Raw genomic sequence first — 72,089 nt, 5'->3', positions numbered from 1 at the left:
GGAAACACGCCCAGACTGTGCACACAAATCGAAGTGAAACAAAAGGAGGTTTTTAAGACCTTGAAATACAGTTTTGACTTCTAAAATAAGAGATGACCTTTCGGGTCATCACAATAATGCATGTGAAAGGCAACTATGGCACATGAGCAAAAATATGTGATATATCCCAAGGTTGGTAAACAACAGTTGCCATAGATACCAGATCTTTTATATATAACATACACCGTCAACAAACTTCATAGAAATTGTTTGTTACAAAAATACAATCTCAACTGGGATAAAGTTTGTTCATGAGATGTAAATCATATCAATCAGCTCTTGTAGTTTAGAATTGTTGTTTGATATGCACACGAGGGAGAAAGAATAGAACCATATACTGTAAAAGTAGAAAACCGATTTGATAACACTGTGAAATCATGTTATTGGAATTCAGTGAAGAAGAATTCGTGGGTGAGGAGCTAAAATTGTGGGATTGAAGCGCCGAATTTGGAGGATGATATTTTTAGGGCAAATAGGCGAAAATGGCGTTCCCATTTGCCGTTTCTTTAAAAAAACTACTATTGTTTTAAAGAAAGTAGAAATTACGGTTTCTAGAAAAAATCAATATATACTTATTCTTAGCGAATGTAGTACTTTTTAAATAACTTGTGAAGAAGATTTCAGTAGCATAAAAATCTAAAAAAAAAGAATGAGACAATGATACTTTCTAAGAGCCCATTTGGACATAAGAAAATTTTCCTTTTTCAATTTTTTTTACTTTTTTCGAAATTAGTGTTTGTTCATAAAAATTTTAATTTTCGCTTTGGAAAATTTTTGCGAAAATTTGAAAAACTCTAAAAAGTTATTTTTCAAAATTTTTCACTCATAAAACTTCGAAAATAGCCCAAAATTCTATCATGTTCAAACAAAACTCTAAATTTCAAATATCATTTTTACTTTCGAAAAAATTTTGCACCCTGTTTTGAAATTTTACAATTCTTATGTCCAAACGCCCACTAAATAAGGGCGATGTGCACAAATAGCCACTAAGAGCACCTATCTTTATTTTAAAGCCAGTGTTTTAAATGTCTTTAGCCACTGGTTTAATAACTTATATCTACGCTTTTATTAACGATCAGCAGCAGCAACGCACTTAACTAACTTCACTGTGATCGTCGAATTTCAAAGTATAGAATTGCAGAAGCTTCTCTTCCGATTTCAAACTATATAATTCAACTTTCTCGTCCAAAAATCGACATAAATTTACAGTAAGTTATACTTTTGTGTGTTTCTATTGATTTTTATTTCGTTACTAGGAATTTGATGCTAGAAATTTGATTTTTGTTTTTTGAATTTTAGGATTGATAAGGTTAAGAACATCGCGTCCTGTGATAATTCTATAAAAATTGAGCACATAATATTAAGGACATAGTGTCCTGATTTTGCAAATTGAATTGAAAAAGTTAAGGACACAATGTCCTTAACTTTTTTGTTGTTCTTCTGTATATTAAGGACATATTGTCATAGTTTTGCAAATTGTTTTGAAAAAGTTAAGGACAATTGGTCCTGAAGTTTGAGTTTCAAATTGAGAAGTAAAAGACACTTGGTCCTGAAGTTTGAGTTTAAAGTTGAAAAGTTAAGGACACTTGGTCCTAAAGTTTGAGTTTCAAGTTGAAAAGTTCAGGACACTTGGTCCTGAAGTTTGAGTTTCAAGTTGAAAAGTTCATGACACTTGGTCCTGAATTTTGACTTACATGTTCAAAAGTTAAGGACAGGCAGTCCTTAACTTCAAGTTTCAAGTTCAAAAGTTAAGGACACTTGGTCCTGAACTTAGAGTTACATGTTCAATAGTTATAGACAGACAGTCCTTAACTTCAAGTTTCAAGTTCAATAGTTAAGGACACTTCGTCCTGAATTTTGACTTGCATGTTGAATAGTTAAGGACACTTGGTCCTTAACTTAGAGTTCCAAGTTAAAAAGTTAAGGACAGGCAATCCTTAACTTCAAGTTTCAAGTTCAAAAGTTAAGGACACTTGGTCCTTAACTTTGAATTTCAAGTTCAAAAGTTAAGGACACTTGGTCCTTAACTTTGAATTTCAAGTTCAAAAGTTAAGGACACTTGTTCCTTTACTTACAGTTCCAAGTTCATAACTTAATGACACTTGGTCCTGAACTTTAAGTTACAAGTTCATAAGTTAAGGACACTTTGTTCTAAAATTTGAATTCCAAGTTCAAAAGTTAAGGACACTTGGTTTTGAAATTACAGTACTTGTTCTTAATTATACAAGGATTGCTCTTTAAAATATGTCCTAAGTTTCCCATTCTCTTGACTTGTAGGATAGAAACAATATGCATTATAGTTGCTTTTAATGGTAGATGGACTAAAAACTATAAGTATCTTGATCATCAAACAAAGCTTGTTCTAGTACCTGAGGCAATTCGGTTTGAAGATTTCATTAAACATATCTTTAAAGTTATTGAATTGGATAGAGACAAGTTTGAAGCAGTGATATGGTTTGATATCAACATTGGAACAAGCAGGGGAATGCTTGTATCCAAAGATTTAGATCTTCACATATGTATAGAGTTACTAAAAACTCATTCACTCTTCAAGGGATGTCATTTCATTGTTGATATTTCGGAAAGAGATTTTGGATTAACAAGCACCTTTGAACATGTCAACAGAGAAACTAAACATAGAAATCAAAACAAATGCCAACAGATAATGGAAATAGATATAGTTGAAGCTCAACCAATAACTGAAGAGGTGCTTCAAACATATGTCAACAGAGAAACTCAACATGACAATCAAAACAAATACCAACAAATAATGGAAATAGATATGGTTGAAGCTCAACCAATAACTGAAGAGGTGTTTCAAACATTTGATTCTATTCAAGTAGAAGGACAAAGCACTATAGAAATTGACAACGAACAAGCTTTGGGTATTCAAGTCTTAAAGAGTGCACCGGTAATCGAAGAAGTTGTTGAAAAAAACTCTACGCAACTAACTAGATGAAGGTCAAATTTGAAACAAAAAGAATCCCCAACTACGATATTAAGAGAAAATGCTTCGTTAGATGAAATAAAAGTGGGATCAATATTTGACAAAAAGAAGAGTATAATTAAGTATTTTTCGATTATAGCAATTAAAGGATATTTTGAATTCAAGGTTATTAGATCAAGATCAACAAGATATTCATTGAAATGTAATGTTGATAGATGTGGGTGGTATGTGCATGCTTTCAGAATTAAAGATTCAACATTGTTCGAGATAGTAAAGATTGAGAAAAATCATGACTGCTCTGTTAACACTATGAAAGCTGATCAAAGGCATGCATCTTCAAAGTTGATTAGTGGTTACATTATCAACAACCTTGGAGACCTAAGGTTTGAAGTTACACCAGCTTTTGTCATGGCAAGAGATGGAAAAATTGCATGGACTAGACATTGGGTATCACAAGGCGTGGCGTGCTATTCAACTTGCTTCCGCTTTAATAAGAGGAACTCCTGAAGAGAATTATGAATTATTGTCTTCATACTTGTATATGATGAGAATTAAAAACCTAGGAACATATACTAACATAAAGATAGACGACAACAACAGGTAAATAATCAAAAAAAAGTTTATTAGTCCGTTTTATAAAATTTAGGACATGTTGTCTTTAACCAGTTAACTTTTGAGCTTGTAACCTGAAGTTCAGGACTGGTTGTCCTTAACTTTTGAACTTGCAAGTCAAAGTTAAGGACTGCCTATCCTTAACTTTTTGAACTTTGAACTCAAAGTTAAGGACTGTATGTCCTTAACTTTATAACTTGTAACTCTAAGTTAAGGACTGTCTGTCCTTAACTTTTGACCTTGTTAGTCTAACTTAAGGACTACTTGTCCTTAACTTTTGGCCTTGCAACCTGAAGTTCAGAACTACCTATCCTTAACTTCTGTTAACCTTGTTTTATACTGTATTTTCAGGTTTCTTTATATGTTTTATGCATATGGATCATCAATATCTGGTTGGAATCATTGTAGACCAGTGATTGCTATTAATGCAACTTTTTTGAAGTCAAAATTTCGTGGTGTTTTAATATTTTCAATTTCAAAGGATGCAAATAACTAAAATTTTCCCACTAGCCTTTGGAATAGCAGAATATGAAAATAACAATTCCTATGAGTGGTACTTTAGTCAGCTTTGCAATGCAATTGGGAGCTGTGAGAATTTAATTTTTTTATCAAATATGCATCAAGCTATTGCATATGGCATTGCAAAGGTATATCCTGAAAGCCATCATGGGATTTGTATCTATCATTTGGAGCAAAACCTAAAGTGAAGGAAAGTGAAAAGTGAGGTCATAAAACTTTTCCAAAGTGCTGCAAGAGTATACAGGAGCAAAGAATTTGATCTATACATGTCAGATATAGCAAAAGCAGATAAGAAGACTTATGACTACTTGATGGAAGAACCACCGGAAAGGTGGGCATGTTCTTATAGTCCATGACGAAGATATGACATGCTCACAACAAACATAGTTGAGTCAATGAATTCTATCCTATTAGAAGCAAGGGAGCTGCCTATATTAAGAATGATGGATTTCATTCAAGTGAAGCTACAACGTTGGTTTTATGAAAGAAGAAATGAAGCAGAAGGAATTTTTTATGATGTTTCTTGTTGGATAGAGGAGGAATTGAAGAAAAAGATAGATTTATCATTTACTGTATGTATTACGTTCTATGTTTAGGTTATGATTTTAATATAATTTAACATAATGTACTAACTTATAGTTTTTCAACATTCAAGGTCTTCCCTGTTGATTCATGGTATTCTAGAGTTGAAGAAGAAGGAATAACTTTCTTGGTGGACTTAAACAAAAGAACATGTGATTGTTTTCAGTTTTAATTTGATGAATTACCATGCATACATGCAATTGCAGCTATCGAGAAGAGAAACATCAAGAAGTCCAACTTTTGCTCACACCGGTACTTAAAGGAATCTTGGCTAAAAACATATGAAAGACAAATACATCTTGTAGGACAGACTAATTCTTGGATTGTACCAGAGAGTGTTAAGTCACAAATTGTTAAACCTCCAGATTTCAAAGTGCCACCAGGTAGAAGGCAGAAGAAAAGGCATATTCCAGCTACCAAGTCATCAAAAATAACATTCAAATGTGGTCGTTGCAGAAGAATTGGTCATAATAGAACAACTTCTATATATTCTCCGGCAGTCCATCCATTTTCAAGAAAGCATAGAGAATAGTAGATATATCCACTTATGTTTATCGACTCTTTTAAGTTTTTGCTATAAATTGGATTCATTTAGATTATTCTTATTTGAGCAGATGTCTGAATTTTCAAAATTTCTTTCTGCTTACGTTCTTTTTGTTTCTTTTGAGTTCAAAGTTCAAAAGTTAAGGACAGACAGTCCTTAAGTTTGACTTACAGGTTCAAAAGTTAACGACAGGCAGGCCTTAAGTTTGACTTACAGGTTCAAAAGTTAAGGACGGGCAGTCCTTAACTTTGAGTTCAAAGTTTAAAAGTTAAGGACTGTCTATCCTTAATTTTGACTTACAAGTTCAAAATTTAAAGACAAACAGTCCTTAACTTTGAGTTTCAAGTTCAAAAGTTAAGGACAGGAAGTTCTTAACTTTGACTTACAAGTTCAAAAGTTGAGGACAGGCAGTCCTTAACTTTGACTTACAAGTTGAAAATTTAAGGACACTTGGTCCTTAACTTACAGTTCCAAGTATAAAAAATAAGGACACTTAGTCCTGAAGTTTGAGTTCCAAGTTCAAAAGTTAAGGATTCAATTTCAAAAGTGGAGGACGCATGGTCCTGAACTTAGACTTTCAAGTTCAAAAGTTAAGGACACTTGCTCCTGAAGTGTGACGACCCAGCTAGTCATCTCATGAGTTACCACTCTGTTTTCCCCATTTCTGCTTCTTATTACTTTGTATATTGGTTCTATGTGTGATCGGGTTGGTTGGCTTGGGTTTGGAAAGGATTTGGTAAGGTTTGAGACACTTAGTCTCTTTTGAGGAAGCTTAAGTTAGAAAAGTCAACCGAATATTGACTTATGAGTTAGAGGGCTCAGATGTGAGTTCATATGGTTTGGATAGCTTTGGGAGGTGATTTGAGGCTTAGGAGCGAGATCAGAATGTGATTTGGAGGTCCGTAGTAGATTTAGGCTTGAATTGGCGAAATTGAATTTTTGGCGTTTTCTGGTTGGTAGGTGAGATTTTGATATTGGGGTCAGAATGGAATTCCGGAAGTTGCAGTAGTTCCGTTGGGTCATTTGGGATGTGTGTGCAAAATTTCAGGTCATTCGTACGTGGTTTGATATACTTTTTGATCAAAAGTGTAATTCGAAAGATTTTGGAAACTTAGGCTTGAATACGAGGTGTTTTGATTGATTCGATGTTGTTTGGGGTGTTTTGAAGATTGGTACGAGTTTGAATAAGGTTATGGGATATGTTTGTGCTTTTGGTTGAGGTCTCGGGGGCCTCGGGGTAATTTCGGATGGTTGACGAAGAGTTTGGAAATTTGGTTTGGCCGTTGAAGTGTGGAATTGCTGTCATAACCGCACCTGCGGCTAGGGGACAATAGATGCGGTCTTGCAAAAGTGATTTAGGAGTCTCAAAAGTGGAAAAGGGTCTAGGAAGGCTGGAGCCACAGAAGCAGCAAGGAGTCGCACCTGCGATGGCGCACGTGCGGAATGTGCATCGCAGATGCGGAAGCTGGGGAATAAGTGAAAACCGCAGAAGTGGCGACTTGGACCACAAAAAGTGGTACCACAGAAGCAGTAAAAGGGCCGCAGATGCGAAATTCCTGGGCTAGAACATAAAAATTCATTCCTTCGCGATTTTTGAGCTATTCCACCATTTCTAAGCTGGCTTTTGGAGCTTTTGGGGCGATTTGAAGAAGGATTTCAAGGGGGTTTCATTGAGGTAAGGATTTTGGACCTAAAACTCGTTCCTATGGTATTATTTCACAGATTAGAGCTGTAATTAATGGAATTTAAGGGTTAAAAATTGGGGAAACTAGGGCTTGGTATTTGAGGCCTAGACTTGAGGATTTGAGGGACCATTTGTGGTCGGATTTTGGTACTTTTGATATGTATGAACTCGTGGGGAGATAAGAAATCTATTGATGTGAATTTTATCGAATTCCGAGATGTGGGCCTGGGGTCGGGTTTTGGTAATTTTGGGATTTATGCTATAAATTGATTATTTTTGCTTGGGCTTCGTTCCCTTAGCATATTTTGACGTTGTGATTCTGATTTTGGATAGATTCGACATGAGTGGAGGCCGATTCGAGGGGCAAAGGCATCGCGGGCTAGAGTTTGGACCGGATTGAGGTAAGTAATGATTGTAAGTTGTCCTGAGGGTATGAAACCCCGGATTGCACATTGTGGTGCTATATTGAGGTGATGCATATGCTAGATGACGAGCGTGAGGTTGTGAACTGTTGGGGATTGTAACTTAGTCCATCCCAAATGACTATTTTACCACGTATTTGACTAAAAACTATTTGTTATCATCATGTTTTGGGCTGAATGCCATATTTGGGCCTCGTGCCAACTATTTAAAACTTTAGGGGATTTTTACTGATATTTCTTCACTATTTTGACTTTATATTTGAACTCAGTCATGCTATATTCTACTATTTTTATAACTCAGCCAGGTTTACTCTGTTTTAACACTTAAATGATATTTTAAATGATACTTTGGGGTGAGCATCATGTTTTACTGTTGCCCGAGTGACTTGTGAGATTCTGACTGAGTAAGGACGAGGGACTATGTTGTGAGGAAACACTGATTATGATTATGAGGCCGAGGGCCTGAGATTTGTACGCCGTGAGGTGGCTTGTTGATTTGAGGCCGAGAGCCTAGTAATGATGCCACGAGATAACTTGATATTGCGCTTTGGCCGTAAGGGGCCCCTCCACGAGTCTACACACCCCTAGTAAGCGCATGTACCCATTGTGATGTGAGATATAGCCCGAGAGTCTGGTATTGTTCTATGATATTGCCTGAAGGGTGGATTTTATTGACATTGTGCCCGAGGGACGATCCTTTATGTGTTTGTCTTTCCTAGTTATCTGTCATTTACCTGTTTAATTGTTAAAAGGGCATTTCATGAAGTTTAAACTAAACTAAAATGACTTTACATATCTTTACTGATTAACTATTTTTACTGGCTTTTACTGCTTCATTAGAGCCTGTATTGTTTCACCTTATCTATTTGGGATATTTATTATGTTTAAGACTTACTTGCATTATCTTAACTGCTTAAAAATGAATTGGGAATGTGTCGATTGACCTTGTCTTCACGAGAGGCGCCAACACAATTAGGTTCGGGTTTAGGGTCGTAACAAGTTGGTATCAAAGCCTAGGTTACATAGGTCTCACGAGTCGTGAGTAGGTTTAGTAGAGTCTCGCGAATCAGTACGGAGATGTCTGTATTTATCCTCGAGAGACTGCAGAACCGTAAGGAAAAACTTCATATTCTTGAAATTCTTGTTGTGCGAATTGGTTGATCCGAGTACCAAACTTCTGTCATTCTATTCTCTCATAGAGAGGACATGTGCTACCGGTCAGGATGGACGACCACCAGTACCGCCATTTGTGGCCACTAGAGGTCGAGGACATAGTCGTAGTAGTGGTAGGGGCAGGGGTATGGCCCGCACAGCAGCTAGGGCAGCATTTGCAGATCCACCAGCCGCCCTAGTTCAGGATCAGGTCCCAGTTGTGGACGCTCTAGTAGCACCAGCTCAGGCACCAGCTATGCCCATTATGATTCCGAGTCTTCAAGAGGCCTTGGCTTAGATTCTATTAGTATGCACTGGTCTAGCTCAGATGATTTCAGTTACCACAGCCGCGGATACTTCTCAGGCCGGGGGAGGCACTCAGACTCCCGCTGCTCGCACACCTGAGCAAGTCGTAAAGGGGCTTCAAACACGGGGGCGCATCCATCCCAGCTGGTTGTAGCTACTCAAGACTATGTAGTTCCCGTCATGCTAGAGGACGAGCAACGTAGGTTGGAGAGGTTTGGTGGAATTCAGTCTCCGGCCTTTAATGGTGCAGAGGGCGAGGATGCCCAGGGTTTCTTGGATAAGTGTTAGAGGATGCTTCGTACAACGGGTATTCTGGAGACCAACGAGGTCGCTTTCACTACTTATTAGTTTTTTGGAGCTGCCTTCACTTGGTGGGAGACTTTTGAGAGGTGTAGGACTGTTGGTGCAGCACCCCTTACCTAGCAGCACTTCTCCGTTCTCTTTCTAAAGAAGTATGTGTCGCAGTGTCGCAAAGAGGAGCTGTGCAGGCAGTTCGAGTGGTTGCATCAGGGAGAGATGACTGTAACGCAGTATGAGATGAGGTTCTCCGAGTTAGCTCGTCATGCTATTTGGTTGGTTCCAATAGATAGAGAGAGGATTAGGAGGTTCACTTGTCAACTTCGTATTCTTATGACTGGGGAGAGGGTGACTGGTGCGACTTTTAAGGAGGTTGTAGACATTACTCATGAGATTGAGTCAGTTCATCGCCAAAAGCGAGAGGAGAGGGAGGCCAAGAGGCCTCGAGGATCTGGTAGTTATAGTGGTGCTCCTTTGATAGGTCAATTTCGGCATGGCTGAGACTGTCCCTTCAGGCATGCTCGGCCAGCTCGCCCAGGTCATCATGGGGCGTCTTCGGGTCATGGTTCCCATAGTTCTCATTAGGTCCAGTTATCTCTTAGTGCCCTTCCAGCTCAAAGTTCGTCCCGTGCTCCATCAGTTCAGGGCTCTTCTATGCCAGATGCATCTGCTAGTCATTTAGGTGCGAGGGGTTCCCTTTAGTCCCCTTCTCCAACACCTGGGAGTTGCCATGAGTACGAAGAGATGGGTCATATATGGAGGCAGTGTCCTCGTCATCTTGCGGGTTCATCTTAGCAGAGGAGTCAGGCATCGGCTTTAGCGCCAGTTACTTCATCACCACCCACCCACCCAGCTAGGGGTAGAGGCCAGTCAGCTAGGGGTCGCCCCAAATGGGGAGGTCAATCAGGTGGCAGTCAAGCCCGTTTTTATGCATTTCCAGCTAGACCTAATGCTATTGCTTCTGATGCTGTCATTACAGTTATTGTTTCAGTCTTCCACATAGATGCCTCTGTATTATTTGATCTCGGATCCACTTTTTTTATGTGTCGTCATACTTTGCTTGTTATTTGGGTATGCCCCGTGAGTCTCTTGTTTCACCTGTTCATGTATCTACCCTGGTGGGCGATACTGTTGCTGTAGACCGTGTGTACCGGTCATATGTGGTGACTATTGGGGGTTTAGAGACCTGAGTGGATTTCAACACGTTTTGGATTGGCGATCCGTCTCATGTTTTGGATTTCAGCACGGTTCAGTTGGATGATGATTTGACCTATGATGTGGATCCAGTAGCTATTTTAGTGCATCAGGTTCGAAAGTTGAGATCAAAAGATATAGCTTCAGTGAAAGTGCAATAGAGAGATCGGCCCGTGGAGGAGGCTACCTAGGAGACCAAACGGGAGATGCGGAGTAGATATCCTCACCTGTTTGATGCTTTAGGTATGTTTCTTGACTCGTTCGAGGACAAACGTTTGTTTAAAAGGGGAAGGATGTGACGACCCCGCCAACCGTCTCATGAGTTACCACTCCGTTTTCCCCATTTCTGCTTCTTATTGCTTTGTGTATCAGTTCTATATATGATCGGGTTGGTTGGCTCGGGTTTGTAAAGGATTTGGTAAAGTTTGAGACATTTAGTCTCTTTTGAGGAAGCTTAAATTGGAAAAGTCAACCGGATGTTGACTTATGAGTTAGAGGGCTCGGATGTGAGTTCCGACGGTTCGGATAGCTTCGGGAGGTGATTTGAGACATAGGAGCGTGATCGGAATGTATTTTGGAGGTCCGGAGTAGATTTAGGCTTGAATTAGCGAAATTAGATTTTTGGCTTTTTCTGTTTCGTAGGTGAGATTTTGATATAGGGGTCGGAATGGAATTCCGGGAGTTGCAGTAGTTCCGTTGGGTCATTTGAGATGTGTTTGCAAAATTTCAGGTCATTCGGACGTGGTTTGGTATACCTTTTGATCAAAAGCGTAATTCGGAAGATTTTGGAAACTTAGGCTTGAATCCGATGTGTTTTGGTTGATTCGATGTTGTTTGGGGTGTTTTGAAGATTGGTACAAGTTTGAATAAGGTTATGGTATATATTTGTGCTTTTGGTTGAGGTACCAGGGGCCTCGGGGTGATTTCGAATGGTTGACGGAGAGTTTGGAAATTTGGTTTGGCGGTTGAAGTGTGGAATTGTTGTCATAACCGCACCTGCGGCTAGGGGACCACAGGTGCTGTCTCGCAGAAGCGATTTAGGAGTCGCAGAAGCAGAAAAGGGGCTAGGAAGTCCGGAGCCACAGAAGCGGCTGAGGAGCCGCACCTGCGATGGCGCACGTGCGGAATGTGCATCGCAGATGCGGAAGCTGGGGAATAAGTGAAAACCATAGAAGCGGTGACTTGGACCGCAAAAAGCGGTAAAAGGACCGTAGATGCGAAATACCTGGGCCAGAACATATAAATTCATTCCTTCACAATTTTTGAGCTATTCCACCATTTCTAAGTCGGTTTTTGGAGCTTTTTGGGCGATTTGAAGAAGGATTTCAAGGGGCGTTCATTGAGGTAAGGATTTTGGACCTAAAACTCGCTCCTATGGTATTATTTCACGGATTAATGTTGTAATTAATGGAATTTAAGGGTTACAAATTGGGGAAACTAGGGCTTGATATTGGAGACCTAGACTTGAGGATTAGAGGGACCATTTGTGGTCGGATTTTGGTACTTTTGATATGTATGAATTCGTGGTGAGATAAGGAATCTATTGATATGAATTTTATTGAATTCCGAGACATGGTCCCGGGGGTCGGGTTTTGGTAATTTCGGGATTTATGCTATAAATTGATTATTTCCATTTGGGCTTCGTTCCCTGAGTATATTTTGACCTCGTGATTCTAATTTTGGTTAGATTCAATGCGAGTGGAGGCCGATTTGAGGGGCAAAGGCATTGTGGGCTAGAGTTTGGACCGGATTGAGGTGAGTAATGATTGTAAATGTTGTCTTGAGGGTATGAAACCCCGGATTGTATATCGTTGTGCTATATTGAGGTAACACACATGGTAGATGACGAGCGTGGGGTCATGCACTGTTGGGGATTGTGACTTAGTCCGTCCCGAATGACTATTTTACCGCGTATTTGACTGAAACTATTTACTATCATTATGTTTTGGGCTGAATGCCATATTTGGGCCTCATGCCAACTATTTGAAACCTTAGGGGATTTTTTCTGATATTTCCTCACTATTTTGACTTTATTCTTGAACTCAGTCATGCTATATTCTACTGTTTTCATAACTCAACCATGTTTACTTTGTTTTAACACTTAAATGATATTCTGATTTGAGCATCATGTTTTACTGTTGCCCGAGTGGCTTGTGAGATTCTGATAGAGTAAGGCCGAGGGCCTATGTTGTGAGGAAACACTGATTATGATTATGAGGCCGAGGGCCTGAGATTTGTACACCACGAAGTGGCTTATTGATGTGAGGCCAAGAACTTAGTGATGATGCCACGAGATGGCTTGATATTGTGCTTGGGTCGTAAGGGGCCCCTCTAGGAGTCTGCACACCCTCAGTGAGCGTAGGTATCCATTGTGATGTAAGATATAGCCCGAGGGTCTAATGTTGTTCTATGATATTGCTCGAGGGGCGGATTTTAATGACATTTTGCCCAAGAGTCGATCCTTTATATGTTTATCTTTCCTAGTTGCCTGTCATTTACCTACTTAAATGTTAAAAGGGCATTTCATGAAGTTTAAACTGGACTAAAATGACTTTACATATCTTTACTAATTCACTGTTTTTACTGGCTTTTACTGCTTCATTAGAGCCTGTAATGTGCCTTACGTGATTTCATATTTCTCAGCCTTTATTTATGATTATTACTCACTGAGTTGGAGTACTCACTTTACTCCCTGCATCCCGTGTGCAGATTCAGGCGTTGCTGATCCAGCTTGCGAGGGTTGAGAGCTCCCGGCAGATTTTGGAGTTCACGAGGTGGCTGCTCGGCGTCCGCAGCCCCGTGCTTCTCCCCCTTTATCTCATTTCCTTTCTCTTGTTAGTGATTTTGTAATAGCTTTGTAGACGCTTCAGACTTGTAGTATATTAATAGATGCTCATGACTAGTGACACACCGATGTCAGACTGTGTTGGTTTTATTTTCCGCAACTGTACTGTTTCACCTTATCTATTTGGGATATTTATTATGTTTAAGACTTACTTGCATTATCTTAACTGCTTAAAAATGAATTTGGAATGTGTCGGTTGGCCTTGTCTTCATGAGAGGCTCCATCACGACCGGGTTTGGGTTTAGGGTCGTGAACTGAAGTTTGAGTTTCAAGTTCAAAAGTTAAGAACACTTTGTCCTGAAGTTCAGTTTCAAGTTCAAAAGTTAAGGACACATGCTCCTGAACTTTGACTTACAAGTTCAAAAGTTAAGGACACTTGGTCCTTAACTTTGAATTTGAAGTTCAATTACACTTGGTGCTGAACTAATACTAACATGCTCAATGGACAAATCAATACTTGACAAAAACAAAGAAATTAATAACATGATGCCTTCATATTACTTCTGAAATTGTAATTTTGCATAGTTGTGATAAAAAATTATGCTATGCAAACAAAATAAAAGTGCCTTTTGAGGAATTTACAGGATATTTCAGAATTCATATGGATTCTTTACAGCAATTTTATACAAAAAATCAACCACAACTAACTTTCTTTACAACTAAACTACAGCTCCTTCGGACAACAAGTTTCATTTTCACTATCATAGTCGTCGCCAACATTTTCTGGTGGTGTATCATAACCAAAATTTCTTTTCCACTCTCCATGTGCCCAAAGATTTGCAGCAAGTTCTTTTCATAAGTCTTTATGTCTTCAGGTTGGAATTTCTCCACATCCTTTCCCATCATCAACAACTCCACATACTTAATTAGGAATGCACCACAATCAATCCTAAGAAAAATGTAAGATATGGAGTCAATTAAATAATAAATCTAAAGTACATATAAATTATATAACAAATAACAACACGTACGATCCAGTTTGGTGTGGTGATCTTTGCCACTAAATATCAAATTTGTTGAATGCATTTCCAAAAGACTTGTGATGTTTGTAAAACTATGAGAACTTTAGCAAGTGGGGGATCATGTGTGCATACATTTCAATGTGATTCATTCATGCCTTATATGACTCACTATATATGGAATCGTACACATCAATCTTTTTCTCATTCAAGTCCAATACCCCCAAAAGAAAATGTGTCACATCATTATCATCTTCTCAAGGAAGCCGACATGGAAAAAAGATTTTGTCAACCTCTGTCCAAGCAGTTCCATATCTACAACTGTCACCCCACACATATGGTGTCAGAAACAATTGATTATCACCACAACAAAACTCATCTGCAGCATCTTCATTGATATCCTTATACATAAGCACCATATAGTTATCAAAAAGTATATATGTAGTTGTGCAACGAAAAGGATGGTCGCGAGGGTGGTAGCATTCCTTCTTTCTCAAATAATATAGGGCAATGTCAATGTGCTTCATAAAGAGGCAAAAAATAAAACAAATCCATCAGTCATAAAATAATTAAAAATAATAAATTAAGAATAAAGAAAATAAATGCCTTGCGAATTATCAAACCTTATCATCAAGTACAAAGCTACTATCTGAAAGCTCTAGGAAGAACATTTTGCTACTGATTTATTGATGATACAATTTATATGGATTCGTTCTCACACCATTATCATCAGCATATATATCAGTTTGTCCTCTGAAAATTTTGAAAATATCAAAGTTAGAAGTTAGTCCTGAACTTAGAGTTTCAAGTTGAAAAGTTAAGGACACTTGGTCATGAAGTTTGAGTTTCAAGTTCAAAAGTTAAGGACACATGGTCCTGAACTTAACTTACAAGTTCAAAAGTTCAGGACACTTTGTCCTTAACTTAGACTAACAAGTATAAAAGTTAAGGACATACAGTCCTTAACTTATAGCTCCAACTTCAAAAGTTAAAGACACTTGGTCCTGAACTTCATGTTTCAAGTTCACACATGGTCCTGAACTTAGACTTTCAACTTCAAAAGTTGAGGACACTTGGTCCTAAACTTAGACTTACAAGTTCAAAAGTTAAGGACACATGGTCCTGAACTTTGACTTACAAGTTCAAAAGTTCAGGACACTTGGTCCTGAAAATTGAATTCCAAGTTGAAAAGTTAAGGACATTTGGTCCTAAACTTAGACTCACAATCACAGAAGTTAAGGACACTTAACTTTAGGAATTTCAATATCAATACACTTAGTCCTGAATTTAAAATTAAAAGTTAAGGACACGAATTTAAGCAATTAACAAATAATGAAATACATTAAGGGACTTACTGTTTTTTGCAGCCTTTCCTTTTCTCCTTGCCCAACTACCCAGTGAATTTCTTCAATAATTTTGCATCATCTTTGGCATAATAAAAAATACATCTACGAGTATATGTTGATTTTATCCAGCCCGAACTCTTGGGAGTATTTTCATTGTGCGCCATCATGTTCCTGTTTTTCTTTCCTGATCAAAAGGAGATTTCAACTACCAACTAAGCTTCTTATTCCTTTTACCTCGACCAAGCTCTTCTTCAATATTTCCTTCAACCTCTATAGACAAACCCCATCAATGCTCATTTGTGTACTTGGAGGAGTAGGAGTAAGAATAGAAAATGACGGACCATCATAACCAATACTATCTCTCTTTCTTTTCCTAGTATATTGGTTAAGAGCTTCATCATTGTTTTGCTCTGTAGACAACACTATATATATATATATATATATATATATATATATATATATATATATATATATATATATATATATATATATATATATATTAGTTTGCTGCAAGTCGTCAAATGAAGAGACAAAAACTAAGAACATTATTAAATGTACTAGCATTTTTAATTATGAATATAATATTTAGGACACAATCAATACATGTCTTGTTCACACTGCCTTCTTGTGTTTTTTCAACAGACAATTGAGCTGACATATTGGTTGCATTTTCTTTATCTTCCAACTGCATATTTTCTTTATCTTGCAACTGTTCTCCATGTTCTTCAGTTGCAAGTTCACAAGATTCTGCAAAATATTAATAAGAGCTAACACAATTAGTACTTGTTACTAATCTTTGATTAAAACAAACATGTATAAAATAAAAAAAATACTATCTAACTGTTTGTAATTGTCAAGATCATCCCAGTTAAATCATTATCTTTACTAGCATTTTCTTGGTTTCCAATATAGTCGGTAAGAGAGCGAGGTGTAGAGAGATCACATGTTCCATCTATGCATTTGGAAGCAATCTCACTTATGCTTGTTCCTTCGGTAGTTTCTAGGTCTTGAGATTGTACTCCACTTTTCTCTTGATACTCCACTCCAGCTTCTTCCCTTGCAACTTCAAAAGATTCTTTAACATTTACAATTAATACTCATTCTAATAGTTCACTAAAACTAACATTCAACATATCATGAAAATTTCATCTAACCTTGATTGGTATAATTTTGAACTCCAAATTTCTCTTTATAAGAGAGGTGTAGACATATCATATGTTCCTTCTAAATATTTGCATACAATCTCACTGACACTTGTTCTCAATGGACTTTCTAAATCCTGAGATTGCACTCCACATTTACAAATTTTTTTCTGTTACTCCTGTTTCTTTTGGATTTTCCTGGTCTTGACATTCTACTACATCTTGAACTTCCACTCCGTCAATAGATTCTACAAATATTTGTAATCACAAAAAAGTTTATATGTATTACGCTATTGAATATAAATTTCAATGAAAAAAAATTCAAAATCTATATCTAACCTTTCGCAATTTAAGTGTCGATATCAGTTTCATCATCTAGATGTCCATCTCTATAATCGCTTTCATACTGAACTTCTGCATGCACATCCATATCATCACATTCATCACCACCTGCATCTTTGTTAATTGTAACAGTAGGTTCTGTACCATGACAATGATCATCAACTCCATCTTTAGTAATTGGAACACTAGATTCTCTCTCTATGTTCCTTTCATCAGGTTTCACATAAATCTTCAACAAAGTATCAATCTTTGATCCTAGACTTTTCTTTAAATCCTGTGAAAAAAACTAAGTTAGAAAGTTAAGGACAGGTAGTCCTAAACTTCAAGTTACAAGTAAAGAAGTTAGGGACATGCAGTCCTTAACTTAGAGTAACAAGTTCAAAAATTAAGGACACTTGGTCCTGAACTTCAAGTTTCAAATTGAAAAGTTAAGGACACTTGGTCCTGGACTTCAAGTTTCAAGTTCAAAAGTTCATGACAGATGGTCCTGAACTTAGACTTACAAATTCAAAAATTAAGGACATTTGGTCCTAAACTTCAAGTTTCAAGTTCAAAAGTTAAGGACAAGCAGTCCTTAACTTATAGTTACAAGATCAAAAGTTAAGGACAATAGGTCATTAACTTCAAGTTAAAGACATGCAGTGCTTAACTTTGAATCCAAGTTCAAAAGTTAAGGACAATGGTCCTGAACTTCCAGTTTCAAGTTCAAAAGTTCAGGACAGATGATCCTGAACTTAGACTTTGTCACGACCCCGATTCGCCCTCCATGAACCATCATGATGGCACCTAGTCTCTACGACTAGGTAAGCCTAAACTTGCGGAAGTAAAATAATTTAAAAACAGAACTAAGGCAATAACAGTGTTAAATGTGCCGCTCGGCATACGCCATATTTATATAGATCTCAAAACCAATATCTGAATCCAAGACCCGAAAACCCACGAATCACAAGCTAAGAAAAAGAAACACTACATAGCTCTAACTCCGGAATTTGTCTAATAAGAACAGAAAGTACATAAGGGCTAAATACTAAAAGGCAGGAATAGAAAGGGACTCCTCAGTCTGCGGATGCAGCAAATGTACCTTGAAGTCTCTAAGTAGTTGCCTCCCTCAAGGATGGTAGGCCAGCGTAGAAGTACCTGGATCTTCACATGAAAAACATGCGCAGAAGGGGCATGAGTACACCACAGCAGTATTCAGTAAGTGCCAAGCCTAACCTCGGTCGGGTAGTGACGAGGAAGGTCAGGGCCCTACTGAGGTTAAATACAATATAAGGGTTAACAGTGTGGAATAAAATAGTATAAATAAGTGCAACAGTAAGAAATAACATAGAATTGACAGAACAACAACAACTAGAACAGAGACAAAACAAACCACGGAAAGAAATACAGCTCAACACAGAGACAACAACCAGGGCACCTTCCAAGATACCGTCCTGTAGTCCCAATTACAACTGTCCAATGGATCTCCCGGGATACCGTCCCGTAGTTCATCATATATATGTTCGAAGGATCTCCCAGGATCCCGTCCCGTAATCTAACTATCAATGCGCGGGGATCTACCGAAATCCCGATCTGTAGTCCCAAATGTAAATACCTAGTGCAGGGAGATCTACCGGGAATCTAACCCGTAGTCCCAAAGTAAATGTGCAGGGGGATCTACCGGAAATCTAACCCGTAGTCCCAAAGTAAACAGACAAAGGGGAGCTACCGGAATCCCACATCCGTAGTCTCAAAATAAATACACAACAGCAGCAGGAAGATGAACAGAAATAGCAAAATTCATATTAAGGCAATAAGTGATTCTAGCCTAGCATGCTGCACATAATTCAAGTAAGGCAGGTTAAACCAAATGAAGCAATTAAGTCACTTAGACATGCTTTCCTAAGCTAACAATAGGCTTAATAGTGTAAGTAATAGAAACAGGAAAGGAAACATACTAGTAATTACTTAAGAAAATAGGATTTTCAACAATTAGCACAAGTACGCACTTGTCACCTCACGTACAAGGCATTTCAATTACCAAATATACCAATCCTAAGGGGAAGGTCCCCCACACAAGGTTAGACAAGCCACTTACCTCGAACTGGCTCAAACACAATTCACGATTCAACTATAGCTTTACCCCTTGATTCCACCACCAATTCACTCATATCTAGTCACAAGTTACTTAATTACATCAATAAACTCTAAATGAATCAACCCCAATTCATAAAAATGAGTTTTCTAAAGTTTTACCCAAAAAATCGCCCTCGGGGCCACATGGTCAAAACACGAGGTTCAAACCAAAACCTGATTATCCATTCCCCCACGAACCCAAATATATGGTTTGTTTTGAAATCGGACCTCAAATCGAGGTCCAAATCCCCAATTTTTGAAAAACCTTGGTTCTACCCAAAACACCCAATTTCCCTCATGAAAATCATTGATTTTGAGTTAAAATCATATTAAAAGATGTTAATGATCAAAGAAAACTAATTAAAAATGACTTACAATTGATTTAGAGAAGAATAAGCCTTTGAAAAATCGTCCTAGAGTGTTTATGTTTTGAGAGGATATGAAAAATGGGTTTAAAATCGGTTAAGTATAAAAGTTGCAGGTCGCAGGTATGGGAAATGCGAACAGGGGTTCGCAATTGCGAACCCCGACCTCTGCTATGTTGGGAAATGCGAAACAGGGCTCGCATTTGCGAACCCTTCAGGAAAATAGGACCTTCGCATTTGCGAACAACATGTCACATTTGCAACCCAAGGCTGAACAGGGATTTTCGCATTTGCAGAAGAATACTCGCATTTGCGAACAAGGCAGGCCTAGGCTGTTTTTCGCATTTGCGATCCAGCCTTCGCATTTGCGAGCCAGGCTTCGCAAATGCGAAGCCTACAGGCCTGGGCACACCAACTAAAATTCTACAATTTTCTAAGTTCAAATTGCACCCCGTGGCCTATCCAAAACTCACCCGAGCCCTCGGAGCTCCGGGCCAAATATACACACAACCTCAAAAATATCTCACGGACTTATTCATGTAGTCATATCACCAAAATAACATCAGAAACCTCGAATTAAACCTCAATATCAATGAAATTTCTCAAAACTTCTTTAAACACCGAACATTCCAATTAAGGTCCGAATCACGTCAAACGGACTCCGTTTCTTACCAAACTTCACAGAATTATCTTAAATCATATATAAGACCTGTACCGGGCGCCGGAACCAAAATACGGGCCTGATACCAACATGTTCTAATCAAATTTCATTTCCAAATCCTTTAAAAAATTTCAGAAAATAATTTTCTTTAAAAATCATTTCTCGTGCTTGGGACCTCGGAATTCGATTCCGAACATACGCCAAGTCCCATATTTTCCTACGGACCCTCCGGGACCGTCAAATCACGGGTTCAGGTCCGTTTAGCCAAAATGTTAACCGAAGTCAAATTAACTCATTTTATAGTCAAAATTTATCATTTTCACAGATTTTCACATATAGGCTCTCCGACTATGCGTACGGACTGTGCATGCAAATTGAGGTGATGTTAAAAGAGGTTTGTAAGGCCTCAGAATGCAGAATTTCATTTTAAAACAAGTGATGACCCAACAGACTTACAAGTAAAAAAGTTAAGGACAGGCAGCCCTTAACTTTGAGTTACAAGTTCAAAAGTTAAGGACACAAGGTCCTGAACTTAGACTAACTGAATTAATGATATTACCTTGATTTCATTTTGAATCTTTTTTTCTGATACAAATATTTTTTGATTTATTCTAGTAACTTCAGCATGCAGATCCTTTTTAAAACTCTCTGATAATCTCTGAATAAAAAACCATAAAAACAAAAAAGTCTCTTAAGCAAAAAATAATCAAATAAAAAACTAATGCTATTCAAAGGTAGAAAACCTACTTTAACAATTTCCTTAAGCATGACTTCATCAAAATGTATGGAAGATGGCACTGAGCTTTGCTCTTGAGAAATTGTCTCATGCACACTAATAGGCTTTGTATCTTCTTCAATAGGAATAAATGGTGCCGCCTCAATCAAATTATACAACTATTATATAACAAAAAAACATAAGTTTTCAGAACTAAAATAAATAAACAAAAAAATAGCTAGTAATTAGATTAACTTACATTTTCATTATGGAAGTATTTTTTACACAGAGAATCATACTGTGGAGATTTAATTTCCAAATAACATAACATCCAAGGAAAACCAAATTCTCGAAAGTTCACAAATTGTTTTTCCTGGAAAATAGGCAATACTTTCATAATCCAAACACAAAAAGCAAAAGGGAAGCCAAGTATAGTGTAGCTATCCTTGTCTTTATCTTTGTCTTTCTCTTTCTCATTCTCATTCTCATTAGGCTTCAAACAACTCTTCAATGATTTTAATAACGTTTCATAAGAAAGAGAGCCCTAGTTGAAAGAAGAGCAGAGTTCATCATCGTCTACAATTTTCATTATCTGCTCGGACACATTCCTATTCTTCCGCTTCCCCATCAAAACAGATTCAACAAAATAAATTACTACCAACTTCACAGCATCATCATCGCTACCTACAAATGATGCAGATGTACCATTTGGGTGACTAGTAATAAAATTAAACAAATCACCCAAATCAACTCTATCCTTTCCGGGGAAATAAACTTTCGAAAGCCTATTCTCTTTTTCATGCAAACCTTTGATGTCCAGTGAAGAATAACACTTCAAACCAGTAATTATATGAAATGCTTCACGTGTAAACTTAATTTCATGGTCAAAAACCTTGAATGTCATCGAATCAAGGTCATTATTTACAATTTTTGAAAGCAATACACAATGAATAAGTTTACCAAAGAACTTCACACTTTGTAATCGGAAAATTTTCCGAAAATACCATCCCTCAACTTCTTCCACTGCCTGTTTGACAAAAAAATTTTGATTGTTTCCTTATACTGTAAATCTCCTTTCCAATAGATCATTAAATTACGCCAAACATCAAACTCGAACACGCAATCTCCTTCCATTAGCACACTACAAAGAAGGAAAAAGAACATAAAAGATTAGCACTAAAAGATTAGGACTTACAGTTACAAGTTGAAAAGTTCGAGGCACTTGGTCCTGAAATTCAAGTTTCAAGTAAAAAAGTTAAGGACAAGCAGTCCTTAACTTAAAGTTTCAAGTTGAAAAGTTAAGGACAATAGGTCATGAACTTCAAATTTCAAGTTCAAAAGTTATGGACACTTGGTCCTTAACTTCAAGTTTCAAGGTAAAAAGTGATAGACAGTCCTTAACTTATAGTTTCAAGTTGAAAAGTTAAGGACACTTGGTCCTGAACTTCAAGTTTCAAGTTCAAAAGTAAAAGAGTTACAAGTTAAAAAGTTAAGAACATGCAGTCCTTAACTTATAGTTTCAAGTAAAAGAGTTACAAGTTAAGAAGTTAAGAACAGGCAGTCCTTAACTTATAGTTTCAAGTTGAAAAGTTAAGGACACTTGGTCCTGAACTTCAAGTGTCAAGTTACAAAGTTAAGGACACTTGATCCTGAACTTCAAGTTTCAAGTTCAAAAGTTAAGGACACTCAGTCCTTAACTTTGAGTTCCTAGTTCAAAAGTTAATGTCACTTGGTCCTTAACTTTTATGAACACGGTTAACTAAAAATTCATAAACACAGTTAGCTTATGAATTCGTATGACTATTTTTATGAAATATCTTTACATAATCAAATATATTGATTGAACCACAAATACATTTCAATACCAAATATTTTTGAATAACTTCCTTACAAAAATCCGCTACTTATTTGACACTGAATCAACTTATAATCATTATTTTTGAAATTTCACACATACTTGACACAACATTGATCGCGATTACACATATACAAAAACAAAAATGCATAAAATCAAAAAAAATACCAGTTCGATCGTTCGATGCAGAGAAGATGAAGAAGGATAAAGATTAAGTGCAGCTGGTTTGCATGCGAGGACGATACAAATACTGAGGAGCACGCAAAACTTGCCTCTGAAATTTTCGCTCTCAAATTTTCCCTCTAAATAAATAAAATAAGGGTTTGGGAATATAAGAATTGAAGTAGGAAGGAGTTTACTTCCTAGAGAGAGAAGCTCCCTCTTCTTTCTAAAATCCTAAGACTACCTCTACCAAATTCAGTAGCCATAGCCAATCCAATACTGATATAGAGATGGTTCTTATCCCCCCCCCTAAACCACCCGACATTACCATCGATGATACCCGCAAAAATTCTGTAAATCAACAAACTACCTTTAAAGACAAATTAATTAAGGGAACGGAAGAGATGGATATCATAATTGAATCCACCATCCTTCTATCCAATGTTGCTCATACTTCCTCCTCATCAAGGCATTCAGATGTTAATACAACTATGAAAGGAAAAATCATCCTCTCACAAGAGAATAGGGACCGAATGTATATGCCTTGGAAATATTCCATAATCATTAAATTACAAGGTAAATGAACTCTTCACCAAATCCTTTAAAAAAGGTCCAGGAACTATGGAAAGTAAATGAAAACTTTCCCCTAATTGATTTAGGCTTAGATTACTATATTGCAAAATTTCAAAAACAAGAGAGCATGAACTTAGTTCTACAAAATGGACCATGGTTCATCTTTGGCCACTTCCTATCTTGCCAAAGGTGGGAACCAAATTTTGTAGCATCTGATGCAAAACAAATATGCACTGCTATTTGGATCCGTCTCCCAAATTTGCCTACTGAATTCTACGATGGGATTATTCTTCAAAAAATTGGTAACTCTATTGGGAGACTCCTAAAAATTGATGCTTGTACATCCTCCACTTTGAGAGGGCGATATGCTAGGCTTTGTGTGGAACTGCCAATGAACAAACCAGTGGCTAAATCCATATTTATCGAAGAACACAAACAAATAATTGAATATGAAAGAGACAAGATTTTGTGCAAGAAATGTGGTTCACTAGGACACACAATAGGCCAATGCTCTATCATATTAACCCCATAGTCCTAGGTGGAGAATATTAAAGAAAGATCAGTCCAGATCCAAGGCACTCAAAGTATAGGTAAATCAAGCAATGAGGATGACTGGCACACCGTATCTTTTCAGAAATCAAGAAGATCAGAAATAAAAATTCCAAATACAGGGAAGGAGGCATCTATGGAGGCAGGTATTGATGTTAAAATATTCAATACCTCAACAGGTAAGTATATCAACACCCAAAAGTTGAAATTTGTCAATAAGGATCCCAACTCCTTGTCGTCTAGCAAAGGTATTATGCTCCATAATCCTATGGCCAATTCCACCAAAGCCATAATGGATGTTAAAACAACTGGTTTTCAACTGGAAAATCGCTTCTCCAAGTTGTGCAATGAGCACATTGTTTTGGACTCTAACCCTCCCAAAAATAATTCTTTATTGATCTAATCTCAACATGCAGCAGTCCAATTGTAATTTGGACACGTCAATTACTACGAAGAGTAATAATACCTCTACAAATCCTATTAACTTAGTCCCTAACTGGTATTCTAGAAACAATTATCCTAGTAATCTAATTAGTAACCCTATTAACACTGATTATATTAATGCTAATGATATAACCACTAAAAACAAAACAAAAAACTACAAATGCCAACCCATACTTGTCCACCGAAACGTCTCTGAATGAACAAATGGAGGGAAGCATGCGACAAGTGGCCAAACATTGTCATGCAAAATCTGCTCCAAAATCTTCTTCTATATCTCCTATGCTAACCAATTCAGATTGCATGCATATAGATGCAATTATACCCTACCCGTCCACCTCCTCCAATTTAAGTGAGAACCAAGCTTCAAAAAATGCCAAGGCTTCCATTGAACAACATGAGGAGATATAGACTCATTCAACTCCTTCGTTCCCCAAGACCAGTGAACATGACAAACCTTCCACCACTACCAAATCAACTTCCAAACAACCCAATAATCTATGTTCAACCCCCACTACCACAAGACCATCACCCACTGTCCTGGATAGAGATAGGTCTAATGGGGAGGGGTCTTATGTTCAATGCCACAATCAATGGGCAGGAGAGTTTGATATTGATCCAAAACTCACGCTACTTAGCTCAACTAGTGTCAAAGGGTCTTCACCTTGCTATGAACAACTACATGAATCATGTCTGGGTGAACAATATTTTACAGCCCTTAGCACCAGCAATGAACCCAAATTTAGTCCAAGAAATGAGAGCCCAATGGAATCTACCTCCTCATTTCAATCTGGTCCCAATTCTACCCCAGAACTTGGGCCTAGACCTACCTTTCTTTCCCCCAAAAGCCCTAACTGATGTGAATCTTATATTGATGCAGTGGGAAGTACCACAACACCATCAACACCCACAGAACCCCAACATGCAAATCCCTATGGAAGACATCAATCTCAATCCTCCAGTAGTTCCAAACACAGGAAACCCTATGGAAGAGGAAATGATCGATCCAATAGATTTGATAGAGAAATCAGTGGTGGAATTGGGAAACCTAAACGAGGTAAAGGTTTTCTTATTCAAAGAAGCTCAAGAGAAGAGGCACATTCTCTCTTGTCCTCGGAGTCTATACAAGTGTGCAATGGACATTCGTCTACCACAGGATCCAACTATGGGGAACAGGGCAATGATCCTTGTGCCATCTCTGAGGGGGAACTCAACCCCCACCAGGGAAGGCTTGAAGAATGGTCACAACCCAACCCCAAATGTTAAGATGTTTAGACCCACTAATTTCATAATGTGGAACATTAGGGGAGGGAATAATGAGGATTTTAGAAGGAATTTTAGGGATCTTATGGCTCACCACAGGCCATGCATGGTTACCCTGCTCGAGACTAGAATGCAAGCTCATGCTTCCTTGTTGAACGACTTTGGTTTTCTGAGCTAATTAAGGTACCAGCTTATGGACAAGCTGGGGGCATGGTGATTCTTTGGGATCACACCAAAGTGAACGTCCACAACTTTGTGCGTAGGAACCATGAAATTCATGCAACAATTGAGGAACGACCTACCAATTTTAAATGGCTATTCTCCTCTATATATGCTAGTATTAATTCTGTAGTTAGAGATCATATGTGGAATAATTTTAAAAATATAGCGGATTGTCATAGTGTCCCATGGCTAGTAGGCGGAGATTTTAATGATGTGTTTAGTGCTAATGATAAAATAGGAGGGAGACCCCTTAACCGTAGACGTACCTTTAAGCTTTGGAATAATATAAACTACTGTAAATTAGAAAATTTAAGTTACAAAGGCTGCAAGTATACTTGGTCTAATCGTAGGTTTACTAATAATAGCCTAATCATGGAGCGCTTAGACAAATTTTTTGGTAACGATCAATGGATCCAGTTTTTTCCAAACGCTTCTATTACTCATCTACCTAATACTCATTCTGACCATAATCTACTACTCGTTAACCTTATTCCAAGACAGTGTTATTCATTGGGCAAACCATTTCGGTTGGAACCATTTTGGTGCAACCACCCACACTTTAAAACCATTGTTAATAACACTTGGGGTAACAATTCTTATAACCAAGCAATGTCCACGTTTAAAGATACTGTCATTACTTGGAAAGACAATACTTTTGGGGACATTTTTAAAAATAAAAGGCGTATCCTATCAAGACTTAACGGTATTCAAAATTCACCTTCCTATCATTATAATACTTTTCTTCAATCTTTAGGATCCACTCTAATATAAGACTTTAATAATATTCCTAGAATTGAGGAAGATTACTGGAAGCTACGCTCTAGAATCCATTTGTTAAACGAGGGCGATGCAAATACTAAATTCTTCCATATCATGGCCACTAACAGGAAAAGAATCAATAAAATTGTTTTCTTCAAAAATGATCATGGTATATGGATTGATAACCCTGAGGATATTATTAATCATACAAAAGACTTCTACGAAAATACTTTCACAATCTCTCACAAAATTAGCAACTGGAGACATATTAAGGATGATCCTAAGTGTTTTATCAATCTAGATTTATCCTCCCTAGATGCCCCCGTTACAAACTCTGAAATTATAAAAGCCTATTGTTTTAAGCCTTATAAGGCACTGGGGCCTGATGGACTTCACCCTTTTTTCTTCCAAAAATATTAGAATATCGTTGGTAAATCTGTTACAAACATGTGTCAAGAGGTCTTCAACACTAGTACTATTCCTAAAAATATCAATGATACTTTGCTTTGCCTAATTCCTAAGATTCCTAACGCCAATAATATAAAAAACTTTAGACCCATAGGCCTATGCAACACTATTTATAAAATTATTACCAAGATCATTTCAAATAGGTTGAAACCCTTCTTGAACAACATTATTAGCCCATTCCAAACTAGCTTCCTAAAAAATAAGAAATCTTGCGACAATGCTATTATTATTCAGGAATTAATTCTTAAAATGAACAAGTATCATGGCAAGAAGCATAGCATGATTTTAAAAATTGATTTGGAAAAGGCTTCGATCGTCTAGAATGGTCCTTTGTCTATAGAGCCTTGAGATTTTTCAAATTTTATCCGAATATTACAAAGCTCATAATGAACTGTATCTAATCTAGCAGAATAGCCATCTTGGTTAATGGCACTAGAACTAGTTATTTTACCCCAAACAGAGGTATTAGACAAGGCAACCTTATGTCTCCGTATTTGTTTATACTCTGCATGGAGATGCTCTCCACCCTAATTAACCATAAAGTTGATCTAGGTCGTTGGGACTGCGTTACTATTGGCAATAATAAGCACCAAGTATCTCATCTCTTTTTTGCAGATGATCTAGCCTTAATGGCACAGATTAATGAAAAATCTATAGGAGCCATTAAAGATTGCCTTGACTCCTTCTGTTACCTATTAGGGCAATCCATCAACAGGACTAAGTCCAAAATAATCACCTCTAAATACTGCCCTAAAATTACTGAAGCTAACCTCTCACAAGTCCTTAATATCAAGATTAGTAAATCTTTGGGGAAATACTTAGGTTTTTCTACTACGAGCTCTAAACCCATGGCCAAGGACTTCTAATTTGTCCTTGATAATATGATTTCAAGATTAACTACTTGGAAATCCAATTGCCTTAATATGGCAGGTAGATGTACTTTGGCCACCTCTTGTTTAAACTCCCTTCCTAATCACATAATCCAGTACACTCTTCTACCGGCTAAGATCCTTAGTAAAATAGATAAGATTCAATGAGATTTTATATGGGGTACTAATGACACCTCAAAAAAACTTCACCTCATAAAGTGGGATATTATCATACAAAACAAGAAGGAGGGTGTGCTAGGTTTACATGCTGCCAAAAAGAAAAACCTAGTAAACCTTCCTAGTCTAACTTGGAGACTCCTTAATAACACTCAATCACCCCGGGCTAAAACGATCTTAGGCCTCTATAGTACTAGAAAAGCGACCAAAAATTCCTCCTTTATCTGGAATAGTATAATGCTAGGCTGGGAAGTCTGTAACAAAGGGATTATTTGGTTGCCTCACAAGTCTTCAAACTTGAGCGTGTGGAACAGTCGTTGGGTCTCTCAAACTCCTCCACCTCCTCATTGTATTCAGGTTCCTCTTACCCTAAAGGATGACATCCTAACCACAAAGGATATATGGAAGAATGACACTTGGAAGTTATCAAAGCTCTCAGTGGTGCTCGAACTAGGCCTTATTAATAAAATAAAGGCTACAAATCCTACTACTAAAACCTATGATACACCTGTTTGGTCATTAAACACTAATGGTCTCTTTACTAGCAAATTATGCTACTCCCTCTTAGGCAACCTAACTGAGTACTACAAGGATTTTACGTGGATTTGGGAGGTGAACTGCCCTAACAAGTTAAAATTTTTATTATGGAAATGCTACCATGATAGGCTTCCAATAAGAAGCTTTTTACACCATATTGGCATAAACATTGATCCAATCTGTTCCTATTGCAAAACTCATAGGGAAACTATTAGGCATGTCTTTTTGGAATGTATGGCAGTAAAATAGTTGTGGTCCCTCTTAGGAATCGATGCTAACAGTTGGAATGGTGTCAATAGTTGGTTGACACATATACGTGACCATAACACTACTTTTAAAAAAGGCACTATCACTTGGCAAGATTTATTTCCCTTTGTTATGTGGACGATTTGGATTAATAGGAATAACAATTTATACAACAACTATACACACATGGCTAGCCTCAAAAGTGCGATTAATCTAACAGTAGAATATAAGCTTCTAACGGAAAAGGAAAATGTTACAAAGGTAAAAATTTCAATAAGTATTAAGTGGAGTAAACCTCCTAGCGGCCATATTAAGCTCAATATTGATGGTTCCTTCAAAGAAGCCCTATCTCTTTGTGGATTTGGTGGAGTCTTCAGAGATAATAATGGCCAATGGATAGTTGGCTTCCATGGGAACCTTCCAGAAACAACACCCCTTCAGGCAGAATTAATGGCCTTGAAAACTGGTCTCCAGATTGCCATAAGACAAGGGTTCACAAAATTAGAAGTGGAAAAGACTCAACCGATGTTATTACTTGTTTGGATAATGGAATGGTAATACAAAATGACATTATTCATGAGTGCAGGTTGTTAATGAGGTAGGTGAAGGTCCAGGGAATACATCACACCTTCAGGGAGGCCAACAAGCCGACACACATGTTGGCTAAGGAGGCACTAAGTGGCAACAATGGTAGGGATCTTAATATTATCTACTATGCTCCTCATTTTGTAACCAATGTCTTAAAATCAGACTATGAAGGTTTGACATATGTAGTTAAGTACGTTAACAAAGATGTTTGCTCTAGACTAGTAGCTTTTGGAAATAAAAATGTCCTTAAAGACATGCTGTTCTTATGTAATAGCCAAGTAGGTAATGCCCTATAGGGCACTATGAACAATGTTAACTCTACTATTATGTGATATATATAAATAATATGATCGCTGTTAGTAAAAAAAAAGAATATAAGAATTAAAGAAAGGGTAAAACTATTTTTTCAAAACAATTTTAATAGAATAGTGACTATTTTTGCTTAGCTAAATTAGTGGATAAAAAGTCTACCACACCCCATTTTTACACTAAACTTCTGAAGTAGCCAATTCCCGCTCAAAGGAAATACCGACACCCCTGAGACGAATGGTTTCTCGGCTGCCGCAGCCCTACGGTGAAATAATCGAATGGACGACGTAGATCGTTTATTTGAATGCTTCAAATGCGGCATCTCTCCCCCTCGTAATCCCTCTTCTATTCCCTTTTATTTTGGTGCCAATTACACTTCAACTATTCCAAACTTTTCTTTTCTCTTAGGAGTGTATTGTTTCCTTATCCAGAGGTCTGAATCGCTATTTTTATTCAAAAAAAAAAAAAAGGTTTGACTGCTTTGAAATTTTCGTTGTCATAGTTCGTCAAAAGGTTTTTCATTTTCTTTTGCAATAAATTGTAGTGAAATTTAATCTTTTTTGGTTTACAATTGCACGACTCAGCAGCAAAAATAATGAAATCATCAAAGCTTAATTTTTTTAAAATATTCTGGTTTCCTTGTGGTATTTAGGATATCTGAAAGTGAGATGCTACTATGCCTTTCCTTGCTGTTTTGACCACATTTTAAGTGAATGCTAATTTTGATATTTCTCTATTTTGTGGTTGTCAATTTTTCTTATGCAAATTTTAGAATCAGCGATAAGAGAAAGGAAAAAGGGAAAGCGGACTGTGAAGCAAAGTGATACATTGGAAAAGTTATCAACACCTTCGGATGTTGAGCTCTGCCTACAGAATGTACATACTGTTTTTTTTTTTCTTTTTTCTTTTCTTAACTTTCAAGGCCTTCCCATTGATAATAAGCTTCAGTTTCTTATTTCACATAGTTTCCTTAAATTGTATTTTAGTTTTCAAGCACATCCTATGCCATATAACACGGTGGGGGGGAACTATTAACTGAAATTTTATGATTCTTCTTGTAGTTGGGTGTTAAGAAGGGGCGGCAGTTCTCTCCCCTTGTATTTTATGGTTCTCCTCATGGAGTTCCTCCAAAAAGACCAGCTCGTCTATTGCGCCTCTTGAATGAAATCCGTGTAGATCTTAACGAGCAAAATAAATTAAGGTACTTGCAAATGATTCTTTTACCCCTTTTACCCATTAGTGATGGTAAGCGTTTTGCTAAAAAGTTTTTTTTTAGAAAAAAAATTGTATTAACCCCTGTGTTTAACTAGACAAGATATATGGTCCACATTTCCGAGGCAAGATGAAGCGATGAAGTATGCTAAAGAGCAATCAAATGCTCGTGTTTTCAGTTATCAGGATCATGTGAATGGTCAAAGGAGATTCCTTGTTTCCACATATAAAGAGTTCTGGAGAAGGTAAGTTTGTTCAGCTGTATCTGCTTTAAAATATGGCCAAAGATTATACCTCCCCCATGTTCTAAAACTTATTTGTGTTTATAATTTTGATTAGGTACGAAACTATGAATCCTAAATTTCGGCACCACTATGAAGTAATCCAGGAGGTAATCTTTTGTAATTTATCTCCACTGTGGAATGGCTTAGTGAAAATTCATCCCCGAAACTTTTGAGCTTCCCTTGATTTTGTCACATGAGGAATTACAAGCTCTTGTATATTCAAATATAACTTGGATCACAATATCTTAGATTGTATGTGAGAGAGAGAGAGGGAGGGAGAGAGATGCCACTTCTATTTTTTATCTTATCAATAAAGAAAGAACTGCTGCTGTTGTCAACTGTTATGTCCTACTTTTAGGGGTTGCCATGCCACCTCTACTGCCACTTCTGTTTTCTTTATGAGAGAGAGAGAGAGAGAGAGAGAGAGAGAGAGAGAGAGCCATGCCACTTCTATTTTTTATCTGATCAATAAAGAAAGAACTGCTGCTGTTGTCAACTGTTATGTCTTACTTTCAGGGATTGCCATGCCACCTCTACTGCCACTTCTGTTTTTTTAATCTGATCCATAAAAAAAGAATGCTGCTGTTGTCAACTGGTATGTCCTATTTTCAGGGATTGCCATGCCACCTCTATTTTGATCTGGAGTTCAACAAGAGAGAAAATGCAGCTAAAAATGGAGATGAAATGGTTGACCTTCTGATACAGGTCATTTTTGATGCAGTCAAGGAAAAGTACTGTCTTGAAGGAAACGATGACTGGGTTGTGGAGCTCGATTCCTCCAATGAAGGTAGGATGTTACATGTTAGTGGACTGCTGTATCCAGTATTTCAGCTGCGTGCAGTATGTTGTCGACATAATATGTAGGTATGCATGTTTATATTTGTGTTTGTATATATGTATAATTTATTGGTGAACGATCAGCTGATGGACTCGCACTGTTGCAAAGTACTTTTCTGACAATAGCTTAGTGCTTGGTGGAAACATGTTTTCCACTCATTTCAGTGGTAATAAGCTAGAATATCTGGCATGAAAGCCTGGTGAAGTGTATAAACAATTAATTCAACTCATTATTATGCATGTGAAATTAGGATCCCACTTGGCAATATTGCAAAGAGAACTTTTTTGACTAAAGTGGAACATCAGGATGGGTTGTGATGCACCTATATGTCACTGTAATATTCTGGTCTTGCTTTCGCCTTACTCTGACTTGCTTTAATACCTGCATCGCTATTTGGTGATAGACTAATACCTCTGAAGTGGGCTTTAAGATGGTTAATATTGAAGAATAACTGTCTTCAGCACACCTTACTCTTGTGAAGCTTTGGAACTCTTTCCTTGCTTATTTCCCAATTTGATATGATATCCACAGGAAAATGTTCTCTTTCTGTGGATCACATTTTCATTAGATCTCATGCTGATTTCTATATCCCAGTATCTTCTAGTTGATGCACAAACATATTACTAATAAAAATCTGCATTTAAAAGAGGAAGCAGGTTTAGACAAATCTGATTGTTTTGTGGATGAAGTTACTTTGGTGGATCAAATGGGGCACACGATGTGGTTAGGAACTGCACTGCAGTAAATAGTAGTATATGGGAGAATTATCACAGGATCTGATGCAGAAAACTTCTTTGTTGACATATTAGTAATATGGTACTACGAATTTTCTATGTTATCATAACTGATATTGACGTAGCGCTTTGCTGGCAGAAAAGTTTTCTCGTCATTTAATTATTCGATTTCCAAATGCTGCTTTCAAGGACAACTTGCATGCAGGTGCATTTGTTACAGAGGTACTATATTCATCGGCTTCATCCCGCTTTGGCCCTGTTTAATTTCAATTTGTCATTGTGTGCAGGTCAAACTTTAGGTGCTCAACTTGGATCCCACTTTTTCTTTAATTAATTCTTATGTCTAACAGCATTTGCATTGTTCATATCTTTTTCAAAAGAATACTACTACAAATTATTGGTCATTAAATTTTTTTCTTACTCTCTTCTTGAATGCTGAATCAATTATCAGTTCTTGTGGCCTATTATCAGATATGCTCAAGGATCAGTAGCTTAAGTGAAACTGATGGAAGATTTAGAAACCTTTTTGTCTCAAAGGATTCAAGCTCAATTGATATTCCATGTCAACTGTTTGTGGATAAAGCTGTCTACTCTAGAAATCGCTGCTTTCGCCTAGCCCTGTCATCTAAAGCAGGGAAGAGTTCTGTGCTTCTGCCAAGTGGACGTTTTAAATGTAAGGACATGGTAGGTAACGCTTTACTCTGATGGTGTTCCTTACTAGGTTGATTATGTTACTAGGTGGACTATTTGTCTTCTGTGTGTATGACTTAGTCAATTAACCAGGTGAGTGGTAGCTTGTACTGTAAGATCAATCTTAGATTTTAGCTTCAAAAAAGATTTTTGGTATTAAATGATGTTGAGAAAAGATCTATAGCATTTAAACCTAAATGCAGTTAAAGTTAAACCGCATAACTACTAGGATCATATTAGCATCTTATTTTGATATTGTGCTTCATGTACATGTCATTGCTCCACTTGCTTACTGCTTAGAAGCATTCCACTAACATTTTTCTACAGGTAATTTAACAAAAGTTATGAATCTAATTAGAAGCCATATCATCGAAATTCTCTAACCAAGCTGATTTTAAACTTCAACGGAAATAGCATAATTCAATAATTTTGCATCTCACTGTCTATTTCTGGAGCTTTAGTTGCTGACCATTTTCCAATAAATTTGTCAAATAAAACAAGCTCCGCTTTTCTATGAAGTACATGAGAGCACACAAGTTATGAGGTCTTTGCCGTTTTAACTTTTAACCAGTAAAGGTGGATAGGTTGCAGAATAAGATGGTTGATCAGCTTGGTTCATTGCATGGGACATCATATAAGAGAACTGATCTTTTTGGCTTCTATTGCAAAAGATTGCCATAAAGATGTGTTTGTTAGCAGTTTAACTGAATGATCCTGAAGTATTCGCATATGTAATAACCTATACCTGATATCTGTTGGAATAATGGAGAAGAGTTCAGAGGGATATGACTCGAGCTACTTCAGTGGAGATCTCCAATGAGTCATCTCTTATTGAATAGAACTTTTTACTGACATCCACTACGTCTAGGTTGGCTGATTTCTTGAGTTTTCTTAGGGGTGGCTGCTACTTATATTCACTATAAAGTCAATTTTCCTTTGAACTCTTCAGTTTAGCTGCCTTTGTTCCAGGACTAAATGGAACTTTTATTTTTCTACCAAGCGATATGTATGATTGGAGAAGCCAAACCTTCGCTTTATAGATGAACGAGAAACCTGCAGAAAGTTCCTTACATAAGAAAGATTATGTATTATAAGCTGTTAAGTCATCGGAAAAGAATACCTAAAAGTCATTTCAATTTAACTTATCAAAAAAAAAAAAAAGGAACCTGAATGTCAATACAGTGAGTACTGGTCTCATATGTACTATAATATCTGGTAGTCAAAATAAAAAATAAAAAATGAAAGGAGAACACAAATCAATGAAAGAACATAAAACTTTTTAACATTACAGTGTAGTGTACTCAAACAGCACCACATAAATGATTAATTCTGTATATTCCTCCCTCTATTTGGGGAATATCTTCTTCTGCTATACTGCATCGGGGTGGGAGGAGACCAGTGTAAAGTTAGGTGGAGGGTTATTATTTGTTATGACATACTGGAGGTTGTTGCCCTCTTTACCTCTAAAAGTGCTAAATTTTACTATGATCCAATTTGTATGGTGATATTTGATAGGGTATGAGAAGATGTTAATTTAACTTGTATATTTATATTAATGGTAGTGAAACGAGATCAAATTTTAAAATTTGAGTAGTTAATTGAATTTGAAGTCTTAAATTGTGAAAGTTATGTAGATCAAGATTATTACAAGAATGGTGTCGAAAATGTTGGAACATCCAAAATAAAAGAGTGTCATATAAATTGGAAATGTAGGAGTTTTAAAGTGAATTCATAGAGTGTAGTCTTGCTTAAACCAGTTGTACGCATAGTATATTACTTGCTCTAATAGCCAGCTAAGCCTAAAGCTGGCTTCTAAAAGTGGTTTTTCATGATTCGAGAAGCACAACAACAACAAAAGACCCAGTATAGTCGTCCCACAAGCGAGATCTGGTGAGGGTAGTGTGTACACAGACCTTACCCCCTGCCTTGAAGGTAGAAAGCCTGTTTCCGGTAGACCCTCGACTCAAGAAAAGATGAAAAGAAATCAGTAGTAACAAGCAGAACAACGCCAAGATAATAAGAAAGCGAAGCAAAAGGAACATGTAGTAATCGAATCTAACAATAATAGAATACAAGACTAACACTAATACTACTGGTATGGGAAAGAAACACTCTCGACTACTTACTAGACTTCTACCTTAATTCTCGTCATCCGGACTTTCATGTCAAGGGTCATGTCCTCGATAAGCTGAAGCAACGCCATATCCTGCCTAATCACCTCTCTCTGATACTTCTTTGGTCTACCTTTACCTCTTCTCAGCCCACCAAGGCCTATCTCTCACACCTCCTTACTGGGGCATCTGTGCCTTTCCTTTTCACATACCCAAACCATTTAAACCTCGCTACCTGCATCTTGTCCTCCACTTGGGCTACTCCTACCTTGGCCCTAATGTCTTCATTCCTAATTTATCCATCTTGGTATGCCCGCACATCCATCTTAACATCCTCATCTCTGCTACTTCCATCTTCTGGACATGGGAGTTCTTGACTGGCCAACATTCTACCCCGTCCAATATAGTCGATCAACAACCACTCTGTACTTACTTTTAAGTTTAGGTGGCACATTCTTATCACATAAAATACTGGATGCAACAACAACAACAACTACATACCCAGGATTATCCCACACCGTGGGATCTGGGGAGATAGTGTGTACGCAAACCTTACCCCTACCTTGTGAGGATAGAGAGGCTGTTTCCAATAGACCCTCGACTCAGGAAAGCATAAGAACCACATTAATGAAAATATAGACAAGAAGAGGCAGTACCAAAAAGCCATATGAAAGCAGAATAAAAATAACAAGATAGTAAGGTGATAAACAATGAAAGAAAACAACAGTTACAAAAAATACTGGATGCGAGCCTCAATCTCCCCATTCCCTTGGATAATAGACCCAAGGTACTTGAAACTATCTCTCTTAGGAATGCCTTGTGTATCAAGCCTCACGTCCATGTCTGCTTCATTGGTCCCGTCACTATACTTGCACTCCAAGTATTCTGTCTTGGTCCTACTCAACTTGAAACCTTTAGACTCCAGAGTCTGTCTCTAAACCTCCTGTCTCGCGTTAACACTGCCTCGCGCCTCGTCAATCAGTACAATGTCATCCGCGAATAATATACACTATGGAACCTCCCCCTGAATGTGGCACGTCAGTGTGTCCATCACCAAAACACAAATGATTAATATGTGATACACTATGCATCTGCTGCTCCCTATAGTTCTACAGCGAGTTACATTTCAATATATGTTGGTGCAAAATATTCTAGACAAGTAAATGGGAAGTATGTCCACGGTTGTTAAAAACCATCTATGAAAACCGTGTACTATGCTTTACATGTGATATGTGCTTGTAGTTTAACCCAGAGACTTTTCAATTTATGACAGACTAAGGAAGAAGTGTTTATGGCATCCTTGATTTGCAATATAGATGCTGACTGTGAGAAGCTACTGATCTGCAAAATGGATCTAGATTGCGTGAAGGCCCTTCAATTTGATACGGAGGTAACTCCACTTACGTTCCACTAGTAGCACTTAGTTTTTCCTCACTTCAGAATATGTTTTTCATGTTGTGGACTTTATTTTAGCCCCTCCTGGATTTTTGTTTTCTTTGAAATATAGAAATAAGTTCATTAACTACCTAATATGAACTCTATCCTGACATCATAGGCAGTAGTCAGATCTTGAGTTGTAACTGCTGCCATCATTTAGGGGAAAGCTCTGATTCCTTCCACTCTAAAGGGCTCAATGTTGTCTCATATGCAGAGTACCAAGAGTTTCCAACTGCATTCTGGTGTTTCACTGGACTTTGACCTAAATGCTTGTACAAGCGATCCTTCAAGAACTTATTTGATGGGAAAATCACCATTCCCATCTTTGGATATGTTTGTAGAGTCTGTTGCTTCAATCGGAAATATACCAGGTGACACCCAAATATTCAGCTTCTTTAGAGCAGACAAACATGGATGACTTGATTTTCTTTTCTCCCTCTACCCCTTTTCTTTTTTACTATTAGCATGCATGCTTTTGTTGAATAAATGATTGTGTTGCACATGAATAGTTTGTTTCTTTTTATATCTTGTGTTTTACGTTATCCTATGTGTACATATTGTAATTACCCATTGCAATTATCTCTATTTTCTTCATACTAGGAAGTTCTATAAATGCATTAGTATATTACGTATTTAGTTGCCCATCCCTTCATGTGAAGATTTTGCAAAAAAACCCAGCAAATTTTGACTTGGCCTCCTTCCCTTTCTTGTCTTTTTTCTTACTACATAGGAAGAGAGCATTCATTGGGTGTTTACTAGGCACCCACCCATATTTTGGTTGGCTACTTATTTAGACTGTCATCACAATACTGGTTGCTTTTTTAAGTTCTGTATTTTGATGGGTCATTTGGTTCATGGATAAGTTATACAAAGATTATAGCCACTTGATAGTTGATAACGTTCATATGCTTGTCTCAATGATTAGGTCATGCTTGTGTAAGTATGAATTAATTCAGATAGTGAAACACCGAATTGATTCATTATATCAGCTATAGTTTGTTTGATGGTATCTACTACTTGAATAACCGTAGTTTCTAGAGTTAATACATGCAACAAAACCCGAATTTTGGAAGGGATGCATTCATTAGATAAAAGGTTGACGCGGGCTCTGCCTGTTGCTACGCTGATTCCTGTTGCTGCAATGGTTCATGATAACTCGACGTATCGCACGACTATCGTGCCAGCGACGCATCATTCAAATTTTTTCCTATCAACTTTCGGTGGTAGGATAATGGCCTACTGTCACAGGGTCGATCTTTTATATCCGAGTTTCTTCCCGAGGTTTGCCCACTGTGAGGCAGTCAAGTGTAGACTTGACTCAGCCTTCTTCAACACTTAACCTTTTTAGGGACAAATTATTTTTAGCACAACAAAGTATGGACACAATCAGATATGGGAAAATTCCCGACCTTTGCAATAATATCAAAATATACAAAGGACCCCTCACTTGTTATAACCACAAGTCGGCCACAACTCATCTTCAACTTCGACTAGGCACAATCACAAGTCTATTGCTGCCTTTCAATACTCTCGAAACTCTCACGTTTCTTCCTAGTGTTCCTTAGTGAAATTACAAGTCTTTCACCATTCGATTTTGTCTAAGGCAAAGGCAGTACATTTATAACACATGTGCGAGCCTTTGGCTTACAATAAATAGGTTTACGACACTTGTCGGGCTCATGGCCCATAAGATGTGCAATTGACATCCCCAACTGCCTAGGCATTCAAATTTCAAATTACAAAGGTGATGGAAGACTTTAGGAATCTGGTCACAAGCAGTTATAACCGCCCAACTGCTCCATGTGTAGTGTATGTATGTTTTGTGCTCAGCTGTTGCGCCCGCCCAAGGCAGGTATTGCACCCAGTCTTGGTCCTTCAACATTGCTCAGCCCCAATGCCATGATTTAGCCGCACACGTCTGGCGCTACTGCCACTCGTACATGTTTTGGCCATATTTCACTTTGTCGTGCCAACTCTTGTTTCCCTTGCGCCATTCATTAGCTTTCATCTTGCCTTGCCTTTGCTTTTCCTTTCTAGCCTTTCCATTAGCCTGCCTTGATTTGCCTACACTTAGTCCTACCTTGGCACATGCCACAAGCTAGTGTCCCACTACCCTTGCCGCCCGGCGCCCATGCCATGCCATAGCGCACCAGTCTGCCCACATTGTGTATTGCAACTTACGCAATGGCGCCTACATTGCCTACATGATTGATTCATCCCGCACGTAGGACCATGACAAGGTCAATTATGCCAACCCCTTGCCGCCACCATGCCATCTGCCGAGTCAAAGGGCCAAGCCCTTAACAAACAAACTCGACGTCCTCGTCGAGGACAGATTCACCTTGGGACTAGTATTTTGATTGGGTGCATAAAATGCTCCAATTTCTGGTTCCCCTTCTTCTACCACTGTTGTGGAATTTACTCCCGGATCCTGCGTTCTTCTCTTTGTTCAACTCTGCAGCAGGTAGAGCATTCACCCGTATTTGTAATGGGCAGTTTCTCTTCAGGTATGGCCCGCTGCATGTAAAGCAGCATTTGGACTTGCCGCCCTTCTCTGTACCATAGGAAGACTTCGCTTGCCTTCCTTTCCCGGTATTCCCTTCATCTACGACAATATGGCCCTTCCCGTTTTTCTTCCATTCCTTCACGTTGTCCTTAAACTTGGAATGTGAATTTTCTTTAGGGTTGTCACCCTCATTGAAGTCAGCCAACCCATCTGCCATCGCGATAGCAGAGGAGAGATTTTGGACATTCTGCTTTCTCAACTCTCTTTGCGCCCAGTACATCAACTCGCTCATGAAATAGTGCAACTTGTCTTCTTCTGCCATGTTGCCTATATTGAGCATCAAGGAAGTAAACTCGTTGACATATGTCCTCGCAATGCCGCTTTGCTTCAACTGTCGCAGCCCTCCCTTGCAACCCATGACGAGTTGCTTGGAAGGAATTGAGATTTTAATTCCTTCTTCAACGTGTGCGCTCTAATACTAGCTGTCACATGGTCGATTTTCTATGCCCGAGTTTCTGCCCGAGGTTCGCCCACTGTGCGACAGTCAAGTGTAGACTTGACTCAGCCTTCACCTTGGCCAATGTTTAAACTTTTTAGGGACTTAATTATTTTTAGCAGAACAAAACAACCTTTGCATTAATATCACAATATACAAAGGACCCCTCACTCGTTATGACCACAATCGGCCACAACTCAACTTCGACTAGGCACAATCACAAGTCGATTGCTGCCTTTCAACACTCTCTCGAAACCCTCACATTTCTTCCTAGTGTTCCGTAGTGAAATAACAAGTCTTTCACCGTTTAAGGCCATGGCTGTACATTTATAGCACATGTGCCCGCTGTTGGCTTAGATCAAATAAGCTTACGACACTTGTCGAGCTCAAGGCAAATAAGAACTAATGTGCAGTTGACATCCCAATTGCCCAGGCATTAGGGATGGCAAGCGGTGCGGTGCGGTTGCGGGGCGAACCCACATAAACCCGCGAAGATTTTAATCCGCCCCGCCCGCGTAACATTTTCACCCGCGTTCACCCGCCCCACACACACCGGCATCCACTCGCCCCGCCCCGCCCCGCATAAGTTTTTTATTTTATTTTATTTGCTTATTTCTATTTTATATTTTGGCTGAAATTTTCAGCTTAATCAACCAAAAATTTGAAAGTTTTTTTGTTGCTTATGTACTAATTCTTCAATTAAAAAAAAAAAGAATCTGTTGCTCATTGTGAAAAGCAGATGACCCCTTATGTATTAATTTAGTATTCATTATGAAATAGTATTTACATTCCTATAATATTATTTCTAATATTCCTTGATGACTTGTGTATAACCCAATAATAAAACTAATTTGTTTGAGTAAGCTAAAATTTTTTGACTCTAAAAGAAGTTCAACAGGAAAGTTAAAAAAAAGTCTGCTTTGAGCAAAAAAATATTAAGCACGGAGTATTATATTTGTCTTTCCGAAACAAAAGTCTATAAAGACTATAACTTGAAGTTATCATCGAACTTAAAAAGAATAAGAAAGAAAACTTACTTAAACCCGCATGATCCGCAACCCGCCCCGCATCAATTTTTATGAAAAGGTATTTCAACCCGCCCCGCCCCGCACCGCACCCGCATAATTGTAAACCCACCCCGCCCCGCATAGCCTTAAACCCGCACCGCCCCGCACCCGCACCGCCCCATTTGCCATCCCTACTAGGCATTCAAACTTCAAGTCCCATATGTAGTAGGAGTAGAATATGTCGTCCCATATGTAGTAAGAGTAGAATATGTATTATATATATGGCTCATTGTATCATTGTTAATAATTAGATTTTTGTCCTGTGCTTTCTCACAAAAATAAAGAGAACCTCTAGTATTAGAGAAACTAAAGTATTGAACATTAGAATGAGACATGTTCAAAAGGAGCAATACGTGGAGTGAGGATTCATATAGCGGACACCAACTAGCTTCAGATCGAGGCATAGTAATTGCTGCGAACTACCTGGCGGCCTTACTGGGCCATGACTGTCTTCATTGTTTTGATGTCTGGGTGTCAAAGCTAGTGTTGTAGTTCTAGTTTTGTATTTGTCAATGCTTAAAAGCTTTAGCAGTTCACATGTGTTAAAGTGCAAAACTACGGAGTACTGCTTACTTTCTCTATTACATTCTTTCCAGGAAAAATCCGAAGTTGGTATTGGTTCTCTGAGTATGCATTGATGGTCTACAGCATGTCTAGAAATAGATACTGTGAAAGAATTGGCAGACAACATAAAAGCAATCATGGTAATGCATCACAAACTTTACTTTTGCAAGGAAGAACTTTCGGTAGTAGTCACATCTGTTTGAGCTGTCACTCTCTGCTATTTCTATTTCTCATCCAAGGGCACCTTGCAGGACATGTTTTCGTTTTCATTATTGGTAACATCGGATATAGTTGTCCTCTGGTTATCTCTTACAGATTAGTTTAGATAGATTCTATGCAACAACAACAACAACAATAAACCCAGTGAAATCCCAAAAGTGGGGTCTGAGGAGGGTAGTATGTACGCCGACCTTACCCCTACCTTATGAGGGTAGAGAGGTTGTTTCCGGTAGACCCTCGGCTCAGGAACAGAAAAGGGATTAATAAACAAACAATAGCAACACCAATGTTTGTTTAGATAAATTCTATGCATTGGCATTTTTTTTAATGTTGTTCCCCCTTTTGGTTCTGTTTTGCTTTATGCATGTGGTGTCAGTTATATACGTAGTTGATCTGAGAAGGGCTGTTTATTATCAGAAGTGCCACGATCCTGATTGCAGAGGTAAATGATATTCTTGTTTCCTTCATCAGTTAAACCTTTTGGCTAAAAAATGGCTGACTAGTCGCCTTTATTGATGTTAAAAGGCTACCGATCTCCCTTGCGACCTGTCCCAGATAATGTTATACCTCATTTATCCATTTCCGTCAATCTGCCTGGACATAATTTGGATTGGGGGAAGCCAACTGTAAACAGTGACGAAAGCATTTTCAGCAGCTGCAAGAAAGAATGGTGGCTTGAAGCCATAAGAGTTGCAGACAACATTGAGAACGTACAAAAAGCATTGGATCTTACTGAGGTTGTTTATCTTCACCTTCCAGCTTCTTGTTGTGGATTTTATTAATAGATATACATTTTTTTTAATTCTCGGAATAGTAGCTCCCACATGTGTGACTTCTCATCATGGTTCTTGTGAGAAGACACGGGAGAAAATATGATATATTGATATTGTGTGATCAATATAATACAAGAGGTCCTTATTTATAGCTATACTATACAAGGACATACTACTCCCATTCCAATGTGGGACAAGACTACATTTTGTACATATTTAACACTCCCCCTCAAGCCGGTGCATACACATCATATGTACCGAGCTTGTTACACATGTAACTAATACGAGACCCAGTAAGAGACTTAGTGAAAATATCTGCTAGTTGATCATTCGACTTTACAAACTTTGTAACAATATCTCCTGAAAGTATTTTTTCTCTGACAAAGTGACAGTCGATCTCAATGCGTTTAGTCCTCTCATGGAACATCGGATTTGACGCAATATGAAGAGCAGCTTGGCTATCACACACTAGTTCCATCCTGCTGATTTCTTCGAACTTTAACTCCTTGAGTAACTGCTTGACCCAAACTAACTCACACGTTGCCATAGCCATGACCCGATATTCCGCTTCGGTGCTAGATCGAGCAACTACATTTTGTTTCTTGCTCTTCCACGAGACCAAATTACCTCCTACTAGAACACAATATCCAGATGTAGATCGTCTATCAGAAGGTGATCCTGCCCAATCAACATCTGTGTACCCAACAATCTGCTCGTGGCCTCGATCCTCAAATAGTAATCCTTTGCCTGGAGCTGACTTTATATACCGAATAATACGAACAATTGCATCCCAGTGACTATCACAGGGAGAATCCATAAACTGACTTACAACACTTACCGGAAAAGAAATATCAGGTCTAGTCACTGTGAGGTAATTTAATTTTCCAACCAACCTCCTATATCTCATAGGGTCTCTAAGAGGCTCCCCCTGTCCAGGCAGAAGCTTAGCATTTGGATCCATAGGAGAGTCAATAGGTCTGCAACCCATCATTCCAGTCTCCTCAAGAATGTCTAAGGCATACTTCCGCTGTGAAATAACAATACCTAAGCTAGACTGAGCGACCTCAATACCTAGAAAATACTTTAGTCTGCCCAGATCCTCAGTTTGGAAGTGCTGAAAGAGATGTTGCTTCAGATTAGTAATACCATCCTGATCGTTGCCAGTAATAACAATATCATCAACATAAACCACCAGATAAATACACAGATTCAGAGCAGAATGCTAATAAAACACAGAGTGATCAGCCTCACTACGAGTCATGCCGAACTCCTGAATAATTGTACTGAACTTACCAAACCAGGCTCGAGGGGACTGTTTCAAACCATATAGTGACCTGTGCAATCTGCATACACAACCACTAAACTCCCCCTGAGCAACAAAAACAGGTGGTTGCTCCATACAAACTTCCTCGTCAAGATCACCGTGGAGAAAAACATTCTTATTGTCTCACTAATAAAGAGGCCAATGGCGTACATCAGCCATGGACAAAAAAAGACGAACAAATGCTACTTTAGCCACGGGAGAGAAAGTATCACTATAATCAAGCCCAAAAATCTGAGTATATTCTTTTGCAACAAGATGAGCCTTAAGCCGATCAAACTGGCCATCCGGGCCGACTTTGACTGCATAAACCCAACGATAACCAACAGTAGACTTACCTGCAGGAAGAGGAACAAGCTCCCAAGTGCCACTCGCATGTAAAGCAGACATCTCGTCAATCATAGCCTGTCGCCATCCAGGATGAGATAGTGCCTCACCTGTAGACTTAGGAATAGAAACAGTGGACAAAGAAGATATAAAAGCATAATGAGGTGACGACAGACGATGATAACTTAGACCAACATAGTGGGGATTAGGATTAAGTGTGGACCGTACACCTTTGTTGAGTGCAATTGGTTGACTAAGAGGAGACAAGTCCGCAGTAGGTGCAGAATCTGATGCAGGACGTGAATCACCTGGGCCTGATGCTGGATGTGGACGGCAATGATAAGTCAAGAGTGATGGAGCTGCAGAAGGTTGAACTGGATTATGTGGAGGAAATGGACCTATAGGTGGTGGAACTGGAGCTATAGATGGTGGAACGGGAGCTATAGATAGTGACTGAATCTCCAAAAGAAGAGACTGGTAGTACCTCAGAAATATCTAAGTGATTACCTGGACCTGTGAAGTATGATTGGGTTTCCAAGAAGGTAACATCAGCGGACATAAGGTATCGTTGAAGGTCAGGAGAATAGCATCGATACCCCCTTTGCGTTCTCGAGAAACAAGAAATACGCACTTAAGAGTATGAGGAGCTAACTTATCTGTTCCTGGAGCAAGGTTATGGACAAAACAAGTGCTTCTAAAGGCACGGAGTGGAAGAGAGAACAAAGGCAAGTGGGAAAACATAACAGAGAATGGAACTTGGTTTTGGATAGCTGAAGATGACATACGATTAATAAGATAGCAAGATGTAAGAACTGCATTCCCCCAAAAACGCAACGGAGCATGAGATTGTATGAGTAGGGTACGAGCAGTTTCAATAAGATGTCTATTCTTTCTTTCAGCTACCCCATTTTGTTGAGATGTGTACGAACAAGATATTTGATGAATAATCCCATGAGATTTCATAAACTACTGAAATGGGAAAGACAAATACTCTCGGGCATTATCACTACGAAATGTGCGAATAGAAACCCAAAATTAATTTTGAATTTCAGCGTGAAAGGTTTGGAAAATAGAAAACAATTCAGATCGATTTTTATCAAAAATATCCAGGCGCACCTAGAATAGTCATTAATGAAACTAACAAAGTAGCGGAATCCTAAGGTAGAACTGACCCGACTAGGACCCCAAACATCTGAATGTACTAAAATAAAAGGTGACTTTGCTCGATTATCAATACGTCGAGGAAAATGAGAGCGAGTATGCTTATCGAGCTGACAAGACTCACACTCTAGAGCTGACAAGTGAGATAAACCAGGTACTATTTTCTAAAGTTTTGACAAACTAGGATGTCCCAAACGTTTATGTAATAAATCTGGTGAATCAGTAATAGGACAAGTTGTTGAAGGAAGACAAGATGTGAGTACATGTGATTTAGCAAGGATAAGGTAATAAAGTCCATTTGATTCACGCCCGGTACCAATGATCCGCCCTGTACTGTGTTCCTGTATAAAAACATGGTCATCAAGAAATAAAACGGCACATTTAAGTGATTTGGCTAGGCGACTAACAACTATGAGATTAAAAGGACTATTAGGGACATAAAGAACTGAATCTAAAGGTAAGGAAGGAATTGGGCTTGCTTGACCTATTGCAGTTGCCATGGTTTGAGACCCATTGGCCATTGTGACTCTTGGAAGAGATTGGAAATACGAAATAGTGAAAAGAGATTTGCTACAAAAAATGTGATCCGATGCACCTGAATCAATGACCCAAGACTCAGAGGATGGAGATTGGGAGACACAAGTCACGCTATTACCTGTTTGAACAACGGAAGCTATCTCAGAAGATGTCTGCTTACTTGCTTTGTACTGAAGAAACTCAAAATCATCCACTAAAGAAACCATCCAACTATTCGAAGTATCGGTTCCCATGTCGCTACAATTAATAGTAGTAGGGTTAACTTGAAATAGTGAAAATTAGTAACTCCTTTGGAAAAACTGAAGAAATCGTCGAGAAAACACTGTTTACAACAAGAAAACAGAACACTGTTCTGCGCCGGAAAACACTGTTCACACCAGAAATATTGTAGCTCTCTGAATATTACTGTAGCAGCCGGATAAATTCAAAGTGGTCGGAATGAAATAAAAACAGTAGGGGTAGGATCGGAATTACCAGACGACCCAACTATTCTGAAGAAACTTTTTCAAAAAATGGCCGGAAGTCCACTTCCGAAATTACTGTTCACGCCGGAAAAATATAAAAGTGGTCGGAATTTGGTGTAACCTGAATGGGTAGGCTCGGAATTGCAAGGGGAACAATCTGTCCTGGAGAATCGTCGCCAAAAAATGGCCGCAAGTTGGCCCACGCGACGTCAGAACTTCGCCGGAATTTTTTTTTCCGACCACTACACTACTGCCGGAGATTTTCACTGGGGTTTGGTTGCCGGACAGTGACTACTCTTGTGGTAGTGTTGGATTTTGCACAACACTAACCGAGACAAAGCAAACGCAAAACAACTTTGAAAAGTCGCCGGGAAAAAGGGTTCTGGTGACTGATTTCACTTCCCGGAATCGCTGAAATTTATGCACAGCGATAAATCTCTCACGATAGCTTTGATACCTTGTGAGAAGGCACGGGAGAAAATATGATATATTGATATTGTGTGATCAATATAATACAAGAGGTCCTTATTTATTGCTATACTATACAAGGACATACTACTACCATTCCAATGTAGGACAAGACTACATTATGTACATATCTAACAGTTCTAATGAATCTCAGATCTCAGGGAAAATTGATACGGTAGGATCTAATTGAGCAAAATCCAAACTTTAGGTGATACTGAAGCTCAGTAGTTGAACGACCCAAAGGGTTGGGAATTTCTCCCGTTCTTTTTAGTTCCCTTTCTCTTTTTATTTTTTTAAATTTATTTATATAAATAGTTAATAGTGGTGTTCAGTTCGCAAATGTTAGTCGTGCTTGTGTCAGAACAGAACTAAGACTTTGCCAGTTAACTTGTTAGTGGGCATTTATCAATATGTGATGCAACTCTAGAGATTGAATTGGCCGGTTAAAATTGGCCTCTAATGGAATAAAACTGATGTGCATTGTTACTGAAGCAAGAATTTATTTTCTGTCTTTTCCTCTGTTGCGCGAACTAGATGAGTCTTACGACCTTCTTTTAATTTGTCACTGAAAGCAGGATAGAACATGTGAAGAAGATGAGTGGTGGATGGCTGTTGAAAGGACTGCATACCAGTAAGAGCAATCATATCTGGGAAAAGCTTAGCCATTTCAGCTCTTGGCAAATGTTTGCTACCCTTTTTCTCTATAATTGTTACTATTATGCAGCAAAGCAGTGCTTGGTGGAAAGCTAAATATATATGTATTGCTACATTCCAAGTTTGTACATGCATTGTGGTGCTCAAACGGGTTTGAATTTTAATACTACATTTAATTAATCAATGAAGGCCTGAAAATTTTATAAAAATCAAGGAATATCTCAACCTTCTATATCAATTTGATTCGTGTGCCCGACAGATCTCTTATTTCTGCTTAGTCTGACAATATGAACTAATTTGTCCGAACCTGTGTAAAAGGAGCGAGAGAACTGGAAGTTTCTTGGGAAATAATTAAAGCAACAAATGGAGAGGAAAAAAAATGAGTTTGTTGGGTGCATGGTGAATTTTTCTCTTGAATATGTGCTTGTCTCCAGAAAATGTGGTGGTTAGCGAGGTAAATCTATTGCTATTTCGTTTCAAGATCCGAGGACAAATAGGAAAAGGTAAGTATAATGAACATATCCAGTAGGTAGAAATTTGCATTTAATAGTTAAAAATTAGTTTCAGCTATCTTGTAAATGCCATGCATTTTGAATTGGAGATTCCTATTTTATTTTCGAGTATTATTTAGACTTGAAAGATAGAATTTACACATTCTGGCTCCAAACACTAGTAATTGCATCTTAGAAGCGCCTTTTGGTTTCTATTTGCTTATTGTTTAGCTAAGACAAATCAAAGATAATTGAAGTGAGTCCATGAATTTTCATCACTCAATTTAGATTTTTTTCAAATTTCTAAAAATTAAAAAGCATAGTTTTTTTTCCAAATTTTCGTATTCAAGCTTTCTTCATTTGGTTTTCTCCTTTTAGTTCGAACACAAAATATAGCGTCATTTTCTTCAAATTATCTGGTTTAAATATTTTGAGCAATTTAATATCAAATTCTAGCTAAACCATAAGACCAAAATTGTTTCACTCTCTCCCTTTTAGGCCACAATCCCCCCCCCCCTCCCCTCCCCCTCCCTCTCTATCTTTCTCTTTCGGTGCCCCTTCCCCCTTCATCTTTTTCCTTTCATCCTCCCACTTTCACAGTCATCTTATCATCACCAATTGTCTACTATAGCCACCTTTGAGTAGAGTCTTTAAACCACTAAGAAAATTCACTGAAAAACCAATCATATTTCGGCTAGAAAAGCCTTGCCAGCGCTGAACTTGGACAAAAAGTTTCTTTGTTAGATTCTTTTGTTTCTATACATGTGCTTTGTTCTTCTTCTTCTTCTTCCTCTTCTCTCTTCTTCTCCTCCTCTTTTGAGTCCTAATTGTGTTTGTAAGCAAAAACATTTTAAAGTGGATATAGGTGGTGGGTTGAGAATCTAATGGTGGCTGAATGGTGTTTGTATAGTAATTATGTATAACAAGTGCATAAACACTACTATACGATATATAACATTGCTGATACATTGTTTATAATAATGTTGGTGATTAATGGTGTTTATTTGTGGAGATTGAGGTTAGAGCTCCAGACATACTTTTTGACATATTCGTGGTATTATTTAACTGTTTGGTATTCTTTATTACTAAGTTATTAGCACACATAGTCTGGGCACGCCTTCTCACTTGTTAGCTAACAACTCTATGTTTCTATGTTACTTAGCTAGTAACGGGTAAGATGGGTGGTTGATGCACCACGCGAGGTGGATTTGACATGCAACCAAAACTCCGAAGATGAGTAAGGTATATGGGGGAGCGGACCCAATGCACCATAGCAGTTATCAATAGCTTTACAGATTTCAGTAGCAGCTAGACTTTAGGTGTCTATCTGGGTTTATGATATCTATTCAGTTTCATACTTGTATATTGCTTTATTATACCTGTTATTCTTTATATTACTTTTATGTATTACCAATGATTTCTAAAGACATGTCCTAGGGGTAAGATGAGAGGGTGAGTGATCCTGCCGAGCCTTTTAAACTCACAGTTATATGCAGGTCTTGTAGAAGTGATCGAGCTGTTGAGCAGTTGTCTAGACTCAAAATTCCATCAAGGTCGGGATGACACCTAAGCCAACATGCTAGAAGAACCAACACACGTAAACAACCATAACAAGACAATATAAAGGATATTCAACTGACATAAAATAGGTAAAAACAGTAATAACTCTGAAATTAACATCAAAGTGCGAAAGGTACTACAATAACCCACAAACCAGTAGTACAAATAAGGAATCAAAAGCCAACATACAAAAATAACTTGTTATGTCCAAATAAGGAATCAAAAGCCTATGTTGATATGCCCAAATAAGGAATCAAAAACCTAGGTATAATCAAGGCACCAAATCTTCATATAAAGTGGATATGCAATAGTTAGCATGTGTATGAATGCTTCACATGAGTCTGGAAGGTCCATATATGATAAAGACTCAAACTTTACCTCAATTGATACCTCCCTGTACCTAACGCCTCCTTGGTGTCCAGTAACATTGCACATAGACGACACAAGGTAAAATAGATGATCACGTGATTCCGGAGGGATGGATCCAAATCCATGTGCTCGAGCATTATAGCTCTATAATCAATCATGTCATCTCAGAAATTTGTCTTCAATCACACAAAATGATCAATCGTTCCATGATCATAACAACCACACAGAATGTCCCATCATACCAATCTCAGTCCATATCAGAAAATCATATGCAGAGATGTATGCATTTGAACAAGATAGAAACATGTATGGTGCATATGGATAGAGAGATAAACATGCAAAGATGTATGCACGTGTACAAAGTTTGACTACGGTTATAATATATAATCCAACATACAAAATAGCTTGTTATGTCCAAATAAGGCTGACAAGTGGGCCAGTTAGGCCAGGGACCGACCCAGGCCCGCGATCCCATTAGGGTAGTGGGCCTAAACGGATAGGACCGGGACTAGGGGTTGGCTCATTTAAAATATGGCCGTTGGGCCTGCAAAAATAGTCGTTTGGGATTTGCATAATAGCCATAACCCTCCAACTTTATTTTAATCCCAAACTTTTTATAATTACACTTTTTCCCTATTTTCAACTATAAATACCCCATACCCCCTCATTCTTTCATTTTTCTCACAAAATCATCAATCTCTCTCTAATTTTCTTCTATAATTGGTTACTTTATTGTTGCAATTTGTGTGAAAAATTGTGAAGTTGGTGAATTGAAGTATTCAAGTCTTCAACGATAATTAATTTTCAACAAGTTGTTCGTCAATTCGGTAAACTCGTTCCAACTCTTTAGTTTTAATATTATAGTTTTGTTTGTTTTATTTACTTTGTATAATTATAATTAAGATGGCCTATTCCTTAAAAAATGTTTAGTAAAAATAAGGAAAAATTCAAGAGTGGTGAATCTAGTGGCCAATCTATTCCTCCTCTAATTCCCCGAGCTCCCCTAACCAAACCCCATACCTTCCCTCCACCTACTGCTATTCTTCATAGTGATAATACTTTATTACAATTTATTGAGAGTCAATATGTGCATAATGTTGGTGGTGGTGAACGCGTAGATAATGAATATATGAATTCTCTTTATGGTAATCTAAGTATTGATGAAGAAGATGAGCAGGAAATAGATTTAGATGAAACGCAACCGGATGATGATACACCCACTAGTCATGTTGCTGAAGTTAACCCAACCAATCCAAATGATGCCCCGGTTAACCCCCCAGTTACTACACCTACTTTTTCTAGACAACCTTCTAAACGGGCCGAAACATCTCTTGTTTGGCCATTTTTTTTCAAATAAGAGAAAAAATAAACGTAAATGTAAAACTTGTGGCAAAGAGTTAGCTTTTAACTATGTTACTCGGGGGGGGGGGGGGGAAGTTTGAGGAGATACTTAATGATACACCCTCAAGATAAAGTTAAATATAATCAAATGAAAGCTGCGGCCGGGGGGACAAAGTCTACCTAGTCAGCCTGACCCTAGTACAGGGTCAAATCAATTTCAACCAGGAATTAACACTATTACCGGTGGTATTTTATATTATGATCCAAGAAAAGATAGAGAAGAATTAGCAAAAATGGTTACTGTTATGTGCTTACCTTATAGTTTTCCTTCTAACCCTCACTTTGTGCATTTATATTAGAAGAATTTTTAACCCTACTTATAAAGGATTGCCTCGCACAATCGTAAAGAGCAATATTTATAAATATAAACATGAATATGAACAATATTTGCGCTATTTATTTACTCATATTAATTATCGTATTGCTATTACTACTGATATTAGTAGAAGTGGTAATGATTGTGATTATCTTACTGTTACAAGTCATTGGATTGATGAGGACTGGATAATGCAAAAATGCATTATTGCTTATAGAATAATTAATTCACGCTACACAAGGCAGTTTATTTCTAGTACGGTTACAGATATTTGTAGATATTTTTGCATTAGTGATAAAATAACGTCAATTTCAATGGATAATGCTACTAGTAACACTAATGTTGTATTCTTGCTTACCACTACTGTCACATCTCCTTTTTCACCTGCGCCACCGCGAAGGGGCGCGGAAGGGAGTTTTTTTTCAATTAAAGGACAATCGAAACGGGATTTATTTATTTATTTCAGAGTCGCCACTTGGGAGATTTATGGTGTCCCAAGTCACCGGTTGAATCCTGAATCGAGGAAAAGAATGACTCTGTTTAACAATTTGCGCACCTGAAATCCGGATAAGGAATTCTGTTAACTTGGGAGAAGGTGTTAGGCATTCCCGAGTTCCGTGGTTCTAGCACGGTCGCTCAACTGTCATATTCGGCTTGATTATCTGATTTTATACAATTATGAACTTATGTGCAAACTTTAAACTCTTTACCGCTTTTATTATTATTATTATTTTAACAGAGAATTACAACATTGTGAAAAATGTATCTCGAACCACGTCACATCAATGTACCCGTGGTTATCGACACATTTCGACTCTGTTGAGATTTGGATTTGGGTCACATAAATGTGCACCCGAATTTAAGAAAGTAAATTGTTAAAGGCGCGCCTAAAGCGACTAGCGTATCATTATTTTTTGGTAAGGCCGTGAAATTTTCTAAACGACCGATCCCAAAGTCTATACAATTATTAACCAATTATTGAGGGCCCCACAACTTGTGCATTTTATTGGGCGAGGCTCATCTCATTTGTTTTAAAAAGGATAATCCTAAAGTGCCTACATTTTTTCTATTAAATTTGTCTCTAAAAATGAAAGAGAAAAGATCCTAATTTATTTACATGCTTACGAATTGTTATAGTCGGGTTTCGAACGCAATTTGTTAAATCAGAATGTAAACACGATATGGACAGCCCGTTGGCCAACGTGGACCCAGGCCCAACGTGTATGGCACAAAACTGGACCTGGGCCATCTCATTCACATGTTACTACTTAGTTACATTATACTACGCATACTCACAGTTTGTCAAATTAAAAAAAAAAACTTGGCAATCTAATTTTAATCCTAAACCATTTACATGCTGAAATTAACCAATAGTATCTAGCTAAACAATATTCCTACAAGTTCTGAAATGGTCTATTCGTTTAATGAGCTAACTGTTGAATGTTTAAGAATAGTCTAAATCAGCTAACATGCTTTTTGAGATATGATAATCATCAAACAATAACGAACTATCTGAACAAAGTTACTACATCATTTATTTTTTTTAGCAATACATAGGCAGTTCGTCCACTAAGCTACTGTCAGATGTTCCATTATATATTAAACAACTACATGATTCTGATTAGAGGAAACCAAATAATGTATATACACAACTAAAATTCAGAATATAACTAAGATAAATTCAGAACTTCAACTCTTCATTTCATATTTATGCTTCAGTTTCCATTCTACAAGAACCAGTGTATCAATTTGTGTACCTGATATTGGAAGTAAAAGAAGAGGAAGATCAGTACAAATGCAGTAGCATATAATAATAGCAACACCCCGCAACCAGTCACAACCAGCAACGAAAAACCAGTGACAGATTTTAAAATCAAACAAAAATCCAGCAATAACCAGTGAAGTAGTAGCAAATAACCAACCAAACTCAAGGAAACAAATCAAATGAAAATCCAGAAACACCAACAACAATCAACGGGCAGAAACAAAGTGAATCTTTTTTAGATTGAAAGACCAGTTAATGTTTACCCATTAAATTCTGACCCCTCTATATATCCAGTGTATGCAGATTGTATATCGGGTGTATACTCTTTCGAATCTCCTTCAAAAATTTTCCTCAATATTCAGCCAATCTCCTATCCCCTTTCAATATTTTCGGAATTCTTCCCCTCTCTCAGCCAATCCCCTTTTTCTTATTCGAATCCCCTTTTTCAATATTTTTGGAATTCTTCTCCTTAATATTCAGGAAAACCTTTTTTTTTCTTTGTGTCCAGCCCTCAAGATTTTAAAAGTCTTCTCTAATTCTGCCCAAACTCCCCTTATTTATGTCCAAAACAGACCACTTTAAACAATTAATCAAATAAAGAAGAGGTCCCATCTTCTTGAGCCCCGTAATCCCACACTACATGTCTTTTCCTTATTTAATTCCCTTATTGCCCCACTACCGCATGCTTTGTCCCCCACTATATTAAACAATGTATTAATTTCCCAACCATTATGTCTTGTCCCCCACTACGTATTATTTTAATATTATTGAATACTTAATGGACAAAGCACTCAGTAATTATTTTTAAGACTCATTTAAAATTCCGAAAATGCCCTTGAAAATACAGCAATTTACCATTCTATTCCTGAAAATACTGCAATTTACCATTCTACCCCCATCAGCTATAACCAATTCACCTAATCAATTCTAACCAAAATACAGCAGCTATAACCAATTCCTAATCAAATTTCATGAACAAATTTAGGCTAGAAACTCAATATTTTTGACTAAACAATATTTTTAACAACAAACATACTTTCAGATTAAATAACAATAACAAATTGAACATAACAAACAAGTAGATTCAAATCACTAAACTCAATAATCAATTGAACTTTAAATTAAAACTAACAACATGATTAAACTAAATACTTATATATTAAAACTAAACAAGAACATAAAACAAACTGAAGAAATAATCAAGAAATGATAACAACAAACAAGAAAAGAATCAAACATATACTGATTTTAAATCCGAGAATATCAAACAAAATACAGACAGAAATGAAACTAAAACCAACTGACCGGAAATGACCAACGACGAAATCGAACGGAAATGGCAAACTCGAACCAAGACTGCCAATGACCTAACGGATCTCGACTTCAATGAAAACTCACCTTCTCTTTTAACCTTGACGAACTCAGACTGGACCTCACCAAACGACGAACAACAACGGACTCAAACAAAACCAAACGAGACCTTGACAGAACTTCGCCGGACTTTAACCGGACTACCTCGCTTTTCCTCCGTGTGTGTGCGTGTGGTCGTGGAAGCAGCAGGAGTGGGGCTGTGTGTACGTGTGTTGAGCAGATGTTTGACGAGAGAGGAGATGAAGCAGCATCATCTATGTGTTTGGACGTGAGGCTGTGCGTGTGTGTGTGTTGATGTCAAGCAGCAGCAGTGGGTTCTTGGGTGTTCTTTGCTGGAGGTCGACGAGGCAGTCATGGGAGGTGAAGAAGAAGAAGCAACAACGTTTGGTTGGAGCTTGACGAAGGCAGCAACAATGGTGTTATGGTCGTCGACTGGACGAAGCAGAAGCCGATGTGGTTCGTTTGGACGTGAGGCTGTTTAGCAGATGGTCGTTTGGGACCTATGGGGACGAAGAAGAAGAAGCAGCAGCGATGGTGGTTTGGGTGGACGACACAGGCAGCCATGGTTGTTTGGACGTTGGGTTTCAATGGCGGACGGGGAGGGTCGTTGGTGGCGATGGACTGGTTGAACGGAGGAGGGGCTGTTTGGACGTGAGGATGGAGATGACGAGGGGGTGGTTTGCTGGGTTGGGGTCAGCCATGGGAGCTTGGGACGAGGGGAAGGGCAGAAGCAGCGGGGGAAGCCATGGGAGCTGGGTGCTTTTAGGGTTTTTAGGGTAAAAAAAATGAAAATGGGGGTTGGGATTAGTTTGGGTTATGGGGCGGACTGGGTCGGGTCGACCTGGTGGGGTTATTTGATTTGGGCCATGATTGATTTAAATTAGAAGGTGGCCCAATCCGATTTTTTTCCTCTTTTATTGCTTCTTTTTCTTCTTTTATTTTTTCTTAAACTAATACTAAATTCTAAAAATCCTAAATTATCATATAGAACTAAATTAATTTATAAAAGTGCAAATTAACTCTCAATAACAATTAACACATAATTAAATAGCAATTACGATAAAATCACACAATTTGGACATTAAATGCTAAAAATGCAATGTACAATATTTTTATGATTTTTTGTTCTTGTAAAAACAAACTTAATTGCTCCTAATTGTAGAATTAAATCCTAAATGCAAATGCGACATATTTTTGTATCTTTTATTAATTTAACCAATAAACATGCATGGACAAAAATACAAATAATTATAAAAAATGCCACGAAAATTCTCAAAATTGCACACAAAGGAAAATTGTTTTATTTTGAATTTTTTGGGAGTATTTCTCTCATAGAACAAAAATCACGTGCTTACAGCTGCCCCTCTTTGTCCGAAAACACGAAGAGTTTTCGTGCAAAGATAAATTGAGCGATTTTTGCCCATCCGAGTACTCCGTGTGAAGCATTTTTTATAAAAGATTTAACCGAACCTTTGCTTCAAAGGTTTTCTACATATCCCTGGCTAAAAGGGAATCAGGTTAATGTAGTTAGGGAAGTTTTGGTAGCTGGGACTACCATGGGACTGCAATTTTATTGTTACTGCTGTTGCATGCTGTTATTATTGCTTGCCGACTTCCTTATTACACCATGCTGAAAGAAAACAAGAAGCTAGACTAAACTATAGTCTATGAATTACAAAATCTTATCTAGATCTTCAGCCATACTCTTGTGTCTCTTGTTGCTTTGATGTCTCGGTGACTCCTCGGGTATTTCTTTACTTCTGATTTGTCTTGTATTCTCCCTTGACTACCGATCTCAAACTGCTTATTTCCTTCTCGGGAGCTTCGCATTATTTTTCCATCGAGTCTTGGACTTCCTTCCTCTGCTGGGGATTCTTGTTGTTTCCCGCTGGGGATTTCGATTGTATTCTTCTGCTTTACTGACTTCAAATGTATTCCTCTGTTATATGGGCGGGCTCCCAACTTCTTCAACTTAAAATGTAAAGACTGAAATGTATTCCTCTGTTATATGGGCGGGCTCCCAACCTCTACAACAACTTCAAAAATAAATCGCCATTCCTTTCTTCAGGCGGGCGAGATTTCAACAACTTCGAAAAATAAATCGCCATTCTATTCTTCAGGGGGGCTCCTGACCTCAACAACTTTCTTAAATTTTAACACCTCCATTCTCCAGGCGGGCTCCTGACCTCAACAACCTTTTGCAAAACTTCAAACTTCAATGACTCAACCTGGAAGTGCGTCTCCTATGACTGAACTATTGATTTAGGAAGTGCATCTCCTATGGTGAAAATAAACTTAGGAGGAAGTGCGTATCCTATGGGTAAAATAAACTTAGGAGGAAAGTGCGTCTCCTATGGGTAGAAATAAACTTAGGGGGAAGTGCGTCTCCTATGGGTAAAATAAACTTAGGAGGAAGTGCGTCTCCTATAGGTAAAATAAACTTAGGGGGAAGTGCGTCTCCTATGGGTAGAAATAAACTTAGGAGGAAGTGCGTCTCCTATGGGTAGAAATAAACTTAGGAGGAAGTGCGTCTCCTATGGGTAAAATAAACTTAGGAGGAAGTGCGTCTCCTATGGGTAAAATAAACTTAGGGGGAAGTACGTCTCCTATGGGTAAAAATAAACTTAGGAGGAAGTGCGTCTCCTATTGGTAAAATAAACTTAGGGGGAAATGCGTCTCCTATGGATAAAATAAACTTAGGAGGAAGTACGTCTCCTATGGGTAAAATAAACTTAGGGGGAAGTGCGTCTCCTATGGGTAAAATAAACTTAGGGGGAAGTGCGTCTCCTATGGGTAAAATAAACTTAGGAGGAAGTGCGTCTCCTATGCTATGGGTAAAATAAATTTAGGAGGAAGTGCGTCTCCTATGGGTAAAATAAACTTAGGGGGAAGTGCGTCTCCTATGGGTAAAATTAACTTAGGATGAAGTGCGTCTCCTATGGGTAAAATAAACTTAGGGGGAAGTGCGTCTCCTATGGGTAAAATAAACTTAGGGGAAGTGCGTCTCCTATGGGTAAAATAAACTTAGGGGGAAGTGTGTCTCCTATGGGTAAAATAAACTTAGGGGGAAGTGCATCTCCTATGGGTAAAATCTCAATTTAGGAAGTGCATCTCCTAAAGCAAAATATAACCCAAAAGACCCAGACTAGGAAGTGCATCTCCTAGGGGTGAAACTTCAATGATTCGAACTAGGAATTGCGTCTCCTACGAATGCACTTAGATGAACCAGACTAGGAAGTGCGTTTCCTAGGAATGAATTTAAATGACCGAGACTAGGAAGTGCGTCTCCTAGAAGTGAGAATTTTAGTGACTAAAACTCAGATGATCCAAACTAGGAAGTGCGTCTCCTAAGGGTAAAATCTCAATTTAGGAAGTGCATCTCCTACAACAAAATATAACTTGAAAACCCAGACTAGGAAATGCTTTTCCTGGTGGTGATGTGTGATCTTCTCAATAGCCTTTGCGTAAGTTGAATTGGGGCATTACACCTGAAAATTTCAACCTTCCAAGCTTTGATATGAACATAGCTTCCATTCCTGTTTCAAACAAAGAAAATTTGGTCAGTTTAAAACGTGGTGGTTGGTTGTGATACTCCTGCTGGGGATGCCATCAACCATTTTCCATCTATGCGTTGTCTGACCATCTTGAACTGGGCTGATACCTTCCGACCTTCTTGACGATTCCTTATTCACAAACCTTTTAACCATTTTCCCAGTCTCCTTATCTGATCTCACGTATTTTCATGACAACCGATTTCACTTGAAGATCTTGCATGTTCATTGATTAACCACTCCCTTCATCGTGTGTGTTATTGAAATACCTTTTCACGGTGCAGACCCAATATCTTCTTTTGCGGTACTGTCCGTGAACTGGCATTTCCCCAACCTTTGAGTCTGTTATGAATTTCCCAATTATGCCCATTGCTTTCCGCGTTGTTCTTTCTTGATTTTCCACTGGCATTGGCCTTATAACCCTTGATTTCTGCTGGGGATATCCTTCTTGATGCTGGTCCATCCTTTTGTCAATCTCATCATCGAATATACCCTCGGTTCAATCCCCCTGGCCCTCCTTTTGTTGCACTGTCCCTGAATTGATATGGACCAATCTTGGGTATTTTGTGCGAACCTCAAAGCACGTTGACCACCAGCTTATTGCGCTTGTTCTTTCCATGACTTATACCATTTTGACGTACTAGTCAGATCTCATCTTGCATGATTGGAAAGCTGATGGCAAATTTTGAAATTATTTCTCGCTTGTTCTGACCAAAGAGACTCAAGAAGAGGAAATGACAAAGGTAAAAGGAACAGAGTAAAAGACAAAAGGAAAAGATGACTCCTAGCGAGAAAAAATTACAAAGTAAAACCTATCAGATATGGATGCCAACTCCATTGGGCATGACATGCACATGTGGCATATCCTTCGTTATTAATCGCCTTTCACAATCTTCGTCTGGTGCTTTCCTGTATGATTCTCAATCTTTATTCGACTTGTAGTGCCCGAAGGGTTTTCACTATCAAGCCTCTATCCTTTTGATTTTTCTCTCAACTTATAGCCGCCTCAAGGTGCCCATGAAGGTTTTCACCGATAAGACTCTCTCATTTTATTACTTTCTGTCGGGGATCAGAGTGTTATTCTCGACTTCCATTTGCATGACTTGGCATCTTTTGAAGATTGGTCAAAAGGTCTTTCTTTGGACCGTAACGTGGGGTTTTGGATAGGGCTAGAAAGAAAGGGTATTAGCGGCTCAAAACGAATCAATTTGGGTTCAAAATTTACAACCTTTTGAACCAGATTTCTTTACATCAAACACAACTTCTGCCCCAGTTTCTTGCTTGGGGATTTTTTTTATTTTGTTACACTATGTTACACTATGCACACTATGACCGAGCCGTGAGGTACCTACGTATCCTCTTTGAGGAATCAGGTCAAACGTAGTTCCCAATTCCTTTTTTGTTTTCTTTTCACTTACTTATTATTTTATTTTCTTTTCTTTCTCTTTCTCTTTTGTCGTTTTGTTATTTCTGTTGTTTTTTTTATCTATCATGCTTGTGTTTTCTAGTCTTTGCTACTGATTCTGAACGAGGGGTAAGAAAGAAAACCAATAAGGCTCAAAAAGGGTTAACGAAGGATAAAGTGTTTAGATAGCAGAATAAAATGCCTTCGTCATTCCAATCTTTAAAACATGCCAAACACAAACAACACCATTAAATATTCGCCACATCTTCTAATTGTGTCGGACTTGATAACCATATCCATACATTTGCCTTTTCATTTGTCATTTTTTAAAACACCGTTGGGCAATACTCTAACTTGCTTTTATGGTTTTTCTTTATGTTTTGCTTGCCCCAGTTTCACGTGGCTCGGGCTTCAAAGAATCTCAAGCTGTTCCTATTTCCCTTAAGTGTTCCGATCATCCCCCAATGGCTTTATAATTAACTCTTAAGATTAGGCCCAAACTTTGCATGCATGTCATGTCACTAGAATTAGCGTTTGAACAAGGACAAAAAGGATAAAAGAATTAAACAAAGAAGATGACTGAAAGTAACATAAGACCGGAATTTGCATTATACAAGCGGTGAAACGGTTCGTATAACGAAACAAGCAAAACAACTGGGGTACGACTTTGGAACAAACCCCAAAACAAATCCTAGGCAACACTAAACAAACCACTATGACAAAATGGAAGGATAAAAGGGTTTGACACAAGACAATATCTGGATTATAACCCTGCAAATAATCCGGACAACAGAAATGATAATAAAATGAACCACCAAAACTTCTCCCTGACCAACCAAGAAAGGAGCGTCTTTCCAACTGCCAAGCTCGGCATCTCAACCACTGGGTTCCCATCAACATTGCCAAAACTATTAACAACTTCAATATCATTAACTTCAGTCCGCAAATTCCCAAGAGGATTCGCATGCTCCTTGTCACTGTCATTGATCACAATTACCCCTTCTTGAATCATTCTTTCTATTTCCCTTTTCAAAGAACGACAATCTTCAATGCTATGCCCTTGGACATTAGAGTGGTACATGCATCGTACAGTAGGATCAAAGCCTTTTGCATATGGGTCTGAAGTATAGCCGAGGAATGGCTCAATCAGGCCAGAATGCTTTAACTTTTCAAACAAGCTTGTATAGGACTCCCCAATTGGCGTGAAACTATTTCTTTGCCTTTGTTCCCCTCCCTGCCCCTGTTTTCTAGGGTCGTTGGGTGCTCGAAAATGTTGTGAAGGCAAGAATGCATTATGTGGTGCTGGCGCTCGCCATAAGGAGTGACCTGATGGTTGGATATATGACCGAACATTGTTCGGAGGATAATACTGAAGTGGATTGTGTGGAGCTCGGGAATAGGTTTGGGCGTGATGGGCGAAAAAGAGTGGCTCTGATGGTGGGTAGTAGGGTTGTGGAAGGACATATGGCATGTGTGGGTAATTTGAGTGATGGGGTCTGGGCTGGTAGTGAGGGGAAGGACCTTTGGATTTGGACCAAGTACCTGTTTCGACTGTTGCAACCTCCTCTCTTCTTTTTCCCGAGCGCACCTCCCGTGCCGCTTTGGATAGCCTGAGTTGTGGCCTTGATTGCCGAATAACTCATTATCTTGTTGGACCTGAGTCCCTCTTCAACCATGCCGCCCATTTTTACTACTTCATTGAAAGATTTACCAACTGATGTCACTAGGTGACCAAAGTAAGTTGGCTCCAAAGTTTGTGAGAAGTAGTCCACCATTTCACCTTCCCTCATTGGCGGATCGACTCTTGCTGCTTGTTCTTTCCAACGGAATCCGAATTCCCTGAAGCTCTCTCCTGGCTTTTTCTCAAGTTTTAATAGTGTGAGACGGTCGGGGACGATCTCAAGGTTATACTGGAAATGACCTACAAACACTTGTGCTAGATCATCCCAGGTATACCACCTGCTAGGATCCTGCCTCGTGTACCGTTCTAATGCAGACCCGCTTAAACTTTGACCGAAATAGGATATCAGCAGCTCATCCTTTCCACCTGCCCCTCTCATCTTACTACAGAAACCTCGTAGATGCGCCATGGGATCACCGTGTCCCTCATATAGATCAAACTTTGGCATCTTAAAACCTGCTGGAAATTGAACATCGGGGAAGGGACACAGATCTTTATAGGACACACTGACTTGGCTACCCAATCCATGCATATTCCTGAAGGATTGCTCCAGGCTTTTCACTTTACGAAGCACTTCGTCTTGCTCCGGATTCTTAGCTGGCCTCTCAGTTTCTGCTAGGAGCTGAAGGTGAGGGGTGTAAGTGTATGGCTCGGGTGTTTTGAAGGTGAGTTCAGGAGGATAGTATTGATTGTCGTGAACCTGAAACACTGGTTCATCGGATGATTTTTGCAATGTGGCGGGTGGAGGTGCCACGAAAACAGGAATAGCTGGTGGAGGAGGGTTTTGTTTGGGTGGTGAAGCTTGGGGATTATAGGAAGTTTCCCCTTAATAGTATTGGGCAATGGGGAAGCTCGTTGATGGACCAGTGGAAGCGTGTTCCGGAGTCCGAGCTGGTGAAAGGGTAGGAGTAGGGGGAAGTATTGGTGGTATTTGTCCCTTAGCCCAGGCTAGGTGCATCCCAGCTATCTCTTGTCTCAACCTGTCTACTTCCTCCTTCATCATTTGCATCCCCGTCTTTTCCTCCTCAACACTTTTGTCTGAACCAGACATACTTTCCGGAATGGGCCCTTTTGATCTTGTGTGGTAATGGTAATCTGCCAGAACGTTCTAACGAGCTAACTGTTTTGAATCTCTTTTTCTGGTATAAACAACAAAACTTGTTAGCGTTAGAGTTTAACACATATTGCAATTTCACATTGGGGAATGCAATGTTCCTAGGCAGTTTAACCATTTCTAACATGTTTTTGCTTTGATTGCATACATCATCCCGACTTACTCTTTCTTTTTATGTCCTTTTTTCCTTTCTTTTATTCACAATGCCCCTTTTTTCTTTTAGTGATGGTCGAATCTTATGTAGATTGCCTACGTATCATGTCCCCGTATGAATCAGACCGGGCGTAGTTCTGCCACATAAAAGGTAAACAACAATAAAATATTTTTTGGAATCACTTAAAGACGAACAACAGACTCGAAAGTCAAACGGCCACATACTCTAATCAAAAGAAATACAAACTCAAGAAAAATAAAATGACAGGTTCCTTCCCCTATATGCCGATTTTAACCAAATGGCTGTTTTTGCAAACGTAGCCCCTTCCCAATTTCACATGAATTTTGAGGCCGGGAAGATTATTTTATGACACTTCACAAACTTGTCCGTTCTTTTACAAAAATAGCCTTTTGACAACTGAAAGATATTCTAAGGCTATCTCGACAAGAACCGTTTAGGACACCGCCAAAGCTGGCTCGGCTTAAAAAATCTAAACGGTATTCTTGACCACTGACTCTTTTTCTTATTAAAAATAAAATAAAAGACCGGGTTTTGCCGACGCGGCCTTTCAGCACCTCGGGGACGAAGATTTTAAGGCGGCGTTAGCTAACCGACCAAAATCCTAAAAAACATGACCAAAGGTGGCAATTTATGCCAAGTCAGCCTTCCGGCGTCCTTTTTGGGACCGTTCGGCTATTTCTGACAAAAACAGCATCACCCAACTCTATGAAAAATTAAAATTTTGACACATTTTTTTTGGCTATTTTTGCAAAGGGGAGGTTGGACCCGATGAGGGCTGCCTACGTATCTCACATCCTGTGAGAATCAAACCGGCGTAGTTCGGGTCGATCAGGAATAAAGGAAATAAACTAACTTTTTTTTTCCGAATAAAATACTTACAAAGAAGAGAGAAAATATTTTTGGATTTCGATTTGTTTGTTTTTTTTTTGAAAAGAAAGGCGTCTAAAGAAATATTTTTTTGAATTTTAACTTCTTTTCCCTTTTTTTTTTGGAAATTTCGAAAAAACTTCTAAAGAAGAAAGGAAATATTTTTGGACTATTACTCTAAATTTATGAAAGAAATACTACAAAAGAAAAGAAAAATATTTTTGAATTTTGAATTTTCTTTTGAATTTTTAAACAAATATTTTTGGATTTTGAGAGAGATTAAAAGAAAATATTTTTGTATTTTTTTAAAAAAAGGTGTCTAAAAGAAAGACTTTCTAAAGAAGAAAGTAAAGGAAAATATCTTTGAATTTTTTTTTTGAAAAATGGGGGCCGGAAGCTGAAGAGGTTTGTCTACGTATCTCACATCCGGTGAGAATCAGACCCGCATAGTTCGGGCCACGACAATAAACTAATTCTGACATCAAGACTTGTTTAAACAAATTACACTAAAAAAACATTTTTTTTTCTTTTCACAAAATTTTGGAGAGTTCGCCGGTAACTCAGAATTATCTTTCTACACTGCTATTTTTTCCCTTTTTCACAATTTTTCAAAAATTCCCGATTTCAGAAACCGGTCAGCATGCAGATCTGAAGCAAATAAATGTGCAAAACAAACATGATGCAGTAGGATGGTCTTTTTCATTTCAAGTTGCTTGTCCTAAACGGACCCAACCCCTGTGTTGAGTCCCCTAAGTCAAATGCAACATGATGCAAATAAGCGTTCCTACTAGGGATCCGGCATGAGGTTTTGTTATACTAGGTTTATCCTGGGTGTTTGTTCTAGACCTGGCTTACCCGAGCGGACTCGAGCTGAGGATGGGAACTGCGTACCGGTAACCAAAAGATCATCCGATTTTGCAACTCCTCCGAATCCTCGTTCTATTTTGGAATAGGACACTAACAGAAAGAAGTCACGACCAGCGTGCACTACTCAAGAGAGAGAAGAGAGGGATTTCGTAGCAGTTTATATATACAGTTCAGATAATATCAAAGCGGTAAGAGAAACATTTTGCACATTTAGGCTAAAACATGTAATAAAATCAGATAATAAATAAAGCCAAATAATAACAATTATTCTAAGCTCGAATTTTTGAACCCTGAACCAGAGATTCTGGGTTACCTCCCCAGTAGATATTCAGTCCCCTAAGTCAAATGCAACATGATGCAAATAAACGTTCCTACTAGGGATCCGGCATGAAGTCAAGTTATTCTAGGTTCAACCTGGGTATATATTCTAGACAGTGTACCCGAGCGGACAACTCGAGTTGAGGAATGAGCTCCTTTCCGGGAACCAAAAGGCTAGCCGGCTTAGAAACTTTCCGAGCCTCTTTTATTTCAGGGTATGACACTAACAGAATAGGGAGTCTCAACCAGTAAGCACATCCCCGAAGGTAAGAAGAGAAGGGTTTCGGCACAGTTTATATACAATTCAGATAATATCAAAGCGGTAAAAGCACCATTTAGCACATTGGGCCCAAACATGTAACAAAATCAGATAACTCCAAATATAACAATTTATCTAAGCTCGAATTTCTAACCCTGAACCAGTGGTTCTGGGTTAAGTCCCCAGCAGAGTCGCCAGAGCTGTCACACCTCCTTTTTCGCCCGCGCCACCGCGAAGCGGCGCGGAAGGGAGTTTTTTTTTCAATTAAAGGACAATCGAAACGGGATTTATTTATTTATTTCAGAGTCGCCACTTGGGAGATTATGGTGTCCCAAGTCACCGGTTGAATCCCGAATCGAGGAAAAGAATGATTCTGTTTAACAGTCTGCGCACCAGAAATTCGGATAAGGAATTCTATTAACCCAGGAGAAGGTGTTAGGCATTCTCGAGTTCCGTGGTTCTAGCACGGTCGCTCAACTGTCATATTCGGCTTGATTATCTGACTTTATACAATTATGAACTTATGTGCAAACTTTAAACTCTTTACCGCTTTTATTATTATTATTATTATTATTTTAATAGAGAATTACAACATTGTGAAAAAATGTATCTCAAACCATGTCACATCAATGTACTCGTGGTTATCGATACATTTCAACTCTGTTGAGATTTGGATTTGGATCATATAAATGTGCACCTGAATTTAAGAAAGTAAATTGTTAAAGGCACGCCTAAAGCGACTAGCGTATCATTATTTTTTGGTAAGGCCGTGAAATTTGCTAAACGACCGATCCCGAAGCCTATACAATTATTAACCAATTATTGAGGACCCCGCAACTTTTTATTGGGCGAGGCTCATCTCATTTGTTTTAAAAAGGATAATCCTAAAGTGCCTACATTTTTTCTATTAAATTTGTCTCTAAAAATGAAAGAGAAAAGATCCTAATTTATTTACATGCTTACGAATTGTTATAGTCGGGTTTCGAACGCAATTTGTTAAATCAGAATGTAAACACAATATGGACAGCCCGTTGGCGAACGTGGACCCAGGCCTAACGTGTATGGCACAAAACTGGACCTGGGCCATCTCATTCACATGTTACTACCTAGTTACATTATACTACGCATGCTCACAGTTTGTCAAATTTAAAAAAAACTTGGCAATTTAATTTTAATCCTAAACCATTAACATGCTGAAATTAACCAATAGTATCTAGCTAAACAATATTCCTACAAGTTCCGAAACGGTCTATTCGTTTAATGAGCTAACTGTTGAATGTTTAAGAATAGTCTAAATCAGCTAACATGCTTTTTGAGATATGATAATCATCAAACAATAACGAACTATCTGAACAGAGTTACTACATCATTTATTTTTTTTAGCAATACATAGGCAGTTCGTCCACTAAGCTACTGTCAGATGTTCCATTATATATTAAACAACTACATGATTCTGATTAGAGGAAACCAAATAATGTATATACACAACTAAAATTCAGAATATAACTAAGATAAATTCAGAACTTCAACTCTTCATTTCATATTTATGCTTCAGTTTCCATTCTACAAGAACCAGTGTATCAATTTGTGTACCTGATATTGGAAGTAAAAGAAGAGGAAGATCAGCAGAAATGCAGTAGCATATAACAACAGCAACACCTCGCAACCAGTAACAACCAGCAACGAGAAACCAGTGACAGATTTTAAAATCAAACAAAAATCCAGCAATAACCAGTGAAGTAGTAGCAAATAACCAACCAAACTCAAGGAAACAAATCAAATGAAAATCCAGAAACACCAACAACAATCAACGGGCAGAAACAAAGTGAATCTTTTTTAGATTGAAAGACCAGTTAATGTTTACCCATTAAATTCTGACCCCTCTGTATATCCAGTGTATGCAGATTGTATATCGGGTGTATACTCTTTCGAATCTCCTTCAAAATTTTTCCTCAATATTCAGCCAATCTCCTATTCCCTTTCAATATTTTCGGAATTCTTCCCCTCTCTCAGCCAATCCCCTTTTTCTTATTCGAATCCCCCTTTTCAATATTTTCGGAATTCTTCTCCTTAATATTCAGGAAAACCTTTTTTTTTTCTTTGTGTCCAGCCCCCAAGATTTTAAAAGTCTTCTCTAATTCTGCCAAAACTCCCCTTATTTATGTTCAAAATAGACCACTTTAAACAATTAATCAAATAAAGAAGAGGTCCCATCTTCTTGAGCCCCGTAATCCCACTACTACATGTCTTTTCCTTATTTAATTCCCTTATTGCCCCACTACCGCATGCTTTGTCCCCCACTATATTAAACAATGTATTAATTCCCCACCATTATGTCTTGTCCCCCACTACGTATTATTTTATGTGTTATTTTAATATTAGCGCTTAGTGGACAGAACACTCAGTAATTATTTTTAAGACTCATTTAAAATCTCGAAAATGCTCTTAAAATTACAGAAATTACCATTCTACCCTTGAAAATACTGCAATTTACCATTCTACCCCCATCAGCTATAACCAATTCACCTAATCAATTCTAACCAAAATACATCAGCTGTAACCAATTCCTAATCAAATTTCATGAACAAATTTAGGCTAGAAACTCAATATTTTTTGACTAAACAATATTTTTTAACAACAAACATACTTTTAGATTCAATAACAGTAACAAATTGAACATAACAAACAAGTAGATTCAAATCACTAAACTCAATAATCAATTGAACTTTAAATTAAAACTAACAACATGATTAAACTAAACACTTCTATATTAAAACTAAACAAGAACATAAAACAAACTGAAGAAATAATCAAGAAATGATAACAACGAACAAGAAAAAAATCAAACATATACTGATTTTAAATCCGAGAATATCAAACAAAATACGGACAGAAATGAAACTTAAACCAACTGACCGGAAATGACCAACGACGAACTCGAACGGAATGGCAAACTCGAACCAAGACTGCCAATGACCTAACGGATCTCGACTTCAATGAAAACCCACCTTCTCTTTTAACCTTGACGAACTCATACTGGACCTCACCGAACGACGAACAACAACGGACTCAAACAAAACCAAACGAGACCTTGACAGAACTTCGCCGGACTTTAACCAGATTGCCTCGCTTTTCCTCTGTATGTGTGCGTGTGGTCGTGGAAGCAGCAGCAGTGGGGCTGTGTGTGCGTGTGTTGAGCAGATGTTTGACAAGAGAGGAGATGAAGCAGCATCATCTATGTGTTTGGACGTGAGGCTGTGCATGTGTGTGTTTTGAGGTGAAACAGCAGCAGTGGGTTCTTGGGTGTTCTTTGCTGGAGGTCGACGAGGCAGTCATGGGAGGTGAAGCAGAAGAAGCAGCAACGTTTGGTTGGAGCTTGACAAAGGCAACAGTAATGGTGTTATGGTCGTCGACTGGACGAAGCAGAAGCCGATGGGGTTCGTTTGGACATGATGCTGTTTAGAAGATGGTCGTTTGGGACCTATGGGGACGAAGAAGAAGAAGCAGCAGTGATGGTGGTTTGGGTGGACGACGCAGGCAGCCATGGTTGTTTGGACGTTGGGTTTCAATGGCGGACGGGGAGGGTAGTTGGTGGCGATGGACTGGTTGAACGGAGAGGGGGCTATTTGGACGTGAGGATGGAGATGACAAGGGTGTGGTCTGTTGGGCTTGGGGTCAGCCATGGAGCTTGGGACGAGGGGAAGGGGGGTGGTTTTGGAGAAGAAGAAGAAGAAGAGGGGGGGGGGGTAGCTTTTAGGGGTTTTTAGGGTAAAAAAAAATGAAAATGGGGGTTGGGATTAGTTTGGGTTATGGGGCGGACTGGGTCGGTCGACCCTGTGGGGTTATTTGATTTGGGCCATGGTTGATTTAAATTAGAAGGTGGCCCAATCCGATTTTCTTCCTCTTTTATTGCTTCTTTTTCTTCTTTTATTTTTTCTTAAACTAAAACTAAATTCTAAAAATCCAAAATTATCATGTAGAACTAAATTAATTTATAAAAGTGCAAATTAACTCTCAATAACAATTAACACACAATTAAATAGCAATTACGATAAAATATACAATTTGGGCATTAAATGCTAAAAATGCAACGTACAATATTTTTATGATATTTTGTTCTTGTAAAAACAAACTTAATTGCTCCTAATTGTAGAATTAAATCCTAAATGCAAATGCAACATATTTTTGTATTTTTTTTATTAATTTAACCAATAAACATGCATGGACAAAAATACAAATAATTATCAAAAATGCCACAAAAATTCTCAAAATTGCACACAAAGGAAAATTATTTTATTTTAAATTTTTTGGGAGTATTTCTCTCATAGGGCAAAAATCATATGCTTACAACTACACTAAATCCTGCATTTAGTAACATTTTTCATGTTAGATGTATGTGTCTATTTACCATTTAATTATGGGTGATGGTATGAGAATATTAAATGTTGAAATTAAAAAGGTTAAAATGGCTCTTCACTGGCTTTTTTATTCAAACCGTAGAAGTAGACTTAGAGAATATTTTAAAAGATGTGATGAATTTAGCCTAAGAGAAAGAAAGGTTCCTAAACCTCGTCCAACTAGATGGAATTATATGTATGGAAGTTTAGTTGTTGCATATGAATATAGAAACCCCATAAACGCAATGTTTAATGCTCATGTAAGTGATGATGATGAGCACCTTAAAAATGCGGATTGAGCTAATGTTAAAATGCTTGTAGATTTTTTTAGAAAGAATTCATGTAGCTACAAATGAATTTTCTGGGCAATGTTATCCTACTATTTCAAACTGTTTAGTTTATCTTGCAGAACTTGCAAATTTGTTTGCTTATTTTTTAGAGGGTGGAGAAATTTATGAAGAAGCTATTGATTCTATGACAAAGAAATTTAAAAAATATTTTTTCCCTATTCCCCCTATTTATGGTGTTACTGCCTTATTAAATCCTACTATGAAATTAGGAGGTCCTCAATATTGGTATCAATCTATTTATAATGGTTTAGCACTTGAAGATGAGGAGTTGTCTACACTTTCGGACGCAGAAGCCTCAATTAAAATAAATGCTCAAACTATTTATAGTGCTTATCAAATTGCAATAGATAATGATATACCAAATGTTCCAACTCTTTTTTCTTCTAGTTCTCAATCATCTAAAAGAACTGCAAGAGTAAGAGCACTTACTGCTTGGACCGGGTTCAGGAGTTCTCAAGGTTGTAGCACTAGTGATTGTTCACAACTAAATGAGCTTGAAGTTTATTTGTCACAGGGACTTGAGGAAGTGAATCCCGACGGCTCATTTAATCTTTTGGAATGGTGGAAGGACAAAGGAAAACACTTTCCGATCCTTTCAAGGATGACCCGAGACATTTTAACCATTCAAGCTTCAACAATGGTATCAGAGAGCGCTTTCAGTCAAACAAGACTTCAACTCGGTGATTATAGAGCATCTATGAGGGAGAGCTTGGAAAACTCAGTACTTTTCAGAGATTGGATCCGTTCGGAATGAAGAAATTTTGGACTTGCTGAATCACAAGCAGAGGTAGACGAAGCTTACGAAGAAATATTAGCTAAACTTGCAGAGGATGCAGCTTCGCCCGGAAGCGGTTTTCCACCACCACAAACGGAAATTCCTCCGAACCTTGATGGATTTATAAAATTTGTAAGAGATACCATGTAAAATTAATATGTAACTTGTATTTTGGCACATCTTGATTAGTTTCTTTTTCTTCTCAATTGTGGTATTAGCACCTTGGTTGTGCTTATTCCACTGGGGGGGGGGGGGACTAAAAAAGTTTGGGCCATGTTTTGTTAATGTCATAATAATAAAAATTATAATGCATTCCTTTGAATATCTTTTTACAATATTTTGTCTTTTAAATTTGAATTAAATTTTTTTAAGTCACAACTATATAATATAATTTACAAGAAATTGCCTTAGATAATTTTTTTTTTAAAAAACCAGACTTACTACTTATATATATATATATATATATATATATATATATATATATATATATATATATATATATATATATATATATATATATATATAATATATATATATATATATATATATAGATATATATGTATATTATAGATATAGATATAGTATATATAATATATATAAGCTATATAATTTACAAGAAATTGCCTTAGATAATTTTTTTTTAAAAAAATAGTCAAGGCCCGTTTCTTCTTTATTTTAACAGTAACTGGCCCACTTAGTCCGGGACTATTAGTTCGTGGTTCCGGTCCTGGTCTAGTTACCTCCAAAAGCCCACGAAGCCCGGGACCGTTTAAGCCCGGCCCACGAAGCTCGGGCCCATATATGACCGACCCACAAGGCCCATTTGGTCCAGGCCCGACCCGTCTGCGAACCTTATGTCCAAATAAGGAATTAAAAGCCTAGATTGTTATGTCCAAATAAGGAATCAAAAGCATAGGCATAATCAAGGCAACAAATCTTCATATAAAGATGATTTGTAATAGTTAGCATGTGTATGAATACTTCTACATGAGTCTGGAAGGTCCATGCATGATAAAGACTCCAAATTTATCTCAATCGATACCTCCCCATGCCCAAGACCTTCCTGGTGTCCAGTAACACTGCACATAGATGACACAAGGTAAAATAGATGATCACGTGATTCTAGAGGGATGGATCAAAATTCATCCGTCCGAGAATTATAGCTCCATAATCAATCATGTCATCTCAGAAATTAGTCATCAACCACACATAATGAATTTTCATGCCATGATCATAACAACCGCACAGAATGTCCCATCATACCAACCTCGGTCCATATCAGAAAATCATATGTAGAGATGTATGCATATGAACAAGATAGAAACATGTATGATACAGATGGATAGAGAGATAAACATGCAGAGATGTATGCATGTGTACAAACTTTG

At 38.0% G+C, this 72,089-nt stretch overlaps 1 protein-coding gene across 8 annotated transcripts; it reads left to right on the top strand.

Annotated features, from left to right (window-relative positions):
• Positions 1–29,978: 29,978 nt before the first annotated feature.
• LOC107759029 (uncharacterized) lies at positions 29,979–47,878 on the top strand. 8 transcript variants are annotated; one of them, XM_016576888.2, is made up of 14 exons: positions 29,979–30,139; positions 30,579–30,682; positions 30,868–31,007; positions 31,117–31,263; positions 31,358–31,409; positions 31,915–32,089; positions 33,019–33,096; positions 33,326–33,558; positions 36,949–37,065; positions 37,327–37,483; positions 41,778–41,885; positions 42,341–42,406; positions 42,490–42,701; positions 47,591–47,878. In XM_016576888.2, exons 1-14 carry the CDS (start codon positions 30,085–30,087, stop codon positions 47,648–47,650), a joined length of 1,704 nt encoding a protein of 567 aa, XP_016432374.1. In that variant the 5' UTR covers positions 29,979–30,084; the 3' UTR covers positions 47,651–47,878. The 8 variants fall into 8 exon arrangements, with proteins under 8 accessions (XP_016432374.1, XP_075096707.1, XP_075096706.1 ...); XM_075240606.1 differs by having other exon boundaries at positions 33,014–33,096; positions 33,346–33,558; XM_075240605.1 differs by having other exon boundaries at positions 31,819–32,089; positions 33,080–33,096; positions 33,346–33,558.
• Positions 47,879–72,089: the final 24,211 nt, after the last annotated feature.

Source organism: Nicotiana tabacum, chromosome 20, assembly GCF_000715075.1.
Source record: "Nicotiana tabacum cultivar K326 chromosome 20, ASM71507v2, whole genome shotgun sequence".
Taxonomy (NCBI): domain Eukaryota; kingdom Viridiplantae; phylum Streptophyta; class Magnoliopsida; order Solanales; family Solanaceae; genus Nicotiana; species Nicotiana tabacum.
The sequence above is the reverse complement of the archived record's forward strand: the minus strand, read 5'-3'. Positions and strand labels throughout refer to the sequence as shown.

Coding starts and splice junctions, on each gene's coding strand:
- LOC107759029 (XM_075240601.1), top strand. CDS start 30,085: ATGGACGACGTAGATCGTTTATTTGAATGCTTCAAATGCGGCATCTCT. Junction 37,066..37,326: donor CCCTTCAATTTGATACGGAG/GTAACTCCACTT, acceptor TCTCATATGCAG/AGTACCAAGAGTTTCCAACT. Junction 42,407..42,489: donor CCACGATCCTGATTGCAGAG/GTAAATGATATT, acceptor TGATGTTAAAAG/GCTACCGATCTCCCTTGCGA.